The sequence below is a fragment of the Anomalospiza imberbis genome, chromosome 1 (assembly GCF_031753505.1).
Source record: "Anomalospiza imberbis isolate Cuckoo-Finch-1a 21T00152 chromosome 1, ASM3175350v1, whole genome shotgun sequence".
NCBI classification, from domain to species: domain Eukaryota; kingdom Metazoa; phylum Chordata; class Aves; order Passeriformes; family Viduidae; genus Anomalospiza; species Anomalospiza imberbis.
The window spans coordinates 70916463-70977410 of NC_089681.1; the positions used below are offsets into that span (position 1 = coordinate 70916463).

General features: G+C 39.9%; 2 protein-coding genes across 2 annotated transcripts; one reads left to right on the forward strand and one right to left on the reverse strand.

Moving 5' to 3' along the window:
* Positions 1 to 23533: 23533 nt before the first annotated feature.
* On the reverse strand, positions 23534 to 43641 carry NSUN2 (NOP2/Sun RNA methyltransferase 2). Its single transcript, XM_068196317.1, has 19 exons — positions 43423 to 43641; positions 43184 to 43341; positions 42904 to 43008; positions 42689 to 42794; positions 42006 to 42077; positions 39385 to 39469; positions 38333 to 38525; positions 37875 to 37949; positions 36651 to 36781; positions 33543 to 33616; positions 30457 to 30587; positions 29801 to 29897; positions 28516 to 28691; positions 27909 to 28001; positions 27389 to 27524; positions 26084 to 26164; positions 25726 to 25864; positions 24750 to 24789; positions 23534 to 24091 (listed from the first exon to the last, which is right to left on the reverse strand). Exons 1-19 carry the CDS (start codon positions 43498 to 43500, stop codon positions 23686 to 23688), a joined length of 2376 nt encoding a protein of 791 aa, XP_068052418.1. The 5' UTR covers positions 43501 to 43641; the 3' UTR covers positions 23534 to 23685.
* A 128-nt stretch (positions 43642 to 43769) lies between these two features.
* On the forward strand, positions 43770 to 54873 carry SRD5A1 (steroid 5 alpha-reductase 1). The gene is made up of 5 exons (XM_068196329.1): positions 43770 to 44144; positions 46144 to 46310; positions 49305 to 49406; positions 51455 to 51605; positions 53753 to 54873. Exons 1-5 carry the CDS (start codon positions 43819 to 43821, stop codon positions 53817 to 53819), a joined length of 813 nt encoding a protein of 270 aa, XP_068052430.1. The 5' UTR covers positions 43770 to 43818; the 3' UTR covers positions 53820 to 54873.
* Positions 54874 to 60948: the final 6075 nt, after the last annotated feature.

Consider the following 60948-nt stretch of genomic DNA (forward strand, 5'->3'; position numbering starts at 1 on the left):
GAGATGGCTAGGAGAGTGGTTAATTAAGAGATCTATAAAGAGATTTTATCTGTTTTAGGGAAAATTAGTTCATGGTTTTTGTCTAGCTGTATGCTAGACAAGTTCTACTTTCTCTGCTACAGACAAGCCTAAAAGAAAAGTGAAGGAGAAATTGGGAAAGGAATGGTATATGAGAGGAAGGAAAAGAGGAAGACCTGAGAAGAGAGAGAAAGAGAGAGAGAGAGAGAGAGAGAGAGAATGTGGTCTGGAGAAAATATAACAGGACAAGTAAAACACATGACAATATAAAAAGGCTGATAGTAGAAGGGTATAAAACGAGGGAAGCAGCACAGCATCAGAAAAAGCAGTTTAGGTAGGACATACTGCAGGAACTTATTGCAGAGGTGCTCCAGGTACCTAAGATCCAATAATGTCTTTTTTGTTTGTATCCCAGAAAGTGAGAGTTTCTTCCATGTTCTATCCTGGCAGCTGAGAAGAAGGATGTTAGGATTTGGAGCTCTGTTGTGGAACCAAATCAGGTCATCGCGTCTCTTCTGTGACTGAGAAAGAAACCCAAGTGTCATTCCCAGATTCTAAATTCCAGGAGGCCAAAATGAAAACAGATTGGACAGTCATCTGCTTGGTCAAAGTTCCTCAAAATCAGCAAAGTGGAAGGATGTCTTTTGCAGACAGCAAATCTCAATAATCCCCATTTATCCAATCAAAAGTCTCCTTAGGATTTCTTGTAAAATTAGCAGTCAGCACAGGTCCTTCGGCTCTCATTAGGCCCATTTTATCAGGAACATTATTTTCCATCTGCTGTCCCCAGAACAGATGATTAATTTGAACCTATCATCTGGGGAGGTGTGAAGCTGTATTGGGAAGTTACTTCCTGGCTTCTTTAGAACATATCCTTTTGGATGATCTTCTTTGAGACTGAGAAAGCTATTTGAATGAATACAGGCATTGAGAAAAGCAAGCTTACAATAAGGGAAGAAGGCTATCCCTGAATACCTAAATGCTGAAAGATTTCCACAAGGAATAGAATTGTTGATTTATATGGGAATGTATTTCTGTGTCGTTAGAAACTGGTCCTAAAAATTCAACAATTGAAACCTTAGCAGTCAAAGACCTCTTTAATTTATGTTGTTTTCTGTCCCAAACACAGCATGTCTCCTTCATTCCAGCCTAAACTTCAGTCCTGAGCCCAGAGAAAGATCATAGGTATGGTCTGTTTATTTGGTATTGTGATATTGTATTATGTTAAAAAAAGAGACTTGTTTCATTATCATTCTCAAAAGCAGTGCATAAGATCCTAAACTGAAACTTCTTTAGTGAACAGCAGGGTTGGAACAAAGCCTTTCTAGTATGACAAATACACATATGACAATGTAACATACTTTTAGAGAAATCATTTAAAAAGACAGAGTCACAACTGCCAAGCAGTGATGGCTGTGATGGCCAATGCTCCGATGTGCTTGCAATTTCCATTCCACAGGAACTTGCAGTAGAGAGAAATAGCTTCTTAACAGGCTGACTGTACAGAGAAAAATAGTGTAGAATTAACTGGTTTTGGGTTTAAAGAATTAATTTAAAGTAAATGGTTTTTCTTCTCCACTTTTAAATTTTTTTTTTCTTTCAAGATTTTCAGGCACCCACATGGAGCCGCAGGTGTCTTCATCTTACACTGGCAGTATGATCAGCGTGGTAATTTACATGACTCTGGTGAGGGGCATACTTTTTGTTGGAGAAGTTTTTAGAGGATAACTGACTTCCAGCTGAATGCCTGGGTGTGGAGCTTGGCAGACGCACTGAGGATTTACTTGTCAGTGTTACGTAGGCAGATGTGATGCATGCAGAGGCATCCCAAAGCTTAGCTGAAATCATGGGGAAGCATTTGCATAGAGTCAGAGTGAAAAGTTTGTCTCTTCCATGCAGTAACTTCTGGCAAAGGAGTTCCTCTGAAACTGTGCTATGATCTATAAAATAGAATTAAGTAGACCAACCTGCTGGCACAATATAATTTTCCAGTTATGTTTTCCCTCCCTGACAAGCACCAACTCAAATAGTCTGCTACAGACAACACATTTCAGAGGATGACAACTAGTAGCAATGCTGAAGTAAAACTCCTGGATATTATGTCCTCCAGCCTTCCCAGTACATTCCTGAGGGGAAGATGTAGCCCTAAACTAAGTGAACAAGAGAGACAGAGAGGGCTGTGCACATGCACTGAGACCATGCACTGTCCTACAAAGTGCCAGCTGTGGGATGAGCGGGGCAGCAAGCCTCTGAGCTTACCTAGACAGTGTGCATCCTGTCTTGTTGTCAAATACTGGCCTTGCAAACACTTCACAAGCATTCATATTACTCGGATTGAATCCAGGGGTTTAGTACACCTCTGACCCAAGTTCCTGCTTGCAGAGCAGATGGGTTACTAAATGCGCACTGTGGGTTTTCCTCTAAGTTAGCAACACAGTTAAAGTTTTGCTATGCTGGCTCTGAAGAATAAAGTGGCTGTCAAACTAGGTCTGAGCACAAATAGGTTGGAAGTGAGTCACCTGCTATTATCAGAACAGTTGCACTGTAGAGGTGGTTTCGTCCTTACATCAAAGGGTGGAGGTGAGCTACTGCAGGGACAGTCACCGACAGAACCTTGCAAGACGTTAAAAAGACAGCCTTCCTCTGTCATGTGTGTGTCCCACATTACTGACTACATAATTGCATCCTCTTAAGTGTACGTTGCTCTGCTTTGTAAATTTTAGCCCCTTCAAAGTTTTACTCATATGCTAAGGAAACATTAAGCAAGTCATGTAAATTTACATTAAAAGGCTTCATTTCAATTTGGAAGCACGCAAATGCCATGCTGATGCCTGTCAAATTTCACCAGCAGCTTCCTTGCACAAGTCATGGACAAATCAGCGATGACGGAAGTTAACACAAAAATAGAACCTCTGTAATTTGGATGTTTGACTTTGTCTTTTTGCTGATTGCTTTGTCTTTCAGTTTGACTGACTGCAGACGAGAACGTCAAGCTAACAGCAGTGGAACTGTCATAGCGTTTGTTTATTTATAACAGTTCCTTTTGTTCATGCTGCTAAATAAGGTGGCAATAAATATTCATTGCAGTTGTGCTTCACCAAACGGGAATTCAGAGATAATTCCTTGAACTCTGAAAACTTTGCATTTTATACTCAGTGTTTACCACCACACATAGCATTCATGGTCTTTTGCTGTCATATATTCTTGTATTTTCTTATTGAGTGACCTTCTGTGTTTTAAATTGTTTGTGGTTCACTAACAGAAATATGTGAAGTATGTTGCAGGTCCTCTTGGCACAAATCAGTGAAATGTAACTGAACCAATTCTAGTTGCCTGGGTGATTTAGAAGCATACTTCACTTGCCATTTGCATTAGCAAGATCTGCAGACTTTTACTAAATATTCCTCAACAAAACCAAGGCTTCAATTTCAGCACAAAATCCATGCTGACATGGATTAGCATGTGTCTCAGGAATAAAAGCACACCATCCCTACAAGAAATTTAAACCATTTATGCCAGGATCATTTAGTTCTGAAAATGCATGGTAACAATACAACACAGGTAATGCCTTATAGTGGATGAGGTTTTAATTTTTTGATTATTACATAAATATACTTTTGCAATGTATTAATAGAATTTATGATAAATCCCAGCAAACTGGGAGGAGTGATTAATATCCTGGAAGGCGGGGCTCACATTCAGAGGAACCTGGATCAGAAGCTGAAGGAATGGGCCAACAGGAACTTCATTAAACTTGACAGTGACAGGCATTAGACCCTGTATCCAAATGGAGCCACCCAACTGACCAGGACAGGCTGGGGCTGTCTGGCAGCACTGCAGGACAGAACTTGGGAGTCCTGGGAAGAGAGGACTTACACGGGATCAGCACTACTCCCCTGTCTCAAGGGCTCAAGGAAGACCAGCCACACACTGGGCTGCACTGGCAAAGGCATTGCCAGCTGGTCAAGGAGCGTGATTCTTTTCTTCACTTGTGAGTTGACATCTGGAGTACTACATCCAGTTTTGGCCCCCCAGAACATGGCACCTTTTGACATTGAAACGGCACCAAGAAGGTTCAGGGTCTGAAGGGAAGAACATTTTCCAACCATGCAAGCAGGCAACCACTAGAGTAGATTGCCCATAGTAGACTTTCCACTGTGGGAAATTTTTGGGACTCAGCTGCATAATGCGCTGAGTAACCTGATCCATGCTTGAAGCAGGCATTATGTCTAGAGATCTCCATAGGTCTTTTCCAAACTAAATGTTTCCATGATTCTGTTATATTATATGTATTATAAAACTCTGCTCTTCAGAGGTATTGGGAGAACAATATGCCTGATTCATAAAACTGCTAACCTTCAGAAAATATAAAGTATCCCTTTCCAAGCACCCTGTGATCTAACTTCACTGCATGGATGTTGGAGTATGAAGTGGTACAAACACCTGCTGAAGGTATCACTAATTCCCACTAAAACTCTTGCATACCTACACCAGCTACAGCTCCACTGTTACAAATATTTTCCATATAAATGGGTATTTTGAGAGAACTTTTAATTCTGCTTTCCCTGAAGAACTTTAAGCTTAACAGGTTTGTCGTGTTGTCTGTTTTCCTGTAATGCAAGGTTGAAAAATACTTCTCCCAGTAGAAGTCATGGAAAGCAAGCCTGGAGCTTACAGAGGGAATCTTCTACAAGAAAGATATTTAAATTGCAGAAAGCAAGATACTCCAATTGAAGTTGTGTCACAGTGCAAGTCTTTCACGATTGCTAAGGTGAACTATCCTTGAGTTCTTAGGGCCAAAGCCTCTGTTCTCAATATTGCTCTAGTTTTACCTCCTCCAAACATTCTGCAGATTAACATTTGAGGAGTAAAGGATTTTCTCCTAAAAAAGGTAACATTTCTGACAGGGACTTTCTCCTGTAATATGTCATGTCATAGAATCATAGAATGTGTTGAACTGGAGTGGACCCACCAGGATCATCAAGTCCAACTTTTGGCCCTGCAAAGGACACCCCAAGAGTCACAACCTGTGCCTGAGAGTGTTGTCCAAAGACTGCTCAAACTCTGTCAGGCTGGTGCTGTGACCACTTCCCTGGGGAGCCTGTTCTGGGGCCCAGTCACCCTCTGGGTGAAGAACATTTTTCTAACACCCAGCCTAGACCTCCCCTGACACAACCTTGGGCCATAGCCTCCAATCCTGTCACTGGTCACCACAGAGAAGAGATCAGTATCTGCCCCTCATCTTCGCCTCATGAGGAAGCTGTAACTGCAGTGAGGTCTCCCCTCAGTCTCCTCCAGGCTGAACAGACCAAGTGCCCTGAGCTGCTCCTCATACAGCTTCCCCTCGAGGCCCTTCACCATTTTTGTTGCCCTCTTTTGGATGCCCCTAACAGTTTAATTTCTTTCTCATATTGTGGCACCCAGAACTGCCCCCAGCACGCAAGGTGAGCCTACTCCAGTGCAGAGCAGAGCAGGACAATCCCCTCCCTTGCCCAGGTGTGATGCTGTGCCTGATGCACCCCAGGACACACCTGGTCCTCCTGTCTGCCAGGGCACTGCTGACTCATGTTCAGCTTGCCATCAACCAGGACCCCCAGGCACCTTTCTGTAGCACCGCTTTCCAACATCTCATTCCCCAGTCTGTCTACCCATCCAGGATAGCTCCATCCCAGGTGCAGAATCCAACACCTAACCTTATTAAAATTCATAAAGTTGGTAATTGCTCATCTCTCTAATTTTTCAAGGTCTCTCTGCAGAGCCTCTCTGCTCTTGGGGGAGTTCCTCCCAGTTTAGTGTTGGTTCAAACTTTCTTAGTATTTCTGCACATCCTTCACACCTTCAGGTCATGTCACAGTACAGTTCTTCTGCTTTGCATTTGATGTCCACATTCTGCTGCACAACAGATCCCAGTTGGCTCAATACATGTACTTCCCCTGTCCAGCTCATAGGGTCAAAGGCTCTACAGGCAACATGAGAACCTGGATTTACCTTTCCTTCCCTGGTCCCTTGTATGCTTTACATCACTGCACCTGAATACAAAAACCTTCTCTGATTTCACTTATTTTGACCCCATTTCTGAGATAAAGTTGTGTTGTCAAGTACCCCTCCCTCACAAGGACAATCAGAGCACTTGGAAAAACAAAGGGATGGAACAAAGGGCTCATCTATTCCAAGTGAGTAGCCCTAGTGCACAGCTGGTAACGTTGCCACAGTGAATAGTGCTGTGATTCAGCTCCCTTATCCTCTGCGACCCGCAAAATGGAGTCATAGTGGAAGTACCGTCAGTCTGAACGTCAGGCACTGCAAGAGCAGGTTTGCTGCTCCCGGCGAGCACAAGTGGTGCCCAGCCTTTACAGGGCTCTTGCAAACAAGGTGCACCTGTGCTGAGCTGCTTCTCCTCTCTCCTCCATCACCAAGCAGAAAAAATCCAACCCTCGTCCTGACCTTCTGAACAGGTACTCTATGGGCAGTCAGTTATTCCTGGTGTACTTTTATTTTTTATATATATTTTTATTTGGCATTTACTTTTATACATACATATATATATATATATATATATATATATATATATATATATACACATACATACATACATGCATATATAGGTGAACCCTGGACCCAAATCAAGACCAATCAAATATGAAACACTCTATTCTGGTATTCTTTTGACCATAATACCCATGAGTTTCCAGACCTGGGGCATAACTACACAGACATCTTCTGCAGGACTTGGGGTAGAAATAAGATCTTTATCTAGGGCCATTTCTGCTGTTCCTTCTGTATTGGCAGTAATACATTTAATGGTTCCTGCCCACTGGAAGTGACCTGAAGAGTCCAAGTATTTTGTGACATGAATTTCATGTATAGATAATGTGATCCATCCATTGCTAGTTGGAGCTATCTGCAATTCATGCACTAGCCCTCAAAAAGTCACAGCTGGATGCTGTCCATAATACCCATGGTAAATTCTTTATTGGAAGAAGCATAAATATAACTGGACCAACCAGGGTGCAAGTGGTGAGGGTCCACCATGGTGAAGGTGGCAAAGGAGGAGGCAGAAGCACCCTTCAGTACACCTACTGACTGTTCCTGTAAGAACTTACAGGTTCTTTGGAAGGAAAAGAGCCAAAGTTATTGCAGCCTTCTAAGGGAGAAGCTTCAGTTTATGCTGTTGGTTTCTCTTGAAATCTTCTTTTAACAGAGAAGAACATTAATTCCTTCCAGTAAATAAAGCCAAAGAAGGATGGGTGAGAAGTCAGGGGTTGCCTGGATATTTGAAAGATGAGCAGAAAATTCTTCTTTATACTCCTTGTCCTACATTACTTCATATGCCTCGAGCAGCTGTTCTGTTAAATATGCCTTTCCAGCTTCCTAGTGTTTTCCCAAGTGATTTGAAATACATGTGGATTGTACTCAAGGTGTCCTGTCAGTGACATCATCAAAGGCCAGACTCCTTTTAAATGTAAAATTGCTGGTAGGAGGGAGAGCACTAAGAAATGTTAGTGTATTCCCTGCATCCTCGGCTAGCAAGCAGAGGTTGTAACTGCAGAGGTATACTTAATTTGATATGTTTTTAGGGAGTTTTGTGCAATGTACCAGCTGGAGTGAGAGAAGAAGGTTGTCCTTAAAAAGCAAATTGAAGTGTGTGTTTAGCTTAATGACCACAAAGAAATATGCTGCAGCCTTTGTGTGGCTTCAAGTTATGATTTGCTGGATCAAAGCAATTCTGGCAGCCATCTCCTTTTAGAACTAGATGTATGAATGTGAGAGTAGAGAGTCCTGGTTTATAACAAGGTCATCTCATCTCTGTCACTGAAATTAATTTCAAGAAATAGATTCTCTCTTCAGGACACTTTGTCAAGTGATCTGAAATTTTGCCACATGACATGTAACAAGAGCTCTAATGCAATGGAGAAATTGAAGCAGCATTTTGATTTCCCAGTACCGACATCCCTTTGTCCTCTAATGCTGATGCTCTTAAACAAATGAGGAAAGCTTAAGAATACTCATTAACTCATGAAAGTAAACAGCTGGCATATCCAGCTTAAACTGACGTGAGCAAAGCACAGAAGGTTTTTTAAAAATTTAGCCAGATTTTTCTCTACATAAGCAGAAACTAGTCAAAGGATAGGACCTCCCTGTTTCCAATTAAAAAAAAATGTTTTCAAAGGATCCTTAGGAATGTCCTTAACTTTTTACAGAGGCTAGTTTTAAGGGAAAAAAAAAATCTCTTTTAAACAGACTCCCCTGCCACTGTGCATTGCTTCCAGCTCCACAGATGTGTCCTGCCCCTGGTTCCCTCATAGCCTGCCCAACCAGGAATACCATTGCTCAGTAGATGACAACACTGGCAAAGTTTAGTCAACATCTGTAATGCAAAGAGATTATCCTCTGTGACTCAAACAACTAGTCAAAATGTAATACTTTGTAGTAAATTATTTCAACAAGATTAAATATTTTACTCTGGAATAGAAGCATTTAGGTATCTTTGATGGAATCCACCCTCGTGTAAGAAAATGTGAAGTCTTAGCTTCTCCATCTAAGAAAGAAAGATGCAATAGGAGACTGCTTCTTATTTCACAGCTCCTTGACCAGAGACATCTCTTTGTCTACAGGCTACCTATGGAAAAGGTACATTTTTTTCCCCTTCCCATTTTTTACTTCTCTAAATGAATCATCTGCTGGCGCCTAAGGATAAATCTAACAGATTCCTTGTGCTGGGGTAGAAATGGAGGGAGAAGAGTGGGGCAGGGTAAGGGAGAAGAAAGGAAAGCAAAGTTAATACAGACCAACTTGCAAAGATATTACTGATCTAGCCAAAGGGAGCAAATTCAGAGAATCAGCTACAAGAAAATGAATTGAGCTGAGACAGACAATCACCCTCATGTCACTCCTGCACTCTCTCTTTTTGTCACTCTCTATCAGTAAGGCAAACATCCATAAAAAGGACTCATACAATTAAATCTCAGTTGCCAGGAAATACCTTGCCCTCCCTTCATGTATCCATTCCTTCCTTCCTGAGCAACATAACACTTTAATCACTTAAAAGAAAGCTTCACCTTTTCAGAGACAAATGGAGTTAACATCCCCACCCCCAAAGAAGACAACAAAATCCTATCCATTTTATCAGCACTAGTTACAAGCATGTTTTTTACTCAAATAAAAATAACTTTTAACTTAGTGTAAAGGGACCCAACTATTTCAGAAAGTGGAAAATGACCTTATAGAAATCGGTAAGAGTTGGTGTCAACTTCAGCATGATCCCTGTGTCATTCTGAAGAGAAGATGGCTTCTCCAGATTGCTCCAAATGACTCAACACTGGATATTGCATTGAAGGATGCCAGAAGGCACCAGCATTGCCTCAGAGCTGTGCCTCAGGGAGCAACTGAAAAGGATGAGAAGCACAGAATGGGGTGCTTTGGAAGAGACCTTTAAAGCTCAGCTAGTCCTAGCCCCTGGCAATGATCAGGGTCATCTTCAACTTGATCAGGCTGGTCAAAGTCCACCCTGACCTTGAGCTTTTCCTGGGATGAAGCATCCAGTTTCTCTGGGCAACCTGTGCCAGTGTTTCACTATCCTCGTCATAAAAAATTTCTTCCTTGTGTCTGAATTGACTCAGTTGGAAGCCATTCCCTCTTGTCCTATCACTTCATGGTCTTGTGAAAAATCCCTCTCCTGCTTTCTTGTTGACCCACTTTAGGTACTGGAAGGCTTCTATAAGGTCTCTCTGGAGTCTTCTCCAGGCTGAACCACAAACCTCTCAGCCTTTCCTCACAGGAAAGGTTCTCCATTCCTTTGACATCTTTGTGTCCCTCCTCAAAACAGTTCCGTATCCTTCCTGTGCTGGGATGCCCAGAGCTGGATGCAGCACTGCAGGTGGGGTCTCACCAGAGCAGAGCAGAGGGGCAGAATCCCCTCCCTTGCCCTGTTAGCCATGCTGTTTTGGATGCAGCCTGGATGCAGTTTGGCTTTCTGGGCTGTGAGTACACATTGCCAAGTCATGTCCATCTTTACATTCATCAAAGCTTCTCAGTTTGCAGTTAGAGCTTTGTTTTTGTCTGTTATTGTATCTGATCCCTCTGCTCAAAGCTGATCAAAAAGGAATCTCAGTTTTCACATGGTTACATGTGGGGCAGCTTTGGCTATTTGGTAACTTTATTGCCAGGATATTTGAAGGCTCAGAAGAAGCTCTACAAACATACAGGCTTTTCCTAAAGAATGCTTAATGATACTTATATATTGTATCTTAAAATCTTTCAATATTACTTGCAAATTCCAGCCTGTGTTCATGATCTGCAATAAAAACAGCTGCTTTATGTTGTACTAGGCAAAATTTGAAAGAGGCATCTGGTTTGTATTTTTGGTGTAATATAGAAATGTTGAGATTGCTACAAATTAATTGTCCAGCTGGAAGAGAAAGTCATCTAATTCATCCTGATGGCTCAAAGGGGAGAGTCAGAATCTTGTCCTGGGGATCAGAATGGAGATTATCTCATTCAACCCTTTGCTCCAAAAAAGATTGTCTGGGACATTAGATCAGATTCCTCAGGGCATTATCCTCCTGAATTCCAAATAACTCAAAAGGTAGACACTTCCCCACCCCTCTGGGCAGCTAATTCCAGCGCTTAGATACCCTCTGGGAGTTTCCCCTTTTCCCTATGTCCAGTTAGTAACATGGCTGCTGGCTCTTGTCTTCTTTATAGCAACCTCTGAGAGAGGCCTGCATTGCTGAGAAGTGAATAAAACCAGTTAAAAAAAAAAAAAAAAAAAAAAAAAGAGAGAGAGAAGAATGGCTACATTTATCCAGTTTGTCTCTCAAGGTGACATTTCAGTGTGTTATCCTCATGGAATCTCCCTTGGTACTCTCTCTTGGTATTCTCCCTCTAAAATTCAAGTGTTTGAAGAGGTTTATCTTCTCCTTCCACTTCTCTTTCCTTTATGTTGACTATGGAGGGCCATTTGTCATGGAACTTGTCTCTCATTAGGTTCTTCTTCATTCAACTTGCCTTGCAATAGTCTCAGGCTTTAACCAAAACAAGTAGCCTTGAAGTCTCCACAAATTTTGCTGACTCACTGTTCACATCCCCTTTCCAAATGTCCACGTATCTAATATGTTATGTAGATCGCCTGTTGAAGCTTAATGTTTTTAAACCTTTTGATGTTTCTAATCTTTTGCCACACTGAAAATTGATTTGTGTGTTCTAGTCTGCTTGCTGTATCATGGCCAGATTTGTAGCCATAAGAAAATTCTACATTTTTATAGCTGCTAAGAAAGGACTTCCTGAAAGGTTTTTGAATGATTGACTGCATTATGTTGTGTCCTTCAAATATGTTTTTATTATTTGTTTGTTTGGGTTTTTGTTTTGTTTTGGGTTGGGTTTTTTTGTTTCAAATGGTCAGTTAAACTTACTTGCCAGCTGCAGGCATAAGTTTTACTGGCTCTTGATTCTGAGGATGGCCCAGAAATCTTGGTTTTTATCTGGAAAATGAAAAAAAAAACAACAGAACAAGACAGACACTCAGCATTTTTTGTCTCCTTATCCTTCTAGCATAAAATCAGGATTCAGTGAGAAAGTAATGTTTAATATGTAATAGATGCTATTTTATATATTATGTAATATTATTTATATACATAGAATATATAATGCAATACTATACATATATTTTATACATTCTATACTGTAAATAGAACTGCTTACATTGTGTTATATAATAAATCATAATAAATCAAAAAGGCTTCAAGATGGCCTAATTGCAGGCTTCCAGTACCTGAAGGGAGGGTACAAGGAAGATGGAGAGGAACTATTTACAAGAGCAGGACAGGGCAATATGGCTTCAGACTGAAAGAGAGTAGGTTTAGGTTAGATATTAGGAAGAAGCTCTTTACTGTGAGGGTGATGAGGCACTGGAACAGATTGCCCAGAGAAACTGCGGATGTCCCATCCCTGGAAGTGTTCAAAGTCAGGGCTGGATGGAGCTCTGAGGAATCTGGTCTACTGGAAGATGTCCCAGCACATGGCAAGTCGCTTGGAATGAGATGGTCTCTGGGGTCCCTTCCAGCCCAGACCATTCCATAATTCTGTGAAATAATATATGGCATGTTATTGTGTAATCTGATAGCACATAGTATATTATATAATTATATATAATTAAACTAACATATATAATTATACTAACATGTACATATATTATACACCCTCTGTTATATAAACCTATAACAACACACACACATAGAATATACGGTGTATGCAATATAGTTTATAATATAAAATACATATAGTTTATCAGTAATCAGTAAAATTTTAAAATAATAGATTTAAAGTATAAATAAATACAAACATTTAACACAAAGTAAATCAATTAAGGTAATCTGAGTATATACACATTTAATAAACATTGAAAATAGGGTATGCATTGAGGTTTACCATGTGTCATATACTATGACATAATTTCATTTGCATCCCTTCAGAGTCCAGTTTATGCCCCTTCTGAACTCTCGAGCACAAGTCAACTGGGCCTATTGGAACAGGCTGCTCTTTTATGTGCCATATTGGTTTGGTGCCTCCTATTTTGTTCACCAGTTTGTTCTGGTACTTCCCGTCCTCAGAAGACTTTACCATCATTCCTGAGCCCAGAACTGGCATGTCTTCAATATTGTCTGCAGAGGCGGTCACTGTTAGGAAGTCGCATTGCTTGCCTCGCAATGGCCTTAATTGCTCCCTTCAAGCACCAGAGAGAGCAGCTCTTGCATGGACACATTTCCCTCAGGAGCTGGAGCCAGTAAGTGCATCAGTGCTTCATTACGTTGCTTGGTCCTGGTAAGCAGCAGTTCCAGTGCATACACACAATTCCCCAGAGGCATCTTTTCCATTTAAGATCAGATGTTTGACCTTCAAAATCCTTCCACATTCTTCTCATCCACAGCCAGCTGCAATACTTTTGAATTGCTCGTTATTCCTAATGTTGCGGGATTCCTCTGTCTCCCAGCAATCTTTCCCAGCTTCCCAAGTTTATTCTAGTACTTATCCTCTGCCCTCCCACTTTCCTTCCTGTTCATCCCTTCTCCCTGAAGTTTCCCCTGCCTCACAGCCTCCCTGGGGGCTCTCTGTGTCACCTCCCTGCTAGGAAGCCCTTTGTGAATGGATGCATCCTTCTGGGAAGAAGCAGGCACACAGCATTTAAGAGCATATCCACAGCCAGGCCACACAAGCTCTTCCCCTGTGCCAGGAAAGCACTGCGGGGGTGCAGTGCTTATGGAAACGAGGAGCTTTAACTTGGCATTTGCCATGGTTCCGCTCGCCTACCTCTGAGGAAGCATTGCTCGGGCACACTGCTCTGCTCAGGGCTTCTTCAGCACCCTGGGCTCCTCCAGACTCATCCTACATCCTCCAGGGGTGCAGGGAGGCAGAGGTTTTCAGCAGTTTCTTGAACAAGTTCATGCCCCTCTGAAGAACACTGACACAATGAGAGCTTGTGAAGCTGCTCTCAGACGCTGCCTTTGCTTTGGCTTCTTTTGGGAGGCTGTTTCTGGGCATCCCTGACCTGTGCCATACATGAGAGCAGTTTGGTGCTGGCAGCACTCATCTAGGCAGAAGGGGGTGAGCAGCTCTAGAGCCAAAGCCAGTCTTTCTGTCAGAGACCTTCAATCCCAGTCAGGGGTCTGGAGGCAAATACGGTGATTTCCAGTAATCACAGTGCATTTGTTAGATTCTTGTTCTTGGATCTTGCTTAGAAACAGTAGTTGGCATCTGTGTTTGGTGCAGCCAGCCATAAACACAAGTTTTGTCTTTACCAGCTGTTTCAGACTTTTTTTATTTATCTTATGACTACCATCTACTGTTGATTCTTTCACAGTAGGGATTCTCTATTGGCAGTTTCAGCAGTGAGCCTGACAAAAGTTATCATCTGTATATTCCCTCTCTAAATCAATGGTAATCTGTTGGTAATTAGTCATCTCCTACTGAGACCTCTCCGTCATCATATGTACTGTGCTTTTATTTTCTTTCTTTTTTTTTTTTTTTCTGTTAAAACAGTATTTCAAGAAAACACAGTATTCCAGTACAGCTGTACAAAGTATTATTCCACGGAACTCTCCAGGACTGGGGCAGAGTGCCTGGAAAGCTGCCCATTGGAAAAGAACCTGGGGGTGGTGGATCACAGCCAACTGAACATGAGCTGAACATGAGCCAGCATGTGCCCAGGTGGCTTGTATCAGAAACACTGTGGCCAGCAGGACCAGGGCAGTGATTGTCACCCTGTATTCAGTGCTGGTGAGGCCACACCTCAAGTGCTGCATCCAGTACTGGGCATCTCACTACAACAAGGTGCTGGACCATGTCCAGAAACAGGCAAGGAAGCTGGTGAAGGGTCTGGAGCACAAGTCCTATGAGGAGTAGCTGAGGGAACTGGGGGTTTTTAGCCTGGAGAAAAGGAGGCTTGGGGGGACCTAACCACTTTCTACAACTACCTGAAAGGAGTTTGTAGTGAGATGAGGGTCAGCCCCTTCTCCTAAAGTAGCAAGCGATAGGACAAGAAGAAATGGCCTCAAGTTGTTCTAAGGAAGGTCTAGATTATATATTAGAAAAAATGTCTTCACTGAAGGAGTTGCCAAGCATTGGAATGGACTGTCCAGAGAAGTGGTGGGGGGGTCACTGTCCTCAGAAATGTCCAAAAGGTATGTGGATGTGGCACTCGGGGACATGGTTTAGTGGTGAACATGGTGGTGCTGGGTTGACAGTTGGACTCACAATCATAGAGGTCTTTTCCAACCTGAATTATTCCATGCTTCTATGACAGGGTCATGTGCCTGGGGGTTTTTTGCCATATTTTGCTGAATGGCCTCCATACAGGAGTAGGTAAGCACTGAAGCAGTTGCCCAGCAAGGGAACCCTGGGACACACCCAAGACTCACCTAGACCCTGAACAACCCGTGAAGTTGGCCCTTAGTGGTGCAGGAAGCTCACTGCACCACCTCCCCTAGTCCCTTCCAACCCATCCTATTCTACTGTTGGCACAGTCCTACCTGCTCGGTTTAGGGGACAGAGCTGATTTGAAACACAGTCTCGTTCGCTTCAAGAACAGAGCCTGGAAATTAATCTAGAGAGACGGAAAATGACATCAGTTTCTCGTTGGTGGCTTGTGTGCTACAAAGAATATAGCAGGGAAATACCCTGTTTCATGATGTTTACTTTTTTAGATTAAATCTGATTTAATGTGCTTTTCTATAAACTTCAGGAAAGAATCAGGCTGAGTTTGACTTTCCTTTCAATGTAGTTTATGGAGGTCAACAGCATCACCCTGTTATCACAGCCCTGTACCAAGGCAGCCTGGAGTACAAAATGTTAATGTTATTCTCGCTGTTCAGTGTTCAGACACACCATTTGTATTACATGATCCCTCCTATTTCTTCTCCAAGGAAACAACACAGTCTCTGTAATAGCATGATCAGCAATTTCATATTATTTTAACCCTGTAAACCCTCTTGGATGACATCAGTCCTTAACAAAGTGTGTCACATCCATGACCTGCTGCAATTTGTCACAGGAAAGAACACAATAAAGAATCAGTTCTTTTTTGAGGCTTTTGAGTAAGGTATTATGTGAGTTTTCCAAACGTTGGATGTAAATTCAAATCCTGTTTGGATGTGAAAAGCAGAATAAAGAGATTCTCCATAGGAATCAAATAAATTGTTCATCAGTTGTGATGACTGCTTTTGTTATTTGACACACATTTTTGATGTTTCTCTTTCTCTCCCCTTTTTTTTGCCAGTGTTGCTTGAGAATGTTTTGATTAGAAAACAAAACTATACAAAACAAAAAAAGCCAAAAGCCAACCAAAAATCACCCCACCAAACAATTTTTTTTTATCAGAAAGAAAAACCCAGATTGGCTAATATCAGAAGCAATTTAGTTAAACACTGAAGTCCCATCCACAGGGAAGTAAGGCTCAGTTGCCTTAATGTTGTCTCCGACTGTTTTTAACATGTTCCAGAGCACCAGAAGTATCTCCACAGGGCTGGCTGACATTCTGTACGACCTACAGGAGACCAACAGCACACATATGTGTTACTTCTCTCCACAGAACATTTATTTTCAAGACAGTCAAACCACCTGCTTGCTATCAACACCTTCTACTGGTATTTCTTCCCTAGAGAGGCACTTCCCAAATTCCTTGGAACATCCTGTAGTCCCACTAGGACGAGTGCCTCACAGCTGCCATTCCTTTTGTACCGTCACTTCCTTTTTGAGATAATGAACAAACTGAATTCCCTGCACCATCTGATTACCACACACCAATGAGCAGTGTCTTACATCCCCCCTGGTCAAAGCTCAGGCCTGGGCTGGTGCTTGCTGGGGTGGGTGGCCATCTCTTGACCAAAATTGAAGGGGGCATGGGTTTTCCTGTGATGTCTAGTAACCAAATAACTATGCTCTATGCCCACTTTTTTTTTTTTTTTTTTTTAAGGGAATATAATAGCTCTAAAACTGCTCAGATCTGCCCTTTCTTTCTGAAATTCACAGTCATTATGTACAACTCATCCTCTGCCTCTAGAGACAACATAACATTTACAGCTGAACATATGACTTAATGAAAACAAGAACAATTCAGATCTGTAGATGCTTCGCAATATTCATGTGCTGAAGCTCTCCTCAACCAGCAATGCAGCATTTTGGAACACAGGACACAATTCCCCAGCCTTGAACCTCTGCAGTGTTCCTGAAGTAACAAAATGGTAGTGGTACCAAATTCCACCCTGGAGATTCATTTCTACCACAGCAATCTAACATTAACAATTTCATAAGCAGTCTTGACTCTTTTACCCTCTGATTTATGATATGGTTGAAAGAATCATGAAGTTGTTCTTCCTGCATTTTGACAGATTCCACTGAATCAGCCTGAATTACAGAGAATGAAAAGCACTGGCAAAACCAACCTGCTGTAGGTAGTCAGTAGGGGATCCAGTGACCACATTGTTAGACCACTGCAGGCTGGTTTAACTCAAGTTAGACAGGTGCAGGTGCTTCCCCAGTCTCTAAATGCAACATTTCCACGTCTGAAGAGCCAGAGGGTGGGTGAAGGTGTACTCAGCAAAAAGTCTCATGGGGCTGTGGCTGTTTGTGCTTGACTGAAGGCGTTCATCTGGGAAGTGATCCTTGAATCAGAAAAAGACTAAAGTTTGAATCAGCTCTGGAGGAGAGCTGGTCCAACCCCCTTCCCAAAGCAGAGCTAAGCAGAGATTCCTGGCTAAGTCAGCTTGTTCAGGGCCTCACTCAGACAAGTTCTGAAGATCTACAAGGATGGAGATCCATATCTCTCTGGGCCACTTGCCTCAGTGCTCAGCTCCTTTTCTGGGGAGTAATTTTTTCCTCATGTCCCACTGAAGCTTCCCTTGCTGCATCTTTGTATCCTTTGCTGTGAGTCACATCACTCTGCACTGAGAAGTGCCTTTGCAAAATGAGATTCCACTTAGCAAGAGAATTTCAGGATAACAAGATACCATTCTCTGCAGTTTGTTCTTACCTTGATGAATGGCCCAAAGAAAATGCTGATAAATATATTCAAGAAAAAAGGATCAGCAGATGATTTCAAACTGAGTTAACTATTGTCTCTTTTGAACCTGCATTCTTTATAGGGTAATTAATGTATCTAAAATTATGACCTAGCTCTTTAACAATATGAGGCTCTTCATGCACATAGTATCGATGAATGTTCTTCCTCTTAGGTACCAGAGGAAGGACAAGATCGAGAGTAATGAAATAAGTTACACCAAACCAAATTAGACAACTTCACAAATTAGACAAGCCTGATAAACATCATCAAAGGATACCTACAGAAGTAGCTTTCACTGATTCAGAAGACTTAGCAGTCATCTGAAAAACTGAGTATGGGAGATTAGAAAAGAGCAGATGTCTTTAAAAGGCTGAAAGATGCAGGGAAATAATGGAATAATCAGCTTAACTTCAAGGTTGTCAATCTGCCACCTTTCACAAGCTCTACAGTATTTTCACCAATAAATAAAATCCAGATAACCTAAGCTGATTTTACAGCAATGAATATAAACAGCATAATAAAATGTATTACTAAGGTGTAAAAGAAAAATAGTTTTAAGGTGAAGACCATTTTGGATCAGCTGAGTGCATTTGTCTTTCTATACTCAGATTCGAAGTTAGGAAATTTTAAGATAGAGAACATGCAAAGCTTTCTATAGGGTAAAATGTCTTTAAAAGTCACTTGGGACAAATGACACAGACATTTTTAGTATTTCAGGTTGTTTCCAACTCCTTCTTCACTGCCCCGAATTATCAGCTGAAAATATGGACACACAGTTGGACAGTGTACCAGACAAACAGCTGACCTGGGAGACATCCAGACCTACAAGGACAAGAAATCCTAGTAACTCGATGTACAGAATATCAACTTGCTGCACAACAAGTTAGTTGGTGAATTTGAAGCCTGAGAAGCCATAGAGGAGTTTAGGGAGTGGTTCTCAAGACCCTCCTTGGAAGTTTTCTAGGTTGATGAGCCCTGGAAAAGATTTGGGGGAAATTGTCAAAAGTTTTGCTGTGCTCCAAAGGACCTTTTTTACCTCCAATAAGTTACTATTTTCCAGACAACACATTCTGTGAGAGTATTTTATGGATGTATATTTAATTACTCAAATATTAGAAAGAAAATACTATAGTCTCTTAGGGCTTGATAATCCTGCTCATCAGCATTTTGATACAATATTCCTTTCCTGTGACCTAGTCATAACAAAACAACCAGTTTAGGATCCCTTCAGAGTTACTAAGGACCTGCAGACTCCCAGAAAACTGTTCTGGGTGGGACACAATTCAGTCAGCAACTACTGGTTTAGCTCCAGCTTCAAAGAACTGCAGAAGGACCTTACAAGACCAAGGCAACTGAGTGATGAAACAGCAAACAAATTTCAATGCAGACAAAAGTGATTTATGTGGGGAAAAATAATGCTATCAGCACATGTAAAAAAAAAACCCAGGTTCTCACTCAGAACATAATAATGAGGCTATGACAAGCAATTCCAGTGAAAACTCAGCTTGATATTTAGTAGCATGAAGAATCACCAAGCAGTGTACTGGAGCACAGAAGAGTGAGCACATGCTTCCACAAACACCACATCCTAAGCACCACGTGCAGTTATTCCCTCTGGAAAAGGACATAAAAACTGAGAAAAGTTCAGAAACATTTGATGAAGAGGACGAAAGATCTGGAGTAGTCTCCATAGAGGGAATAAACATGTTGGCTAGGACTCTTCTATTTGGAAAAAAAGATGACAGAAGACTATAAAATCATAAGTGTCCTGAAAAAACTACTCAGCAATCAATTGCTTGTGGCTTTCAATGCAAGAAGTGGGGATCATTGAACAAAACTATTAGGTGCTAAAATAATACTTCACACAACAGGAAGTAGGATTTTGGGGATCCCCGCTATAGGATGTCATGAAACCTAAAAGTCCACATGGTTTCAGGGAGCAAATGTATGGAGGACAAATACATAAAGGACCATTAAACCCAAAGACATAATCTCCGGTCCAAGAAACTCCTGGAGTCTGGAGTCTGGAAGAATATTCTGGGCAAGCATCATTGTGTATTTAACCCATTCTAACATAAATTTTAAGAATTGTTTTGGCCACCAGTCATACTGGTTTTCCCTTTGAGAACAGGCAAAAGTCTGTTATTAACACACCTGAAAGCATTTGAGTGACACAAAAACAAACAAACAAACAAACAAAAAACAAAAACAAAAACCAGCTAGGGACACGTCCGTAATTTCAAGGGGTGACAAGCAGAAAATTGGAGGAGAGAGGCAAAGCATCAGAAATACAAGGAGGTATTCAGGTGATGTACAGGCATGTTTTCAAGTGATGGAGTTACCCATCCTGCCAAAATCACGCATGGATAAATCATTTAAAGAAAAAATTTGGCTCCCTGGGCAAGCACTTATGTAACCAACAGTTTGCTTAAATGTTAAGTGACTAGAAATACCGAGTGCCAAAGAAACTTAAATTTGTAACGCAAGCAGCCCCACCCTAGAAGAAAACCAGCTTTTAGTCAAAAAACAACACTCGGGTGTGGTTAAGAAACGCAGAGCAACAAATGAAATGACAATGAAATACAGCCACGTATGTGGCACAAGGGTGAGTCGCAGCTGTGGCAAATCCCGCTGGAGGGAGAAAGGTGCGGGCAGGGGCCGTGGCGCGGTGTGTGTCTGATGCTGCGGGCTCTGCGCTCCCTCCGGCACGGCCCGTGCCGGCTGCGGGCACCGCACACGTGCGGAGCGGGCCCCAGCTGCGCAGCCCGGCAAAGGCATGTGGGCACGCCGGCCAGCTTCATCGGGACATGTGCTGGGAATAACAGAACTGCTGTTGTGTCCGCCTCGCTTCGCTGGGGCTTGTTTACAAGGCTCGTCCTGGGCACAGAGAGCGCACCGAGCTCAGCTCCGGCAGCGGTGCAGCATGAGCACGCCGCCGATTGTTTTCCGGGACGGAGTTTTCCCACTGGAAGAAAAAAATGCTCTGATTTTCCCTTGCTGCAGCTTCAAAACGGGGCTGTTACGTGAGCTAAATTGCTTTCTTTTGCTGTTTAATCTAAATTTGAAATTCATAGGCAGGATTTTTTTAAGGGGTCTGTATACTTTGAGAAGCCTCATTGACTTCTGGTACGACTCAGACCTTTAAGGAAAAAGAATAAATCACCTCAGTGGCACTAGGCTACGGTATATTAATTTTTCAGCAAACTAAAGTAAGAAAATTCTAAAAAATGTCCGAAAGTAACAAATTACTAGCATCAGGTAAATGGTGAAGAAAAGCATCCCATGTGATGAGTTCCCTTTGTTCTCTCCTTGGCTTTCTAGGCTTTTCAGTCAGCAGATTTTCCTAAGGATCCAGCAGTTATTACTGAGGACTTCTCTGAGCAGCCCATCATCAGGACTATTCATTGAGATGCATGAAATTTTTTGTTTTCCCCTCTATCACATATAAAACCTACTGCCATCAGTACAAACATCTACAGTCCTGTGTTTCTAAAAACCAGCAATGCTAACTAGAGAAATCTTGCAAAATTTAATAGGGACTACTTACAAAGACAGACTTCATAATTTGTGTTCAAGCTTAATGTGATTGTTTATCACTTTTCTTTTGTCTTCCCTTTCAAATTATTTGCAGCAACCACCGGGGCAAACAGAACATACCCATTTCATGGGGCTCCCAGCCTGGGAAACTGGGACACAGTGCTTTCAGTCACTACCTACACAATTTTGTGCATCTTCCTTTTCTGGTTATCAAGGCAAGATCAACTGGGACAGAGCAATTGGTGTAAGGAAACTCTCAGTATTAAAAAAAAATACAATAAATCTGCAAACTCTGGACTTGCTTGGAGATAAAAAAACTGCTGAACAGCACAAGAAAATAAGACCCCTAGTTTCTTAGTTTTCTCCCACTTGCACTTGACAGCAAAAAAATACAATTCCAAATAGCCAAGGACAAAGCAAAAAAAAAAAAAAAAACAAAAAAAAAAACCACATAGATAACACAGGAATATGGGACTACTAAGACCATTTAAAATTATGGGCTCTTATTCTATTACAAGTCTAAGTTATACCCAATTTCAGTCAGTTTATGATACAAGAACCTACTTTTCTTTAGCTCCCAGATAAAAGCTTCCTACTCTCATTTTAGTCTGCCAGTCATAAGCTCAGTCAAAAAAAACCTAACCAGGACATTTCATTTTCTTTAGTTTGCTTTCTGCTGGATTGTCTGTATCAACAAGTATTCTTTTCAGCTTAACCTGTCAAACTTGTATGCTTAGAGCCATTGACTGAAAAGAAGCTGAAGCTGCTGCTAAAGAACATCAGTAGATACAGTAACAACAGGCATAGTTCAAAATAAATTTTTGTTTCTTCACATAGGTTTTAACACTTGACCGTTTTATAATTTATGGAGATCATCAGAACATAAAGATTAGATGGATTCAAATCATCCTCAGGGCTGAGTACTGCAGACTACCATGATGACTTGTGACACTGGTCTTTCCCCCCTTCTTCCATTTCAGATGTCCAAAATGCCAGAATAAATGCAAAGATATGAAAACATGCTTGAAGTTTCAAGTTGCAAAATCTTTTTCCTCATATACTTTAAGAATTAAAAAATATACTTTGCACACATCTCTGCTCAAAAGAAAATTCTGCTATGCTGTTCTTCAGCCTAAGGAGCTGCCAGAACAGAAGCTGTCCCATCACAGCTCTCTACTCAAAGAACAAACTCAAACCTTAGCAAAATACAAGGGCAAGAACTGATTTTTTATTAACCTATTTTATGGACTCCCAAGAGGAAAATGAGTCCTGTCAATGGTTCCTCACTGCAAGAGACTAATATCTCATCAGAGGACATGGCATTATTTCACTTTTATGTCTGTCCCTCAGGAATTCTCCCTTTGATGAAGTAGTTCAAGGGCAGACATCAAAATCTGTTGTAGCAAGGTATAGCAAATGGATCCAAGCCACATAAGACTTCATCAATAAAAATACACATGGTAAAATTCCATTTGACAACTAATATTTGCAATATTTGAGAACAAATATTTGCATCACTATGGTCCTAGAGGAGGACAGTACCTTGTACTGCTGGTCACTTTCCTTTCAGACCAACTTGACAAAAGTACAGAGTACTGCTGAAACTAAGCCACAAAGGATAGAATTTATATTCCAAGTCTCTGAGGTAGCCAACTTTTTTTAAAGTCAGATTAAATAAATTACCCTTCTAGACCTAAATAACCTTTTAAACATCTACTATACAACAAGATGTATACCACCATGCTTTTTCTTTTAAACTATTATTTCAGCTATAAACAAGTTATCTTACAAAAATTAGAGATGACTCCCACTTGAAGAACTGACAGAGGAACAGATGACCACAGAAGATTTGAGTAATGGCCACACTCTTCCCAGGCACATTTCGAGACAGCAGTCTGAAGCACACTCAGCACACCTGAAGATCTAGCTAACAATATTTACTAGCTGGGTCTGTCAAGCAATTAATCACTTTGAAGAAGAACCTCAGACATCGGTCTCTGATAAAGTGCATTCTGCTTTTCTTTTCCCCAGGATGCTGGACATGGTTTTCTTCTGAATAACCATTGACCAGGTTGTCAGTCAGATAAGCTGTATGTGCACTTGTATGGATACACACACCTATTCTCTCACCCTCTAAAGAACCTGCAGTTATCAACAGTAACCAGATCAGGTCGTAGGTGGGGTAAGCAATCATAGGAGAAAAAAATGTTTTTGGAATCTATATGCTTTAAATGGAGCCCCAGGTTTTTCTTCTGAAAGAATTTTTGACCAGTTACACGCAGGCAGTGCACTTGTGCATACCACTGTTCCATTAAAATACAGACTTGAGATTTTACTGGTGCCTGGTCTGTTGCCAGCAACAGACACACAAACCCACCAATAAAAAGGAGTTTAAAATGGTGAAAAGAAGACACACTTGAGGGGAAATCTCTTTATAGCTTTCATTTAAAATATAAAATAGGTGAAACTTTAAAAGAAGAACATCCCATTCTGACCAAATTTTAAAATACAGTTTCATGCTAAAAGCGAAAGTCTGGATGTGAGCCTCATGGAAGCTGCCAAGCAATACAGAAAAAAACCTAATCTTTCACATTACTCGCATCCGTGTCTTTGCCTTCCTGGCTTACATCAGTGTTGGCATTTTTACTAGATTGATCTAAATCCTCAATTTTATTTTCTATTTCCATAGCACTGCTTTTGACAGGACTCTGGGAAGACTCTTCACCTATTTCTGCTTCCATTTTTGTTACTAAATCATGTTCTTTATCTTCCCCATCCATTCTTTCCTCTGTTTGCACCAGTCTGTGTTGAACTTCTTCCTCAGTTTTGTTTTCCAATTCTTCCTCTTTCTTCTTTGCTTTAAACACTTCAACTCCCATCATCCTCAGGTAATGAAGTCTCTCATTCTTGGGCACAAAGGCACGCAGTGAAGTCTTCCCTTGCCAACCACACAGCACTATTGGACACTGAAGATCATGAGGTTTTCTACAAACAAGCAGTTAAGTTCAGTCAATTATGAGACAGTTCATCTTCAAAACTTCATTTTATAGCCATACACCAATTCAGTTCTAACACTGAATGCATTTTGTAACTATTCACAGAAGATGAAAGTACATTGTTCTCAACTTCAACACCTACACAAGCACCTGCTTGTCTACAAGCAAGCAAGCAAGCCAAAATCCAAGAAACAAAATGCTATTAAGTTTCTGCAACAAGCAAAATAATTTTTTGGCTCTGGTTTCAAAACTAATACAAGGAACAGCAAAACAGAAGTTTACATTAAGAAAACTCTAAAGAGTTTTGTCCACAAAAGTTACTTTGTCTACAAAAAGGAACAATAAAAAGTAACTTTTTCCATTCCAAATGTTGGACTTTACAGGGAAACAAACAAACAAATCACATGCAGTGATCTGTTGATCTCTGGCACAACTACCAGCTCTCCTTTATGAAGTTAAATTCTACACTTGTTTTAAGAATTCACACACAAGACAGCTTCTTTCCCTGTCTTTTTCTCTGTATCCTATATGGCTTTACTGTTTCCCTCACTGCATCTCTATGCCTCTACTTCTGTTTATGCTGAGCGAAAATAAATTCTTGTCCAGGTCTTAGAAGTGCATAAATGGAAAGCAACACATCTACTTACTCAGGGTCTGGGTCATACTTCAGAACTATACTTCCCATCGCTACAGGGAAGGGGGAACAAAAACAAAACAGATGTGTTACTTGGTACAATGATACAATGATTGTAATCTGAAAATGTTCAAAAAACCAAGTTTTTAGACAAACACAGAGTATGACACGGTTAGCAGTTATCCACATCAGTACACTGAACTATAGACAATACCAGATTTTATTCCCTTTTTTTTTTTCAAACAGAAGTATTTATATAGTCACAGACGCGACTGCCAACATTGGCTCCTCCAAGATCCCAAACAAACAAATTAAAATACAAAATCCACACAGTGGATTAACTCACTCAGTGAATCTAGCAAGAAACTTTAACTTAATTAAAATGAATGTAAGAGTATGCCAGACCAAACTTCAGAACATTTTTTCTTCCCATTTTGTCTCATCAGACACAAAAGTACAAGGATCAGCAATGAATTTGAGATAAAACAATAGCAGAAGGCTGAAAAGCAATTTTCCTATCTTTAAGCATCCAGTGTAGAGGAAATTAAAAGTTTAATTTGAGTAGACATTGTTCCCCATATTTAAGAAAATAAAATCTGAGTAACTACATTTGATACATAAGGTCATAACAAGCAATTGCAGATAACAAACAGTTTCAACTGGAGCATTAACAGGCAGAAAAACCAGAAGCACATATAAAATCTTTGTTCATGGATATTTAAAATGCTGTCTCGCAGCACTGCTTTGCAGAAGTCATAAGTTTGGCAACCCTTCTGTTCTCTAAAGCTCAAAAACCTTAGAGGCTGCAATCAGAAATGACTACACTTTCTATCAGCAACTAGCTTTCAGTATTGCTTACTTACCTAACAAGTATATTTAAGATAAATTTAGTCAAAATTTTTAGCAAACACAGTTAATGTTAAAGGATTTCATAGCCTTCTGTGCAAAGTAGAAAAATAATTTTGTGACAGCAAAATTAGCAGGCTTACCTAGATCTTTGACTTTCTTCTGTGTTTCACTGCTAAATTTACTTAAGAATGGATTTTCCTGGGTTAGGAGAATTTTGACATCTTCTATGCAGACATTTATAATCCTTGCATGAATGAATGGATACAGAGTATAAATGCCCTGTTCAATAAATAAAGACAATTATTTCAAAATTTAACAACTGATTTCTGAAGGAAAAATGTTAAAAGCAGTATGCGCTTTACCTAATACCAGAAAAAAAAATTAAACCATACTGAAAATGTAAATTACCATTCATCTGACAAAGTTAATGCCAGCTGTCTTATAGGCTCTTGAGGAAACCAAAGTATCTCCTTTGAGATCACAGTGCTATGCAATTACCTCTTGTGCTAATCTGAATGCACATCCAAACTGTTCACCATCACTATTGCGAGACCAGACTTTTATCCCTGTGTTGATAACCTGCAAACAGCAAAGCAAATAAACATCAGTAGGGAGCATAAATTCTAAATTGCCACTCTGAATTTGTTTTTTCTTCAATTCTTCAGCTAAAAGTTCATTTGCACTGAATACTGAATTAATGTGAAAATTCATTCAAGGGAAAAAGGAACTCCTGCTATAAAAATGTGTCACTCCCTCAACATAAAATGTCTTTTACTCCTTTCCATATTGAAAACTGAACAGTTTGAGGAAGTGTCAGTTTTAAAAAGAGGGCAACAAATTACTAATATCTAACTTTAATTTTAGTTTGAGTAAGAATTTTCTGTGTGATTCTGGGAAAGTCAGTCAAGGACAGGATTTTAAAAATGTATAAGTGAATGCTATTTGGACACTATCTATCCGTTGTGGTACTCAAAGCCTCACTACCTAATATAATGCACCAGGTTTCTTAAAATTTTGTCAATTATATAGCCACTTCCTGCACAGACGATAAAAGAATAATTTTTTTATCCATCTCAAAGATCTGTTGCAAAGATGTATTGAATTTCCTCAAAAATTTTCAAGATTTGACTGGATGAGGCCCCAGAATGTATCTGATATAGCTTTGAAGTCACCTCTGTTTGATGTAGGAAGGAAGCTGGACTACATGACCTCATTCCAACCTAAATTACACAATGACTTTTGAGACAAATCTTTAGTATTTGCAGGACCTTTTCCACAGGGAATCATAAAAAATTTACCTCTAATTCAAAAAAACAACTTACTATCCCATTATCACTCAGCTTAATGAACTTTCAAAATGTTTAATTGTTAACATTACTTTGAAACAATGTCCCTATGTAACACAGCCAGTAAATAATTCAGCTGAACTTATCTTTTTGGTTGGCTTTCAAAGCTCTTAATACTTATATAATTAAGGGGGTGATAAATACAACATCATCAATGTAAACTTGCAAAGTTACCTGAAGACTACATAAAAATGCTGGCACACACACACAAGAGTTATAGATTTCCTCTCTCTACTTTTAAGTTCTCTTTCATCCACCAAAAATGTACTGATTTTCATCTCAGAGTCTGTTATTTACCTCTCAGAGTCAACTTTTCATCTCTAACACAGGAGGGACAGAGAGGAAAACATTAATCCAGACTTAAAAAAAAATATAGCCTGTCAGAGGGCTAATCCTCTATGTAAACAGTACAAGTGGCAAGTTCACGGAGATATACACTGATGCTTATGAACCATACCTTCATCTTCTCACTATTGTTCAGAAGCACATTCCTTAGCTCCTTAGAAACCATGTACAGCTGCCTCTTTTTTCCTTCTTGAGTTCGAGTCAGTAAATTCATCTTGGGAAATGATGGGTCCAATGCATAAAACTTCCTGTGGCCATAATACTTGTTTTGATTAACTGAGCAATAAAATCACATACTCAAAATGCATGGTTTAGCCCATTTCCTCCAGCTATCTCTGCAAACACTTAGCACTTTGGCTTCAGAACACAAAGATTAGACTTTCTAAGCTGCATGACATCAGAAAAGACAAGCTGTTATAGACACTGAGACATACTGGAAAATTTCCAGTGCAAACTCTTGTTAGCTATTTTCATTTAAGTGTTGAGGACAGGGGCCCTGGTGCAAAGTCAGGCAAAAGCTGTTATGCAAGACCAACGAGACCCATCCTTTGTAATGAACCAAACTTGAACTACTAACATCCCTGAACTAATAGGAATCTTACTGCCAAAACAGACAGATCTTTTTTTCTTACTGGATAGGAAGGAACAATGGATCATCTTCAGGGAGAAACACAAACGGGTCTTCTTTAAAACCAAACAACTTCATTTTTTTAGATGGTGGTGGTCTAGAAAGCAAATAAAATTGCATTGTCAATTTCACTAAAATTTCGCTTGCTTTAAAATGAGTATATTCAGTTCATTTAGTCAACACTTGGCTTATTGTAACAACAGTATGCCAAAGAGAATATTGGCATTTTCTTGTGCTTCACTAACACTACACACAATTTAACTTGTTAAAATACGGATGTGAAGCAGTGCTTGGAAACAGAGTTCACGAAAACAAGTAAACAGATTTCTGATGGAATGATTGTGAAGGCAATACAGATCTTCCAACTTCTGAAAGTATTTTTTCCCTTAACAGAGAATTAAGTTTTAATAGACTTAACAAATGCTAATAAGAAAACTGGTTATTTTCCCAACTGGCTGAATAAACACAGACAAGACAGAAAACATGGAAATGTAAGACAACTGAATGAATTCATTAGTTTTTCTTGATTGATTTCTAAATTACAAAAGAACTATAGAATACTCAGCAATTGTGGAGCTGTCACAGGACAAATACTTATACGTGGTCCTTACCCGCACACTCCTTCCTTTTTACTCTGCTCAGTGTCCAAATTCTGCAATTCTTGCATTTTCTTAGACTCTTCATTTTCAGCAAGTGTTGGTTCTTCAATAATACAGTCAGAACCATTACCTGAATTAACTGCTGTCACTTCAGTATCTTCTGTTCTTTGTGGCAATTTCTGATGAACCTATTTCAAATTACAGTATTTTCAAAAAAGAAAAAGTAGCATCCAGCTTGTAACAGAAGGCACCTATGTTCTCTCTTTGTATGTGCTTAATTATTGTCAATTTGTATGCAAGTACTTAAACAGATCCATTCAGGGAGTTAATCTGATTACTAGATCAAGATACCGCTATAAATTGCATTTACCTTCACTACTGATCTGGACACTTTCATACCAACTGTCCAAGAAAGCTATTTTTGTATCATCTACAAAATCATGTTCAAGCACTCAGAGAAGGCTATTTTAAAACAGGATCTGCTGTTTTCCTCCTAACACTCAAAGTGATACATGCATCCTGCTGCTGCACACGTTCTGTAAGAGTGCTACAGTGTTTTAACTTAGTCCAGTATAAAGTATTTGGAGAGTGCTTACTTCTGAATAAATGCTTGTTCCCTATTGCCACATACATTTTACTCATAAATTGTTCTATTGAAGCAAATAAAATAAACACCTTAAAGGGATTCACACAAAAAGTTCTCCTCACAGACATGACAATCTAAGAGATTAAATAAATTCCATCAACTTAAAACCCTGTTGACAGGATTTTAAAGACAATTGACAACAAATGGATTAAAGTCAGATGGCTGAAGCTGCTGCTCCAAACAGTTTTACATCCATTCCCCATGCTGCTGATCTGCTAATCTGTTAGTGAATCACTTCTGAGCAACCAGCCACAGAGTGAGATAAACTGACATCAGAATTAGCTTACAACACAGCAGAAAAAAGCTTTTTAGCAGAGGACCACACACAGCTGAAGGAAGTGACAGCTTTAGCTATCTGATATAATCTGCTTCTATAATTCTTTCAAAGCCTTAATTTTAGGGTCAAGATTTAGCTTGTTTTACTACCATTTCAAAATCCCCTTTCTTTTTTTTTCCTATTACAAAAGTTTTCATGGTCCTTTCTTTAAGTACTTCATGGATTTAGGAATTTAGTTTTAATTGACACACTGAACTGTAAGTGAAGGGCAGATACAGAACAGTTATAGTATGTCTTCTATTATGCGCAAACTTAAAGAAAAAACCTGAAACATCATTAGTAATTTACATTTTAGGTAATTTAAAAGAAGTTACCTTAGGCTGACGTTTATTCCATGGCATTGGAGACTTTTTTATTAAGACAGCCACAAAGAAGCCACCTGTGTTCTGGTGATGTGGCAATATCCTAAGACTAGAGAGAAAAGAAAAAAGATGTTGCAGCATATTCGTAACTGCATTCAGAATCACAAAATACCAGAAGGCCCACATGTTTTACTTTCAGGATAAGGTAAGTATTCCTAGTAGGATTGCGTAGATTTAATTTATCAAACAGGATCTAAACAGAGCATTCTGACAAAATTACTTCCATCAACGCAACACATTCATTCACTGTTCACATTTGAGCTTGAATGACTCATTTCTAAACAATATTTTTAGAATAGCTGTGGAAAGTCTTTAAAAGCAAGCCACACTGTCAATATGTTAAAGTTATACATTTTCAGTAATTTTGACTGTTTATCTCTATTGTATGCAAAGAATTTGACCTTTTCAAGTGAGCACTTACTCCTCTTATGCAACTTGCAGTAATTTCTCCTGATTCACTGGAGTTAAAATATTACGCACTGCCATTACATATGAAGCAATCAAAATATACTCAGACCAACACATTCCTAATCTGACCAAATTATAATTTGCCCACAACCATAAATGTTACATCAAATCTTCATAAGATCTACTCTGGGAAAACTTACCAGCGCTCCAGATTCATTGCCTTTAGCTTCTCTTCATCTTTCACTGGAAACATAGTGGGACGTATTTGTGTTTGTCTATTTGAAGGCACATCTTTCCACTCCTCAAACCACTGTCCATCTTTCAGCATCACCTTCAAAGGGGTATATATAAATTCAATGAAGAATATAGGTCACCATTTTAGAAGTTTTCATTAAAATACTTGCAAACCAAGGTTCAGACACCAAATAAAGAAGTTATTTTCTGGTATAGAAAATGAAGTTCTTTAAAGTGTATTGTTTCTTTGTGCATTGTATGTGTATGCTTCAGAGTAGGAGATTCTTGCCAGCTGCAGCTCTTTGCTCCACTTCATATGCTTCAAAAGAAAAGCATACAGTCAAAGTGCAGATTTGTGCTGAATCAACTACAAAAACCTCTGTTAACCTGCTAAAAACATATGAACTACCAAAATCCAGTGGAAGGACACTGGTGACACACCTAAGATCACTGAACCATCAGATTTAAGATACACTAGTTTTTTCCCATGAGACTGGCTGTGAAACATTGTATGGGAAAAGAGCTACTGCAGTCTAGTAAAGATAAAACTGAAGAATCCCAATTTCATTACATAAGAAATATGCAAGAGTGCAACACAACAGCTTGGTAGGCAGAAAGCTGCATGACACGGGCATATACGAGTCACTGACAGATGTGTTTGTGGAGAGTTGCTGAAGAAATGTCCCCATTAATTTTCTAGCATCTGTACCTTTACTTAGAACTCAGAAATTATCTACAGATCTGCTCTAAGACACTGTGTAGACATAACATCACCTCTGTCTGGCTAAGGGTCAAAACTTTTGATGGACTCTTAAGATACAAGCAGAAGGTTAGAGCCACAACTGTTACAGGAAGGCATTCTAAATGCTCTTCAAGCAAGGATACCAAAGTGAAAAAATAAGCCAGGGAAAATTTGACTTCAGAGTTCTAGATGCCTGGTTTTGTACTGTATGCGAAAGCTCTAAGAAAGGTCCAAATGCATAAAATTAATCACTGAAATGAAGGCCCATTTTTGTTGTTAAGGTATCAAAGTAAGGCAGTTGCAGTGATGGTGACTTCAGCACTGGCAAGTATGGTGAAGTGGTTTCATGCATCAAACTGTGATTGTCTTGAAAGTTTAGACAAGTACTCTAGTGGAAACTGAAATGAACATTTATCTAGACTAGTTTCACTGAAAACTTTGGAATGCAGATTTCAGCATCATGAAGTCTGGCACTTCTCAGACACTGATCAGATCACACCTTGTGCCTTTCTACGTTTCCTGAAATAGAAATTACTGTACTTACAGAATTAGTATTTCAAGTCAAAATATGCTACATTTCATAGTGCTAGATGGAGACAAGACAGACTGTACTTCTAAACTACTCTTCTTTGGAAGTCACAACTCAAGCTTGAGAAAAACCAACAATAGGAGTGATAAATAACCAAAGTCTTAAAAAAAAAAAAAACAAACTATTTTAATTTTACTAGAAAAACTGCTTAGCAGTCCTGTGCTGTTCAGTTTTGGTTTACCAGCCTAACTGGTAAGTTGGTGTGACTAGTAGAATGACAAAGCACCAAAGAACACTCTGAACTCTTCTCTATTGCACATTTTAATGGCCACCTGTTAGAGCAGAAGGAAGAGTAAAAGTGTTTCAGGAACAGATGACCAAATGTGGAGTTTAAAAGGTGTCTTCCTTCAAGCCCAAAATAATTCTCTGGAGCTCACTCATCATCTGGCTTAAGGAGGGAATACTGAATGCTATTTCCAAGCACCCAAGTGTCCCCTGAACAAAACCTTATTTCTGTTTTTGCTGTTTCCAGAGATTTACAGTTGACTGATGTGCAGGAATATTCAATGTAATCAGTCATAGAGTTCCTAGAAAACAAATGCTGCACCAGGGAACAAAAGACTACACCAAGTAAAAGCAGCATCAAAATAAGCAAATACATCCATAGTGACATGCTAGCCAGTGAGGCATGAAAATATACAGTAGCAGCAAATTAGGTCTGAAGAAACTCTGGCAAACTTTCAACACATTTTATCACACTAGTTTTTAAAACCTGTTAGGGAGATTTATATTTCAACTGCAAACAGAGAAATAGATGCTACAGGGAATAGAATATACCATTAGTGATCACTATATAAATATATATATATATAGTGCCTTTATGGGGTAGAAAAAAATAGTAAAATTAAGATCACAGAGCCACAGTTATGCATTACATTTATTCTTCAGGTACAAGTATACAGTGTAAACTTTAGGAACTGTAAGAAGAAAGAAATCAACTAGTTTCTAAGCTGCATTTCCAGTGGCAGAACATACACAAATCTTTATACCCTGCATCTTGTTCTTGTAGGCATAAACCTACCTGGCACTGTAAGAAACAGTGAGATGGTAAGACAGAACACCCAATGGCATTGCAAAGGCACACACTCATAACTAAAATTTAATCAGTATCTTTCCCACTACCAGGATGGCCTTCTACTTTTCTTGACTATACTCTTGACAAGAAGCTGAAGCAGCTTTGGGGTTTTTGCCCCTCCCTATTAGTTTATTTCTAGAACTGAAATCATTTAAGGCCTGAAACAAAATACAGGAATCTATTACTATTTTAGGATTAGTCATCCCATTAGTTAGGATATGACTAATGACAGCTTATTTGCAGAAACAGTTTCAAAGCTTTGACTTCCAAATGAAATAAAATAGACCAGCAGAAGAAGTGAAAAATCTAACATTCACGGACCCTGAAGACAGAGACAAATAGCTAACATTAAAAGTGGCTGAAATTATGTTGCCATCTACAGGCCACATACACGCAATGGAATAGGGAATTGTAGCAAGAAAGTATAGGAGACAGAGGAAAGAAACCTAGAGGTAAGGGGAGAGCAGATGAGGAGAAAAGAACCTATGCTCATGAAGACTTTCAGCTTAGCTCTCTCCGCTAAACATCAAATCACTGCCATTAACGCAGCTCAACCGAATGTTGTGAAATGTTATACTTACGAATTTCCCTAACTTAACACTCTACCACAGACCAAAAACTTTACAAAAATATCAGGTTAAGTTACCTTCCATTTTGTAATTCCTGGCATCCTCTTCAAACCTGGTAACTCAGAAGAGACATCAGCAAGTTCTAAGGCACCTGAAATCCCAAGAATATAAACGTTTTGAAAACAGAATTTAAGACTTATGTTACCAATTGACTTTTATAAAAATAGCTCTCCTTAAAGTTCTAAGCCATTTTATGAATAGTACTTTTTAAAACTTTCAAGAAATAAAACACTATACAACTTCTACCACTTACATTACCAAGAAGGTGAGAAGAACTGTTAATAATAACTACATAAGATGCAACCATAAATTACTCAAAATATAATGGTTAGATATTTTTGTAGCAGCTGCAGAGAAATACTCTACAACCTGTATCATTAAACATTAGTGTTCTAAGCAATGATATCACTGAAGTTCTTATTCTCATTTACTCAGTATTTGGATCTACTACACTGATAAGTATTTTTCAGGAAATAACTTTTGGTATAACCAAGCCTTCTGAAATGCCTACAATATTCTAATTTAAAAAACTTACAATCTCAATATATTCCAGTGAGAGAGGAAAGAGAATTTGCTATTTTTTAAATGGAAAGGAAAATTCCAAACTATTTAACACTAACACTACAAAAGACTATGTGCCTAAAATATGTCAAATTACTACAAGAAACATCAACAGGGTATAGCTTAATTTACTGAATAAAACCTTCAAGCTGCCCAAAGTCCAGAAGGAATGATATAACATTTACTGTTTAAATAGTCGATCTCCCTAGAAAAGAATAATTTTTAACATTGCTTTTCTGTGATTCTAAATACTTAAGTTATTTAACAGTCAGGTAGGCTTTTCCTCATGTTGTACACAATTTATCAACCTCTTCTACATGACTATAACTATTTACTCTTACAGTGACAACTTAAGCAAGTCTTTTAAATAAAGGAGATACATGAATTAATAGAAAAATTTAAAAAATGACATCTCAAATGTGATTACACTTGATGTTTTGCATCCATCCTTTGAATACTCCTGCCTCCCTACAGCATGACTTCAGTTGATGTCTCAAGACTTACATCAGATTTATCAGGCACTGAAGAGCCTGTCAGAAGTGCTACAGTTTCCAATAGTTGCTACGTGGTACAAAAAGGCCTTCTCCCTGCTCCCTCATGCCCAAGGGGAAAGCAATCTCTCATCTCCTCCACATGTTTGCTTCACCAAGGTAACCCTGCTAGAAACTACCAACAAATCTTCTGGACTGACCTGAACTAATTCTTGAGGTGCAATGCCCCTTGCAGATCACTGCACTGCCTCTTTACTACCACCTTCTTAAGCTACACCTGTGTTCAAGTTTCAAGGATAACATTCACTTGCTGGGACACATCACAGCCTCCAAGTATGCCTCAAAATACCTCCACTGGGCAGAGACCAGACCTGAACATCAGAGCCAGTCCTTCCTTCAAAGCATTGAATTTCCCACAGGTGCTGCAATTGCTGGCCTCCACATCCTACTGCTTTTGTGTTCCTATCCCAACTAGTTCTTTCCAATCTTCCCACTGTTAAAATTAATGCTTGCTTACTATGGCCTTCAATAAGGCAAGCATACTGTAATTTACTGGAAACGTGTCTATGATTACCAAAGAAACTACTTCTAAACAAAAATGTCCTTTCACAGAATAAGCTGAGTTGGAAGGGACCTGTGGTAAGCCACAGGGACCCACCAAAATCATCGGGTCTGACTCAGGCCCTCTGCAGGACACCCCAAGAGTCACACCATGTGCCTAAGATCATTGTCCAAACACTTCTTGAACTCTGTCACGCTGGTGCTGTGATCACTTCCCTGGGGAGCCTGTCCCAGTGCCCAACCACCCTCTGGGTGAAAAACCTGATATCCAATCTAAACCTCCCCTGACACAACTTCAGGCCATTCCCATGGGTCCTGTCACTGGTCACCTGCCCTTCCTCTTCCCTTTACAAGGAAGTTTCAGACTGCAGTGAGATCTCCCCTCTGTCTCCTCCAGGCTGAACAGAACAAGTTACCTCAGCCACTCATCATCAGGCTTTTCCTGTAGACCCTTTATCATCTTTGTTGCCCTCCTGTGCATGCTCTCTAATAGTTTAATGACTTTCTTATATTGAAGGGATCAAAACTGCACAGAAGCCATAAGATGAAGCTGCCCCAGTGCACAAAAGAGTGGGAGTAGAAATTACATAGTCAATTCCTAATTAACCTGCAAGCACTTAAGCTAAAGTGTTGTTTCTAAGACAATGAAATTTCATGCATAATTTGGGGCCAGAATAGCTACTGGCACAAAGTAAACATTACAAAAAACAGGCTACCAAATTCAAGACTAAGTGCAGCTCCAGGAGCAATAAAGCTGCTTCTGCTCTGTAAACTGCTCAACTTTAAAAAAATCTGTGGAACTTTTCATGCCAAATCCAATTAGATGTTTCCAAATTTCAGGTTATTGATTCAGAAAAAAACAGTATACACCAGCTACTCAATGGGCTACTGAACTCTTCTATCACAAAGTGATACACTGCAGCTTCCCAGTTCATCTCAGTTTTTCCATCTCTTGTCACCTCAGCCTTCACATGCAAGCCAAAAATGCAAAAAGAACCCCGTGAGTTTAAACACATTAAAAATCCAAGCATGTCAAAATGTGGGGCAAAGGATGCTAAAGGTATCAGTGACTCCCACCTACTGGTGTACAATTACTTCACTTTAGCTGCTTAACTACACTCCAGGCCTTTTACTCCTATAGTGCACAGCAGCAATGTTCCACACTGAGTTTTCCAAAGGAATTACAGATGTCAGACATGGATTCCAACCAGTGAAACCAGTTAGTGGGAGCCAGATAACAGACTGAATGCCACTGATCTGTAGAAGTGTCTTCTGTATCATTAACAGAACTCTTCATGTTTTGTATTTGCAGCTGATTTAAGAAGACTGCTCATAGCAACATTAATGAAATCCTAGTGGTACCAAAAGATTTCTATAGTTGTGCAAACTAGCAGCATATTACCCACACTAACCCTATCACTAGTACCACCATACACATAGCCTTTTTGGGCTGAGGGTAAAAAAAAATTAAAAAGAAAGAGTTCCCCACTCTGTTCCAGCTTACATTCTCACCTTGACTCTTTTCCAGCAGAGATGCGATCACAGCTTCATTTTCGATGGGATTCAAGGAACACGTGGAATACACCATTCTCCCGCCTTCTGCCAGCTGTTCAACACCACGGGTTGCAATTCTCAACTGCAATCTAACAGAACATGCTTGATCTAGCCAGCTATCATTCAGGAACCCACAAAAAGCTTTACTGCAGACACACAACTCCCCATGGACTAAGCCAGCCCTTGGGGAGTTCTACAGCTGTCAGCAGTACACAAATTATAGTCAGTGTTGAACTAAGTCAGCTTAGCGCAGTCTGTACTGCAGACACACTCACAATGAAACCTATTAAATTAAAGCAACAATTAGGTCAAACATTAACACTAATGCAGTATAACTTTGAATATAACATTCTCTATTTTGTTCTTTCTTGTGCCCCATCAGTTTTATTACGAAATACTCAACAGTAGAAAAATAACACCCAAAAACATGACTCTTCTCAGAAATCCAGTTAAAATGAGTAATCTGACTATTACAAATATTATGGACAACATAGCTTAACCAGCAGCAGCCTTCTGAGAAAGGCATCACTGAGCTGGACCATGAGTTTATACCCTACCTCCATACTTCCAACTGAAATGAAACCTGCAATAATGAATGAGTTGCCAAGAAGTCACAGGTCAGCTGAATCACAGTAAACAATGGCATCCCCAGCTTGTTAAAAATACACAGTAAAATGTTCTGAGTTTTTAATCTGTTTCAATCACTACACTTTACCATGTGCCTGCACCAGGCTAAGTACTTATTCACCATCAGTTTACATAAATCCATCTCAGGTAACTGAATTTGTGTATGATCTCTAGAATCCTAAAGACTTTAAAATATCACTAATAAATTTTACAACTTACTGTATTTTCCAGCAGTATTTTACCTGCTTAAATGCTAAGAATCCCAACCAAGTGGTTTGTTCCATTTTATTAGCTATCCTGTCTAAATCAATTCAATGAATATTTCCATGGCAGATATTTGTAACAACACAAGCAATTTAGATTCACGTGCTTCCCTCCTCACATCTGAAACCCTACACTTCCTCTCAATAGCACTAAGCTCTTGATTTGAGAAAAATGACTCTTCCTAGTCTCCGCTTTATCACATATTAACATGTGAATGCATGCAGATGTTAAAGATATAGAAAAAAGGAGAGAAAAATGAAAGAAGTGCAGATGTGCAATAAGCATTTTTACCCATGGAGCTGCAAACTGTTTTGTGTTGTCCACTTCTTCCACACATCAATGTTTTTCCTCATGGTTCCATCTCCGCTGCAACAGAGGTCAAACAGATTTGTATTATTTGTGTGTAAGACTCTTTCCATATCAAAGTCATTTATAGCAGCACAAAAAAAACAGTCCCTCTCCCTTGTAACTAGCTCTCCTACACTCTTCTGTTTTGTTTCCTCACTGTCTTTGTATTTCAGTGTCCCAAACACAAGGTCAAAATTTGAAGCCCTTAAACTGATCAAATATAAGGACCACTTGGAATGAAAAAATTCACCTCAATTCTGTATCCTCACACTTAGAAGACACTCTGAACTATAAATCCTAACTCACTAACATACTCAAAAGGCACAATTCAGTAACATAAAAAATTTAGCACTGCATTTAAAGCAATACAATCCATGTATTCAAGTTTACATGCAAGGTACCTGCAGGGGACATCACATAAAATCCTGTCATAGAAGAGGATCTCTTTTTTTCCATCAACATCTATTTGAAGGTTAGGAATGCTGGAGGCATCATGATTTACCACCATGATGCATGGACTGTTTAATCTCTTAGCCTGATGAACCAGCAAATAGCAGCGCTTGTTGTCGACATCATTGGCAATTACAAAACCACCTGGGGACATAAGATAGTGGGAAAATGCTTTACTATTCAACAAATAATTTTATATAGTTTATTGCCTTGTCTCTGAAAGTTCTGTAAACCTTTCACTGGAGACTTTTACTTAAAAGACTGCTCATGAATAGGGGAGCCCTTACGGAGCATAAAATAACTTCAAGCATATTGAAGGTTAACTGATGTGTCATAGTCTCAAGAGTTTTAGCTCCCATCCTGTGGCAGTAAGACACAGCCAAGGGCCCTTCAACTTTTCAAAGGAAAACCTATAAAACAGAAAAAAACCCCATTGTCACCAAAGACAATCTCTACATGAGCAAGTTTTCAGCACAATGCAGAAAGAATCCACACACTCTCTACAACTTTACAGTGTCAAGGGGCAGTATTTTCTGTGAGCATCTAACAAAAAAATAAAGATTCTGAAGCTTACAAAAACTATAAATATCACAATTTCTTCAAGTCTAAAGCAGCTTAATCCAGTGTTTGCAGGATACCATGAAAGTACAGAGGCTCATGGGCCACCATCTACTAAGTAGATGATTTATCAGATATTCTGATAATAGATAATTTCTGATTAACCAGATATTCTGATTTAATCAGATATTCTGATTTATATACAGAAATTAAGCTCTAATCACATGTACTGTAATCTGAACTGAAAAGATACATATAATTCATGTCTGTTTTTCAAGCAAAGGAAGCCCATGAAGCTTCAAATGGGTACCTTTAATCTCGTAACAACCCCTTGGGGAATTCAGTATGTAGTTAAATGCAGTTACTCATCTGTGACATTAGAAACAATCTATTACAAGAAAAAGCAGAAATTACAAGTCACAAGTTTTTAGTTTTCCAGACTTACTGGGAAAAGGAACATTCATGTCTGCATGCAACATCTCAATGAGCTGTGCAGTCTTAGATCCAGGAGCAGCACACATATCTAGAATCTACAAACATAAGAAAATTTTAAAAATTCCTGCCTTATACTTTTTCAGCACTTGAGAAATTTCCTGTGTTCTTGTTTAAATTAGGTATTTTTGCATATGCAGAATTGTGATTGTTCTGAACACCAATTTGAAAAGAACAAAGTACAATTCTGTTTCTTGTATGCTTTAATTTAAAGGTTGAAAATATAAAAAGGACTTTACTTTGTAGGGAACAAAAACATCAACTGAAATAAAATCTGAAAGAGGAACCTGAATACAGATCTGGGGATACGATCCTTTTATCAGTTCACAAAAAATTCCAAATGAAGTTATCTGCAACATTACATATATACACATATATTGAAGACAAAGTTACATTCAAGAGCAAACAGTACTTTTCTTTAAACTATTAATATATTAATCAGAGACAGTAGTTTATACAGATTTTATAAAAATTAATTGTTGTCCCTCCCCACACATTTACATTTCAATGTGCAAAATCAGGGCAGTATAGTCTCCTGCTTCTTTATCTTGGAAGAAGCACTTGGGAAGTGTTTGAACTGCCCTGAGGCCGCCGAACATAACAGCAGAGACGCCAACACCTAAATTCTAGTGTATTTCTCCCTCCTAATTAATCACTAACTTGGCTTGTGATAGAGTTATTAGTAGAGTCACTTTCACAGCAAAACAACTGACATCTCACAATGTTCTCCTGAGCAAGGAAGCTTAGAGCCTTTCCTCTTGCCTAGGCATAGATGTTCAGAAACATATGTCTATCTCCTGGGCCTTTGGCTCCACTAAAAATCAGCTGAGATCGTGCAACAGGATAAAGGATGGGAACGATCTGCTCAGATCCTCATGCGAGCCCCCGTCACGAACAAGACTAAACCAGAAGACAGCCCCCAGTGAAACACAAGGAGAGCTCCAGGGAATGTGTGGCAAGTGCTGTCATGCAGCAGCGCTAACGCATCTTGAAACACACCCTGCAAGACAATATCAGATCTGCTGTTTAAATTAAGAGATGTGATGCTACTTTTTTCTACTTTTGCAGATAATGCAAAAGATGATGAAGAATACACAAGGCTAAACACATGCTAAAACTGTCCAGCAAATTGATGGTGGAGGAAAACTAAATGGAAAAATAGATTAAAAATGAACACAACTAATGGAACGTTTGACAATCATTAATTTTATTCTTTTGGAAGACGGAATCAGCATGTTAGATTTGACATACAGAACATGCTGGTTAAGCAAAAGTAACCTGCAATTCTGGTCCTAACAAGCAGCTCCTAAGCTAAGGCACTAAGGACCATGAAAGGTCCTAAATGAAAAGTCAGGGCATCATTAGATCATTAAACATTTGCTGTTTTGGCACAAGAGAGGATAAAGAACTTATTCTTAATCTGATTTATGAAATCTTACATGCATTTCTGGAAAATGCTGCAGTACTCACCCAAATGAAACATTCAATGTAAAGCCTATATACTGCTAGCTTATCATATACAATGTAAGGTGTGTGCAAAAATATCTCCACAATTTGTGTTTTACATTAAGATGAATGTGTTCACCACCTGTTCAATTCCAGACAAAAATCAAAATACACCTGTGACACACCAGGACTGAGACTTTCAATTTACTATTCACTTAAAAGAGATGAGAAGATCTTGCCTCACATAAAACAGTATATGACATAGCTGTCATACACTGGGTTGGGTGGAAGTAGGAGAAAAAAAGGTGAAAAATTATGTATGCTAAGTACTGCTAATATAAAAACAACTGCATACAAACTGGTCTTTAAAACACATATTGGAAGTTTGATAAACATAAAATTTTAAGATACAGTATGAAAATTTAAGAAAGAAGAACACAACGTGGCTGCTTGAGATAGCAAGGCAACTAGCTCATTAATAAAAACATCACAAAGTCAGAACAGAAAGTCTGCTACCAGATATCCTCTTCTTATGGTATGCCCTAAGAAAAGACCGTGGGCATTCCTTACACACTTCAGTTAAAGTTAGCACCCTATAGTGTTTAGCCACCACCAACAACATGTTTCAGCTCACCCAAAATAATTTATCTAACAGATTATTTATAGAATAGAATTTTTGAGCTTCTTCAAAAGGCATAGAGGAGTGAAATCTACAAGGCAGGGATTATTATCACCTGCATCTTGAAAACTACATCTGTTCAGAGTGTGATGGAGAGAGAAAGTTAAAAACAGTTACCTTACTTTAAAAGCAGGTTGTAGCAAGAATACATAACTCAGATGCAGCTAAACACATTTACACTTTGAAAATAAGACTATGCAACTGCTTAAAATCAAAGTGTTTTTTGCAGATATTGCACACAGCTGAAAAAGTAGATGTTCCTCTGATAGTGTTTTTGTGATCTGAACAATAGCTGAGTGTTGCTGTTGATGTGCAGAAAGCATAAAATGTACCAAGATGAAACAGAACCGTGTATAAGCCCTGATACTGATCTTGTGATTTGTAATTTCAATTAAGCTAATTTCAGGAGAAAAAAAAAAACTTTAGTACACATTACTTTCTAGACTTACCTTATGATGAGGGCTAACATTAAGCAGCAGAGGTGGGATCATACTAACAGCTTCCTGACGACTGATGTTTCCCTTGAAATGAAAAAAGAAATTTGTTTTTATTCCAAGCAAAAATGCATTTCTTTTGCAATAAAGCTTTTAAATTGCTATGTAATAAAAAAGCATTCAGAAACACACTACTGTAAACTGAGGATTAATTCCTTTAGAATTTAACAACAACAAAAAAAAAAATCACAGTATTTCACCCAATTGTAATTTCTAATAATTGTGGATTTACTCCAACTGTATTAATTCTGCAGTTTCTGCTCAAAAGAGAGGAGAAACTAGCTCGAATCAAGTGACAAATATCCATCACTTAAGTGTTGTCATGCCCATGCATGCACTTTTTACCAGGTTTAAACATTTGGTTTCTAGCAGCACCTGATTATTTTACAGTGACTCATTTTAACAGCCCCAACAACAATAAAAAATACATTTAGTTTAGGCAAATATCTGTAGCTGCAGTTATGCATCAGAATCATTGGATGCATCACTGCCAACTGCCAACAAAATCCACATTCTTCTGACCTACTCAACTTCCGAGAGAAAAGGTAGAGTCTCCATATTTCACAATGTATTTCAACAAAACACTGCTCAGGATATGCCAGTAAAAAAAAAAAAATCAAGATCTACCCAAAACTTACACATTCTGTCTCGCTAACCAGAAACTGATGAAACTTTTCCAGTTGGGGGGACTTGCGTAAGATTTTTCTACTCAAGTTAGTGTGCCAGGCTAACTCTTCAGGATACCTGATGGAAAAGAGATGGGAAAAGAACAGAGGCAGAAGAAAGAGACCGATGAGCCAGGCTGGTTGCCGGAAACATGCAGAATACCTAGTCTCGCCTCTAGATCACTCACCAGCTCAGCGACTGCGGCATCTCGACTTTCTGGCCATCCACCTCCAGGTCCTGGAGCTCTCGGAAGTACTTTTCCTTCAAGCAGTGGAGAATCTCTCTGGCGTGGCTGCATGCGAGAGACACCCGGAGGGACACCGGATGGAGAATCACACAATCACAGGACGGTTCGGGTCGGAAGGAGCCTTAAGGATCGCGTATTTCCACCCCCCTGCCGTGGGCGTGACACCTTCCCCTGCGCCAGGGGCTCTGGCAGCCGCTGTCCGGGAGCCCCCAGCCCGTACCTGCGGTAGCCGGTGATGCGCAGCGTGGCGGGCAGCGGCTCCCGCAGCGCCGCCATGAACGCGTCCCACTCTCCGGCGGGCACGATGCCCAGCTCGCGGTAGTACCTCTCGAACAGCTCATTCTCCTTCACGATCTCGGGGTAGCCGCCGGCCCAGCCCTGAAGAAAAGCGCCGCCGCCGTCAACCCGGCGGTCCCGGCGCTCCCCGCCCCATTTCACCTCCCCCGGCCCGGCTCTCACCGCCTGGTCCCCGCCTCCGCCCCGCTCCTGCCGCTGCTGCTGCTGCTGCCGCCGGCGGTCCCGCGCCCTGCGGCCCATGGCAGCCAGGCGGCGGCCGAGCCGCGCCACCAGCCCCGCCGTGAGGAAGAGCGGCCGCTCCCGCTTCGCCTCCGCTCCCGCTCCCGGCCGGCCGGAGGCACCGCGCGGCTGCCGCGTGCTGCCGGCGCGCACGCGCGGACCCGCCTTCTCCCGGCGCTGCTTCCCGGCGGAACTTCCCGAGCGCCCGGCCCGGCCCGGCCCGGCCCGGCCCCACCCACAACTGGCGGGCGGGGGCAGGGCGGGGCGGAGGCGGGGCTGGGGCGGCCCCGCCGCCGGCGAGCGCTGGCGGTGCCAGATGAACCGAGGCGGCGGAGCGCGATGGGTTCTGCCGGCGATGGCGGCGTGTGCGCGCTGTGGCGCCGGGCCGAGGGCCCCGAGGAGCGGCGGCTGCTGGAGCTCTTCTCCTACGGGCTGATGGCGCTGGGCGCCGCCTCCGCCTTGCTGCTCTGCTTCATCCCCATGCCCTACGGCCGGTACTCCTCGCGGCGCTTCGGCTGGCTGCTGCCCGCCCGCCCCGCCTGGGCGCTGCAGGAGCTGCCCTCCCTCCTCGTCCCGCTCGGGCTCGCCGCCTGTGGCGGGGCGGTCGCGGCCGCCCGGCCCAACCGCGTCCTGCTGGGCTGCTTCCTCCTGCACTACGCGCACAGGTGCGGGGTCGGGCGGGCGGCGCTGCCCGCGGGCACAGGCGGGGCTGGGGTGGATGGCCAGGGCTCCCTGCCATGCTGAAGGCAGGAAAAAGGATCGGTCTTCATAGAGAGCCTTGGCTGCTTCTTCCCGACCGAAGGGGTTGAGGTTCTGTTAATTAGCGTTTGTTACTTAATGTAATAGTGACTGACGTCTCTTCTGCTTCGCTACACTAAGATATGTCCTGTTTTGTCACGGTGTCTGGGTAAATAGCTGTGGCCATGCGGTGCCGGCTCCCCTGTGTGCGCTGTGCTATGCACCGTGATGCTCCGGCGTGCAAACGGAGCGCTTGGCGCTCCCGCAGCGCGCCGCTCCGTCCCTGTGCTGCTGCTGTGCCTCGTGGTGACTCCCTCTTCAGAAAGGGATTGACCAGGCTATCTTAAGGTCACTGTGTTACAACAAGGAAAGTTCAGCACCGTGTAGTGATGTGATCTTGATGTTGCTAAACAATAGCTATTTTCTAATTAAGTTGCTCAACATTGTCTTTCAACTTAGTGTTCGTTGCAGGAGTTGGACTGGATGAACCTTGTGTGTTTCCTCCAGCTCAGCATATTCAAGGATTCATTAAAGTACTGGCAAAGCTGAGGCTGTGTCCTATGTTGCCAGGTAGTCAATGGTATTCAGGCATTTTATAAAAATACTTGGAGAAGGCAGCTGAGTTGGAGCCCAGGTGTGATCTTGCTGTTCCCTTCAAGTAGTGGACAGTAACTACTTGTCATACTCCTCAAGTAAATTTGCCTCCAAGACGGGAGGATTAGATTTGTCAGGTTTATTTTAAGCCACTTGTGTGACTGATATGTTATTTTCTGGTGCTTATTGAGAAAAGCTCTTGCTTCTGACCAAGTGTATTCCAACAACCTTGTAGTGGGGAGGTATATGACATATGGTTGGCCTGGAGGCTGCCTTTGAAAACCTGCAATTTTGTCTTTGCTCCCCCTTTTTCTATTCTTAAGTGTAAAGACATTAACTTTTACATGGGATCTTAACTCATCCTTGAAGTCTGGGAATAGCTAGGGATGTGAGGCAATTTCTTTTTTTCCAATTGCTTGTTGCTATTGCCAAACCCATGGGACTCTTCTGTAGGTGAACGTAAACTGGAAGAACGTTTTCTGTTATCTAGTTCTGTTTGTTGTAGCATTGCATGCTTTAAATAATCCTGTAATGAATTTGTTACTCTTTCTTGAAAGCTATTAGAATTGGACTTCCTTTGGAAAGGTTATTTTGAAGCAGTTGTCCTTGGGTAGATGGAAAACAGGTGAAGAATGCTCAGGCTTCAGTGATCCTGCTTCTGTATCATTATGGATCATAATTAAATCAATAGACAATTGGGAGTTGGCTAGTTCCACAAGAAAGAACACAAGAGTATTCACCTGCTCTTCTTGTTTAGAGCTAGTTTGTTTACTTGCATAATCCCCCAGGAAAAGCAATCAAGATTCCTTTCCCAAATGGGATGGCAATTGTGGGTTTGTCACGTCTTTAGAGGTGTCATAGAGTAGACCAAAACTGTCAAGGTGAAGCAATTAATGTTTTGGCTTACAGGGTAGGGAGGAAACTGAGGTCAATTAAGTTATTTTAAAGGGGATTGACTTTCCCCCTGGAAATGCTGGGGGAATTTAGTGGAGGGGTCCTTGTTTCATCTCAGAAAATTTGATGATACAACTGAGGATTTAGGAACAAATATGGACTGTGTAATATCAGTTGTCTTTATTCCTCTCACCAAAGTAGTTGCTTTGGATGCAAAGTTCAAAATTTCTGCCATATGGTAGAGAGTACTGGCCTTGTAATTCCAACTAGGCAAAAAAAAAGAATGTTTTAGGTGTTTAAGCAAGTGCAGCTATCCTTTCAAACACACACCAAGGGCTGGTGCTGAAAATTTGTAAAGTAGGGTAGTGTGGACAATGTTTGGACTTCAAAACTATCTTTTTTGTGGTTAATACATTTTCTTTTCTTTGTTTTCTATAGGGCACTCATCTTTCCTCTGCTGATCCGTGAAGGAAAACCAACGCCATTTTTCACTTTTGCGTTAGCACTTCTGTTCTGTGTTTTCAACGGGTACTTACAGGGCCGAAGCTTAACCACCTATGCAACTTACCCTCCAGGCTGGCTGGGCGACTCACGCTTCATTACAGGTGAGTTAAATCATGTTATGAGAACATCAGGTGTAATTTTCCTCTGTCTTCATAGCTCTTAATTTTTATTGTGATTTTACAGTATCTCCAATGCCATTTTAAAAGTCTTCTCATAATTTTCTCATTGGTGTAGCTGAAGGCTTTTTAACCTGTGAACTCACACTTCTTTCTGCAGTGCTAGATGATCTGATTGTGGTCTTTACTCTCTTAACAGCTAAGTAAATCCAGATCATGTATTTTTTTTTCCTCATTGAAGCTTGAAGCCCTACAGGGAACCAGCAGCATGCAGGTTTAGAAGAAGCAAAGCTTTTCTGTGTAACATGCAGATTAAACCAAAGTAACAAATTTGTGGAGTAAAAAAATCTATCAAGGATAGCTGCTAACTACTGGCATACCATGGCAAATGCTAGAAGTCCTTGGTGTCAGGATATCTACACTGGATACACACACTGGCACCAATCCAGCTGCCCTTGTAATTGAGGGTGACTTTGTCAAATGACAAAAATGGCCCCACAAGGAAGGGGTGGAAGGGTTGATCATTCACTCCCAATTGGGAAGTGAGGTTACACTTATACTTGAAGCAATGGATATGATTAAAGGACTAAGGTATTTAGTGACAAAGTATTTAATTTACTCAATTTTTTTTTTTGTTTCCTAGGCATCTACTTTTGCCTACTGTGAAAATGATAGTATCATTTCCTAATGAAATCTTTACAGAAAGATCATTTTCATCTGAAGATAAACCAGAATATTTTGCCTCATCAGTCAAAGGCAGAGTACTGGACTGTGTAGATCCTTGATCTGAGTCAGAACCCTTCTTTTTGTTATTCTGTAGCCAGAGTAAGTTAGTCTTTCTCCTTTATTTCTCAAGCCTTTTACATCAATAAAAAATATTTTTTTTGTTTTATTCCAGTGTTATTTTGGATGACAGAGAGGACAACTGTGCTGAATGCTGTCATGAATATAAGATTGAAGAAATTTTAATATAAGTAGATTCTCTTGCCAAGATTAGGAGGCAGTTCTCTTTGTACACTAAAAATAGAGAAATTGAGGTACAAGGGAATGACTTCAGAGAGCACTAGAATATATTTGAAACTCTCTTGGTCATTTAAAATTTCCACTTTCCTTAAATCAGAATCCAGCAAAAGGAAAAAAAAATTAAGAGATTTCTTAATCAAAACTGTTGAAGACTGAAGCCAGGCAGGTGCTGTTTCCAGTACCTTAGTTGAAAGATATCTCAATACAGTGCTGTGAATGAATAATGATTAAGGAGCTATAAATCAGTTCCTCCTTAATCAAATATCTTAAAAAAAAAATCAAGTTAATAAGACTTGTTGCTCAGGTTTCCTTGGGTTCTTTTGGGCAGGTTTTGGGTTTTTTTTAAGTTTCAAGGATTTCTGAAAGATACAAATGTGCAAATGACAATAGTTAGGTTCATCTGCTTTCAGTTATGAATACTTCTGTGCATGAATTAGTTTGGTTTGTATTTGTGGTTTTGTTTGTTTGTTCCTTTTCCTAAATAATACCAGTTTGAAATATATGCTTATATATATTTCTACTACCACTAAGCGAACCTGTCTGTTTTCAGAGGAAACAGGAATGTTCTGCTGTAAGTGCACAACCATGAGCTTGCAAACCAAGAACAATGTCATAATCTTTCAGCATGAACCTTACACCTGTATGCCAATAAAGAACTTGTGAATTTACCAAGAAAGCTGGTGATACCCTGAAGTGGTGACTGCTACAAACAGGACACTAACACCTCTCTGCCTAACCCTTGTGTCCTTTCCTAATCTACCTGCACTTTATTTGGAAACTGCTTTCTTCCTTTGTTTGCTTTAGCTTCTTCAAACCCTTTGCAGCATGCCGCATCTTTTCTTACTCCTTTAAGTCCCTATTCAACTACTTCCTTTGAATGTTGATGGCTAACTCTTTTGTGCATCTAAACACTTTTTTAATAGCAGCTCTGCAAAGCAGAACAGCACCTGTAACTCTCAAGGTGCAGGTTACAGAACATCAGCATCTCAACTGTTGCATGAAGCTTTTTATCTGGCAATGAGGCAATTAAGCATGTGTCACCTCTGCTCTCTTCACACATCAAACCTGAAGAGCGTGTATGCATTGTCCAAATGTGGTTATAATCTTGGAGGCACAAGTGTCTCTCCTAATATGGATAGGTATCTGGATGCTCCAGATTGTGTCTTGTTGGAAAAACTAATCACAGAATCTGAGATGAGGGACTCATTAACCTCAAAACATAGACCTTAACTGTTCCTTATCAGCAGGCAATGCTGCCTTCAACAGAAGATAACATAGGCAATGTGTTGCCAAGGAATACAAATAATGAATTTCAATCCTAAATTCCTTTTGATTTATCCCACCCTTATGGCAACATAAGGATGCAGAATGGGACAACAATGTCAGTTTCTGTGAAAGGCTATAATAAATGGCTAAACCATTTTGCTGAATGGCACGATTAAATGGTATGTTAATTCCTTCACAGTTGTATTCCTTTTATTGCACAGAAATCTGTTGGGGAAATTTTGATATGCTATCAGTAAAATAGTAAAAGGAGAGTGGGGCTAAGATGTGTCCCTCTGGGAAGATTAAAAATGGCTGGCTGTTTCAGTGTGTAAAATTTTAGCATATTTGTTATTCTATGTTGAAGTTAGGGAAACATACACATTACATCTGCATATATGAACATACATACATTTATAAAAGTCTAGCAACATAAAAATAATCTTCATTTTTACAGTGCTATTTCCCATCTAGGGAGCTGTTGCTCTACTAGCAACCGGTACTTGCTGTGAGCTCTACTGATTGAAGAGCACAGTGTGGGATTGGGACTGTGCAGGATTGTCACCAGAACTGTTCATGCTGCTTACGTTACTACTGCTTGGAGACAATATGCCTAATGTGATATCTGACTGTAGTTTGTCTTCTGAACAAACACAGTGCACTAAATACAGTATTTTTAATATTTCTCCATAGGTTTTTTAGGATGGTTGATTGGCATGGCCATCAATATTCATTCTGATCATATTCTCAGAAATCTGAGAAAACCTGGGGAAACTGGTTACAAGATACCAAGAGGTAAGTAAAATGGTACAGAAATTAATATAACAAAAAGAAGTATTTCTCATATAAGAAGAGGTGGAGAGAGCTTGGACTGTTCAGACTGGAGAAGAGAAGGCTCAAGGGAGATCTTACCAAAGGTTATATATTACAAAGAAGAGAGAACTAGGCTCTCCTTAGTGATGCCTAGTGACAGGACCAGAGACAGTGGACACAAACTTATATCTGATTTTTTTGGGGGGCTGTGGGGATGGTCAAACACACAGATGTGGAGCAGGTTGCTCAGAGAGACTGGAGGGAGACTCAAAAGCATACTGGGCATAGTCCTGGGCAACCTCCTCTGGCTGATCCTACTTCAACAGTGGTGGTTGAACAAGATTATCTCAAGAGATCCCTTCCAACCTAAAATGATTCTGTGTGAAAATGGCCTTCTAAAGCTTGGCGTATTTTAGAGCAGATAGTAATTTATTATATAAGAGGCAACTGGAAATAGCATTTTGTTTTCTACCACAGGAAGTGATTTTATAGTTTGGGAAACATTTTTTTCCTCTTAAGCCAAGTATTGTAAGGAATCTGTTTCATTATATCAGTTGCCTTGTGCAAATCTTTGGGTTTCTTGACCAACATTGCCTTTGTTTTTAAAAAGGGGTAAAAATGTAACAGCATTGCCCAACTTTTCAGAGAATCAGCAGGTGGGTGGAGAAGAAAGACCTAAATTATTAACTCAGTGTAGGAGCAACAGGGGAATGAAGGAAGTAGTCAGCATGTGACCCATCTCATGTCTGATATAAGAGGAAGGTACCTAAAGTAATTGGAGAACAGCAACAATTTTGAAAAGGGCGACACAGGGAAAAGAGGACAGAAATCGAAATTAATTTGGCATTGTAAATTCTGACCTTCATGGGAAAATGGATAATGTGGAAGGCTTTCTTATGGAGCCTATATTGACTTCTGGGTACATTGCGCTCACTGAGATCAGAAAGGTAATACTACCTCTGAATTCTGTTATCTCACTAGATTTTTCTTCTTAGTTGTTGCTTTTTCTTGGTTGTTAATTTTTTTAATAAAACTGCAAGAACTAAGATATATAAGGTAGACTGTTATTTTTCACCAAGAAGAATAAAATAATTATAATTTTAATAGATGTAAATTGAAGTGCTCATGTGAAAAAATGAATATGAACATACTATACTGTCTTCAGTGTACAAAATGGTTCTGAAGGAAATATGTTATTTGCTGTAAGATCAGGAGGAGGTGATCTTGATGTTGCTTATCCAGTTTAAGTGCTAGAATTTCACTTTTGTCACAAAAGTAGTGTAACTAGAGCAAGGTCAAAACACGTCCTTTATTACATTTGCCAAATACTTGTTTGTTTAGTCCCGCTGGTAAAGCATATGCTGAGATGTTATCCATTTGTACACCAACTTTGGAATTAGGGCGAAATTCTTAATTTAAAAAATTCTCAGCAGCTGAGTACCAATTGTTTATGCACAACTGTCCATACAATTGATTCAACACAGACTGCCAAATTTTCACTGAGTGTAGAAGCTGAAACAGCAGCTCTGATGAGGAATGGGGACAAAAGCACAATAACTTTGTAAGCTAGAGAATAAATTTGAAACTCCATAATAATAGTATTGTTCATAATTAACTTATTTTCTAAAGTACTTAAAGAAATTAAAAACTGTAGGCTAACTAACCCTATGAGTATTTTCTGGGACTCAAGGGGAGTATGTCTTCTGTTTCTACATATTTTAAAAAAGTTTTCGTGAATGATCAAAGAACATGTCATTAAGTAATTATTCACAAAGGCATGTACTTGCTGCTGATACTAGTAAATCTGCTTTTCTTTATTTAAAGAGGAAAAGTGGAGCTACAAAAGGTCTGTCTTAGAATGAGGTCTGAAGTGATCCTTCATAGTACAGCTTGAACTGAAAAACACTGTCTCCAATGCCTTTCAAGATCAAATAGAGATATTAGTGATATAGCTCCTACTTGGTGCACAGAAAAGGTAACATTGAACATCTCGACTAAGGTATTTTGAAGTAACTCTGTCCTGCTTTCAGGAGGAATGTTTGAGTATGTCAGTGGAGCCAACTTTTTTGGAGAGATCCTGGAATGGTTTGGGTTTGCCCTTGCCTGCTGCACCATTGAAAGCCTTGCATTTGCATTGTGCACTCTTTTCATCCTGGGTTCAAGGGCAAGACAACACCACAAGTAAGTGTTCCTGCCTTGTCAGCTCTGTTGTCTCTATGCCCCACTGCATTTCCATTTCACAAATTATGCCTCATCCTACAGGGATGTTGCAGAGCAAGTCTTGTGAAAGAGACTGCTGCTGTAGGGCAGAAAATGATAGAGAATACTCTGAGAAGATTAAGTACTGCAGAATTTCGGCAGAATAGTATAGAGCATAAACACAGTGCAACAAGGTGGTCAAAATAATGTTTAAATGAAGACAGTACATGCTGGATCTGTAAAGATTATAGACAAGTTTACCAATATTTTCATAATTAATCAAATACTATACTTTCTCTTCTCAAACTTGTTTCTCTAGTATATAAATTTTTGAAAATCACCCAAGCTGTCTTTAACAGGCACACTTTATAGTCATGTGTGTATCGTATTGTCTATAATCAATTGTACAGACATTATGAAAGCAGTTCTGATAGATGATATTGAATGAAGTCTCTGCTCTAAACATTCTGACTGCTCATGTACTGTATTTATAATGTGGCTTTCCTGCTAACAAGAAGGACCATTGTTTGGGGAGACTTGTTTCCTGAAAGGATTCTCATTAAGGAACAGCATGCTTAAAAGAATTTGAACATGTTAATTTTATTTTGGTTATTTTCAGCTTCCTGCTTTGGTTGTCATGTTGAAATTTAGTGGCATGAGAGGAAATAAACATGAATTTAAGGACAAAATGGGTTGAAAAAAAATACTGACCATCTATGAGGGCAGCCACGTCTGTCTTAGGGAGTCCTAAAAACCTCCAGGAATAGAGGTTTTCCTGCCCATTGTTTGTAGGATGTTCTGGTTCTGTAATACCCTCCCAGTGAGTAAGTTTCTCCCACTAGCCAACCTGAGCCTTCCAAACCTGTTGCCTATGACCGTCTCTTCCTGTTTTATCACCTGCTATTAGTGAGCAGAGTTGCAGTGTCTTGAGTTGGGAGGAGCATTTGAAGGTTGTGGTGTCCAGTCAACTGGTGTGTGCCAAACCACAAGGCCCAGGGCTCATCCAGTTGAGTTCTGAGTGTCTTCTCCTTGCCAGATGAAGCAAGGACAGGTTCTCCTGCCTCTCCTTGTATATTAGGTTCTTCAGGCTCAAATTCAAAACCAACCTCAATTGATGGTTGGTTTCCATCAATCTTAAGCCTTGATGGCCCTCTTTCAGAACATCAAGAAAAGCTAAAGGTTGTTAAAGGAAGTTTTTTTACACTAAAGGAAAAATGCATGAAAAGGAAATAGGAGTACAGGACAGAACCCCCAAGCAACTAAAAATAGCAAAACCATGTAAGTGAAGAAATGTTTGTGTAGTTTGTTTATTTATAAAACTTAGAATAATTGAGTGAAATGGGTCACTAGGGTAATAATTGTGTTCCCTAGATGCAGGTTATCGTGCATGTATATTGCATATTTTGTTCTGTTTATTCCAGCTTTGATCTTGCAGTTAACTATTGATATTATGAATATCTGCACCTTTGAGGAACCCAGGCAAACTTAGTTCTTTTATTTCAGAGAAGCAGAACAATAAATATACAAAAATGGGACTAAACATGCTTGTTATGGAAGGTGAAAACACAAACAATATCTGATAGTGCTCTGTTTTTTTGGTTTTTTTTTTCTGGATTTGAAAATAGTGATGGTCTTTGAGGAGTGTTAGCAATAAGGCAAGTGCAATGTTTGTCATGTTCGGTTTGATTACCCAAATTCCAACTGCAGCCAAAGACGTTTCTATGCAGAATGGGACTCTCATTCCAGTGTGTGAAGCATCCCTTGCTTATTATGCAATGACACATTTTCGATTTTATTTTTTCTCCCTCTAATTCTAAAATGTGTAAATTCTCGGTATGTGCAATACCATACATTTTGAAAGAATGGGTTATTCCTTCCCTGACATATCTCACCACATCTGTTGGTTTGATTTCCAAACCAAGTGGCAGCTAGTTATATTTGGTGATTAGATGTCATTAGGGTGAGTGCAGTAAATGCCATTTTTCTATCCAGAGTAGGTTATAAAGGCTTTTTTTTTGTTTGTAGACAAAAACATGTATGGATTAAATTAAACAGATTGTACAATTATTTCATTTCTTCAGCAGTGTTTTGAAGACTCAATACTCATCAGATTTTTCTTTGTTTTTCAGATGGTACCTTGAGAAATTTGAAGACTATCCAAAGGACAGGAAAATTGTCATCCCATTTTTGTACTGAGCTGTGCTTTTAACACTTTGAGATGGATGCTTTTAGTAATGGCCAACATTTTACAGATGCTGGCAGGTTAGCAACACACTTGGATCATCACTGTGAGAAAGCCTTTCCATCAGTGCTGCTATTACTTACTGCTTTTTCCTCCTAATGGTAACCCAGAAGTCTGATGGACAGGGTGAATAGGAGCAGAAGTGTTTTTCCAGTGGTGAAGCACCTTCATAAATACATTAGGCAATGAGTCTGAATGGGCATTGTAGGAAGTACTGTGCATGACTTCTGATGCTTCTTTTTCTGCCTGTGGGGGCTTCTGCTGTTTCCACTCAATGTAGGCAAGCTGTCCTGAGGATTGTGCTGTGAGCTCAGCCACCCTCACTGCAGTCTGGATGGTGTGTTCTGCCTACATACACAAACAGGGTTGATTTTATTTTTTTTCCCTTGCCTTCCTAATTCTTTCAATTCCCCACACCTGCATCTCCAGAAGAGCTGGTGATGTAGACCAAGGGATTAGATGAATACAGTTGCTTTTAGATGAGAGGCAGTGTTTTTCCTTCTCTTTGCACCCTTACAAATATAGGGACACTGTATAGACAATATTTAATGATATTTACATAAAAGCTGTACTGCTAATAGATTAATATTGTCATCTACCTCTTAAAATAGATAGCTATCTCAATATGCAATATGTGTCTTCTCACTCTAAACTGGTTTTGGAAGTCTACTTAGGTGAATCTAGCATTGTTAACAATTATGTAATGTTTTCTAACTTAATTTATAAAAAAACCTTGAGATTGAAAAAAAAATCTTACTGTGCTGTTTTTAAAAAATCAAGTGTCTTCTTTCTTCTGTTGCTAATATTCTAGGTGATTTTATAGTCTAAAATTCTGGAGCCTTGTGTCTGTTCTCATACCCCAACCTTTTGCTCATGAAGGACTCCAGAATGGTTTCAAGAATATGATGGGATCCCAAGCATACAGATTTTCAAGTTATCTATGTCTTTTGCATGATTGTAATAATAATCTTTTAGAATTGCTGACCCAAAAAAAAAAAAACAAAACAACCCAAGAGAAAACTAAAACAAACAAACAAAAAAAACCAAACAAAAACAAAAGGCTACCAAGTGAACAACCAAATTCTAATATAGTTATAAAAATTAAAAAACAAATAAATGAACACTGAGAAAAAAATTCCACAAAACTCTGCTGCTAATATAATTTGAAAATAAATGGAATTCAAACTTTTGCCAAGTGTCATCTGCTCTGTTTGCACTTCTGTGTTGGGTTATATTCTTAAAAAAAATTAGTAACGTAATTTTGCCAGATGATAAGTTTTCCAGTAGGGAATTGCAGTAAGATTTGTTTTGATGAGCAGTCATGAGCTTGCTGGAGAGAGAGGATGGTGAAGAGTTTGATTTATTCCTCAATGTTAAAATGGAGTTATTTGACAATGAAAGTTCAATAGGATCACTTAAAGCATATTCTGAAGATAATTTTAGAGTCTTGGGACATTTCTAAATCCTATCATCTCTGCATCATTTTTTTAATCTTCTTGTCTAAATCATCCACCTATCAAAATCTCTTTTAGTGGAAAAAAATATAGGATTCAAAAACCACTGTCTACCCAAGGTGTTTAAACCCAAACATAGTTTGTGGTGAATTAATATCTTTACTGGGTTTGTGTGGCCAGATTTTGGTGATGGGGGCTAAAGGGGTGGCTTCTGTAAGAAGATGCTAGAAGCTTCTCCCATGTCTGGCAGAGCCAATGCCAGCTTGAGCCAACCTGCTCCTGACTAAGGCTGAGCCCATCATAAAGGACAGTAATGTCTTTATAATAACATATTTAAGAAAGAAAAAAAAATGTTCTTGGGCAGAGCAACATCTATGCAGACACCAAGTGAGGAGTGGGAGGAGGTGCTTCAGGTGTTGGAGCCGAGATTCTCCTGCTGGAGCTGTGCCCCTGCAGCCCATGGAGGACCATGGGGATTCAGAGATCCACTTGCAGCCTGTGGAGGATCCTCATGCCAGAGCAGGTGGCTGCCTGAGATGAGGCTGTGAACCCATGGGAAGCCTGTGCTGGAGCAGGGTTGTGACAGGGATGTTTGGAGAAAGGAGCACATGCTGGGGCAGGTTTCATGGTGGGACTTGAGACCCTGTGGAGGACCCATACTGGAGCAGGCTGTGCGTGAACTGCTGCACCCTGTGGAAGAGCAGTCCATGTTGGAGCAGTTCATTGAGAGCTGTTGCCCATGGGATGGACTCAGATTGGAGAAGTTCATGGAGAATTGTCTCCCATGGGAGGGACCTCATGTTGGAACAGGGGAAGGCCTCCTCTCCTTGAAGAGCAGGAGAAACCACAGGTGATGAACTGACCATAGCCCCTATTCCCTGTCTCCCTGTGCCTCCCTCGGGGAGGAGGTAGAGCTTGGGAAGAAGAGAAAGGTGGAGGGAAGGTGTTTTTAAAATGTATTTTACTTTTCATTATCCTGCTCTGTTTCTGTTAGTAACAAATTCAGTTAATATACCAAATTTGAGTCTCTTTTGTCTATGGTGATATTTGATGAGTGATCTCTCCTAGTCGTTATCTCAACCCATGGAGCTTAGGCTTTGGTTTCTTCTCCCTGTCCAGTTGTGGAGAGGAGAGACAGAGTGGCTTCGGTGGACACCTGGAATTTGGCCAGGGTCAACCCACCAAAAATCTTATATCTTCAAGGATATTTGTTTAAAAATCACTAATGGGACAACCTCCCAGTAAAAAAAATCATTTTTCTGCAGTATTTTAGAGTCTAATCTAACACTACTTTTTTTTTGCCTTTTTTGAAAAGGCAAATGTTCTTCTGATACTAAACAGTGAAAGAAAGGTCAGTGTTTATTGCATCTTTATATTCAAGAGCTGTAGTTCTCTAGTCAGTAGTCTTCTATCATAGTTTCCAGAAAATTTGAACAGATGTCTTGATTTTGCTCTGGTACTATGCTAATAAATATTTATCTTGCCTAAAAGTTCAGTTGGTTTGCCCACATAATGTTAATTTATGGTTTGCCTACAGTGGGATAGGATCTGAAGTGTGATAGTCTGACAGCTTATCCCTGTTCTCTCTCTTGTTGCAGAAAAGGAAAAGCTAAGGTCTGTGGGCTGCGAATGTCAGTATGTTTAGAAATGTTATTTAATTGGATTAATTAAAAAAATCCCAAACCCAAGCCAGAAGGATTTGTTCTTTGTGTGATTATATTTTATATTCTCATTATACTTCTAGAGCCTTCCCTAAGAAAAGTACAGATTTTATTTGAGGCAGGTCATATGAGGAGCATATGAAAGAGCTGGGACTGTTTAGCCTGGAGAAAAGGGGGCCCAGGGGGAATCTTACTACTCTCTACAACTGTCTGAAAGGAGGTTGTAGCCAGGTGGGAGTTCATCTCTTCTCCCAGGTAACCAGTGATAGAGTGAGAGGAAATGGCCTTATGTTGTGCCAGGGGAGGTTCAGATTGGCTATTATGAAAAATTTCTTCACTGAAAGGGTTGTCAAGTCCTGGAACAAGCTGCCTGGGGAAGTGGTGGAGTCACAATCCTTGGAGGTATGCATGTAGTTGTGGTACTGAGGGAGATGGTTTAGTGGTGGACTTGGTAGTGCTGGGTTAAAGGTTGGACTCACTTAACTCTGAGGTCTTTTCCAACCTAAACTACTCTGATTCCCACATTTCAAGACCCAGGTACATGATCAACTTGGTCAAATGCTAGAATTGCCTTTTGTTTAAACAATATCCTACTTATTTTTCATCACTTGTGATCCCTTTTCAGCAGCTCTGACAGATTTTTCTCTTGGAAAATATATAATACTGAAATATTTTTCTCAAGAATATGTAATGTGAAAATGAACTCTGTTCTGCACATTCCAGAGGGAGAAAACATGCATGTTTTCTATTGGGTATATCTGTAGCTATTTTTAAAAGAGATACTTCTATTAAGATTGATACATCTTTCCCCAAAATCCCTTACTAATAAAACATTATTTGTGGTGTCTTGCTTGAATACTTTTTTTTTTTAATGTTATTAATCCCCGCTCTTACTTGTGGAGATTGACCAAGGGTTTTGTATCAACAATTTCATTATCCCAGCTGAGATCTTGGGGAGTGTAACAAGAAGATTGGATTAGAATGACCTAGATGCATGTGTGATCTTGATGAGATGCACTCAAAGCAGTTATTAAAAGTCACAAGGTAAATTTGTCAAGTAATACATTCTCAGTTACGTAAAACAAAGTATGCAGCTGAGATGTTCTACACTTGCAGTTAGAGCAAAGATTAACTGAAGCAGAGGCTGCTTATTTGGGTTCCTCTCCTGCTGCTGGATCACTTTTCACTTGAAAAAACTGTAGCACCTGCTGTTTCAACTATTTCAATTGAGATTCAGCATGATATTATCTTTTGGGGGACTGAAGATAGTATGCAAATTACTTGTATAAACTTGAATTCTTCCAGCAGACAGGAAATCCTGAGTGCCTACCACAGTTTTTATATCCTGTTTTTTGATTTAAATATATTAATAACTTTAGTATGAGACCGTCCCAGTCTGTTCTATGCTCCTCAGTTTTACTAATAATAGTTGCAGTTGTCGGGGCAGTCTTTCATACACACATCCATTTTGTGAGCAAGGCAGGTCTCAATTTAAAATTGCACCACTTTTTGCAGTGATGCAACGTATCTATCACCATCTGTGTGCTCATGTGCCCACACAAAAATATGTGTAAGCAAGCAAATTTCTGTTGCAGGACAACTGAAGGGCAAAGCCTTAACCAAGGTTTGCATCTGAAAGAATTGCACAACTGAAGCTTGCTCTTGAACTTCTTAAAACGACGTGTTTTTTACATCCCTTCCTTGATTTACCATGTCTGCTTAAAAATCAAAGCTAATACATGATGCATTGTTGTGTACAAGTGGGTAGTGGAAGCAATAGGTTATTCACTCACAGAGATGAAAGAAAACCTAACACCTGGTATCCTTTGGTGTAATGCTTCCCTGGAGATGATGCCTTACCAATGTGCTAGGAATGTGTCAGTGGTGTTGTTTGTCCCTGCTTTCTCTTGTTTTGGAAATACCTATCCAGTTTCTGAGAGGACATGGGTGGCTGGATCCAAAGAGACAGCACTAGCAAAGCCACATATTCCAGCTGCTCTGAGAGGGAGCACTCAATTTCTCTTGGGCTATTGAAAGGGAAAACAACCGCAAATTTAGTTATAAACTTCTGTCAGAAAAGAAACAGCTGTGTGATCTGGGAATGGGGGCTCAGACATTGAGTAGCACTGTCCAGACTAAACACCAGTCCAATGTAAGCAGGAAAAAACCTACTACAGGTACCTGATGTCTTTCTGTCCTGCTGGCTGCTTCATGGAGTTGGAATCTAACCTTTTTAATCCAATTAGTGTGTTGGTGAACAGTCCAAGAGGCTTCCAGTTATGTCCCCAGTCCACATGTTTTTGCTGCAGAAGACCAAGGGACACATGCTGTGCAGAGCCAAGTCCTGCTAATGTGCAAGGAAGCCTTGTGACAAAGCACCCCAGTCCAATAGTGTAGATTTGTAGGATTTTAATGTTTTTCAAAGGCAAGTACATTTCCTCTTTCATTCTCTGCCTGTCTCTTTGAAAAATGGTGATGGTATCGGAACAGGAGAACTGAATTGAAAATCCCAAATAGTGCAGTGAAAGTGCTCAAGTGTTAAAGGACAGTCATCAGGATATACTAATATCAGTAACCTAGTCCTTTTTACACTTCAAATAATCCTTGCAGATTTTACTAGGCCTCAGAAATAAAGAGTATTAGACTAAGCATAATATTTAGTCTGAAACAGTGCAGTATATTATAATTACGGATAGAATAAAGTAATACTATGAGAAGCAGTTTAGAAAATATGAGTAGCTATGTAGACAGCATACAGCAGTATAATGTTATGAATAGAAAGCTAAATGACCAAGAAAAAATGAACTATTTTCATAAGCAAAAAGAGAACACTAGTGTGGAGTCCTCCTTGGTCTGCAGGTGGACCTCTGCTCCATTACGGACTTTTATGGGCTGCAGGGGCACAGCTGCCACACCATGGCTGCAAGGGAACCTCAGCTCTGGCACCTGGAGCACCTCCTTGCCCATCCTTCCTTGTGCACCTCGATGTCTGCATAGCTGCTCCTCTCACATATTCTCACTCTCTCCACTTGCAGGGCTTTTTGCCCCTTTTTAACTGTTATCCCAGCAATGCCACCACCACTGCTGGGTTCAGCCTTGGCCAGTGATAGGTCTGTATTGGAGCTGGCTGGCATTGGTTCTGTTGGACATAGGAGAAGCTTCTGGCAGCTTCTCACAAAAGCCACCCCTGTAGCCCCCCTATTACCAAAACCTTGCCTTGCAAGCCCAATAAAATATTTGAATTTATAAAAGTTCAAAATAAAACACTAACACTTGCAGGAAAAGTCTTTTGTCAGTTGCTTTAAGTGGTTTTCCTAAACTGAAATTGCCATGCAATGTAGACATTCCAGACTTCAATGAATAATATGCTGTAATTACTACTCTTTAAATGGTTACTATTAAAAGTAAAAAACCCCAAAGTACTTGCACTTTGTTTCCTAATTCTTCATACTAGATGAATTGTCATTGCAACAGCTTTTAATTTCAATTCAAAACAGACAAAACAATCTCCTTTGCAGATGCAACCCCATCTGCTACTGTGGCTAAACCTCAGAGATCTTCTTGAATGTTCTTGTTTCTGCATCAGATCAAAAAAAGATAAATTGCTAGTTACACTGCAGATGACAAACCATGCCTTATTTTTCATTGAGTAATACTGTCATCTTCTGCCACTTTGTATCTTCATTAACACTAGGCTAATTAGAAACATGAAATGATTATCTAACATTTCCTTACATATAAAATTCAGTCTAACGCTGTTCTCAATTGTCTTATTGTGGCACTGCACAGATGTGGGCTTACTGGGTACCTATTGCATCATAGTTTCCAGTCCCCTCTAAGCACTGCCTAGAGCAGAAATTGTTACTTACAGCAGCAAACTCAAAGACAGTCCTCTCCTCCGGCTCAGGGACCCGGGAAGCAGACAAGTATGCACCCCCAAACGAGCATGAATAAATTACCAGCAGAGG

What these genes read in the sequence shown, in the direction of transcription:
- NSUN2 (XM_068196317.1), bottom strand. Translation starts at nt 43,500, where the DNA reads ATGGGCCGCAGGGCGCGGGACCGCCGGCGGCAGCAGCAGCAGCAGCGG. An exon ending in ATGCCGCAGTCGCTGAGCTG is followed by an intron (nt 42,795 to 42,903) that starts GTGAGTGATCTA and finishes CTTTTCCATCAG; the next exon opens with GTATCCTGAAGAGTTAGCCT. An exon ending in AAAAAGGAAGGAGTGTGCGG is followed by an intron (nt 28,002 to 28,515) that starts GTAAGGACCACG and finishes TTTGCTTTCTAG; the next exon opens with ACCACCACCATCTAAAAAAA.
- SRD5A1 (XM_068196329.1), top strand. Translation starts at nt 43,819, where the DNA reads ATGGGTTCTGCCGGCGATGGCGGCGTGTGCGCGCTGTGGCGCCGGGCC. An exon ending in TGGTTACAAGATACCAAGAG is followed by an intron (nt 49,407 to 51,454) that starts GTAAGTAAAATG and finishes TCCTGCTTTCAG; the next exon opens with GAGGAATGTTTGAGTATGTC. An exon ending in AGGGCAAGACAACACCACAA is followed by an intron (nt 51,606 to 53,752) that starts GTAAGTGTTCCT and finishes TTTGTTTTTCAG; the next exon opens with ATGGTACCTTGAGAAATTTG.